Source organism: Diospyros lotus, chromosome 6, assembly GCF_014633365.1.
Source record: "Diospyros lotus cultivar Yz01 chromosome 6, ASM1463336v1, whole genome shotgun sequence".
NCBI classification, from domain to species: Eukaryota; Viridiplantae; Streptophyta; class Magnoliopsida; order Ericales; family Ebenaceae; genus Diospyros; species Diospyros lotus.
In genome coordinates, this window is record NC_068343.1 from 30606747 (window position 1) to 30678835 (window position 72089).

Consider the following 72089-nt stretch of genomic DNA (forward strand, 5'->3'; position numbering starts at 1 on the left):
GTTCACTTGAGCCGATTTGCCTAGGAAAATAGGGTCCTGGAAGGGCATGTGAGGTGTTGAAGGGCTAAACTTGGAATTGGATCTCCAAGGGGTGGGGAGGCCCTAGTAAGGGCAGTTGTGGATGAGTGAGGGATGGATGACCCTTACAAGGGGATTGATAGGTGAGGGGAAGCTGATCCTCATGGGAGAATTGATGGGTGAGGGGTAGTTGGCTCTCATAGGAGGATTGATGTTAATCTTTCACACAGGAGATGGTCTCTCATTAGGGTGATTGAGCACCACAAGAAAGGGTTTATTGGTTGCTTCGAGTTTGTGTCGACGAGTGAGTTGCTTCTCAGCCTTTTGTTTGTTTCCCACAAACGACACCAATTGTTATTGTTCGTTTACAACAATGAATTTAGATATGGAAAACTACCTTAGGATGACTCACGTGTGAACTATCTGAACTATGGGTGACTATTTGGAGCGATGGTGACTCTCTTAGAGGTAGCGACAGTGATGGATGGGTTTTCCAAGGTGGATTGATAGCAATGGGTGTCTCTTCCGATCAATGGATGATCTGTTTGGAAAGAAGATCAGTTAGGGGCACGAATGAGTATCTCGATGTAGACCCTCTGATGCCTAAGTTTGTCTCGCGAAAGTATAGAATAGTTGGATGTAAGAAGGGAATGTCAGAGATTACATATCGAATGGGGGAGGACACCCCCCCCCCCCCCCCCATTTATAATGATGAAAGAGGCTACCAAGTGTAAGGTGACTTAATTTTCTCGTCAAGTAACTTGGAAGTAATTTTGACTGGGTCTCACGAGGGTGATGGCGCACAGATTGTGGGCGTGGGCACAAGGGCACACCTATGGCACCCCCGAGTGAGGGTCACTCGGGGGTGTCATACTGGGTCATGCCGAGCAACATGGGGCCGCACGAGGCATCCTCGGGTGAGGGTCACCTAGGGATGTGGGCGCACAGACACGAAGGTGCTGTAGCGTGGTGGGTTGTTGCCATGCGCACAAGGGCTCCCGCCACATTGTCTCATTCCTTCGATTTTTTCGCTTATTTTCACTAATCCACTTTATCCATTTATTTTGGAAGGCATATAACATGTTATATAAATACTAAAATCTAAAGGTACAAAAGATTTCAACCCTCTTAGGTGCCTAACCGTTAATTTAGATCAGTCTACATTTATTATAGATGAATTTCGTCCACCATCAATCAGAGAAAAAATTAGGTCTTCTGTTGGGTGGACATGGGCCACACCATAGAAGGATCAAGTCATTTATTGTTCCTTGATTGAATAATTAATTTACTAGATTAGTTGAGTGGGCAGTGGTTAGATGAGCCATAAGTGTTATGCCACTAACAAATGCATCAGTAATGCCTGGGTTGAAGCATGGAATGATTTTCATTGTTGCAAGAATATAATTGAAAGGGGGTTTTGTTTGAATCTCTATGTGAATCTCCGCTCACATAGCCAAAAAAGAGGAGAAGAAATCTTCCATACAATTCCACAGACAGCTCTAAAACAAATACAAAAACTGGGTATAATTTCAGTGATTACTTACTCCAATCCAACCAAATCTCATTGACATCAGTTTTCTCTCTTCTATTCCACTCATTCCATTCATTTGCTCCTTCTTGTAAGCAGCTGAACGGACATCCAGCTGGAGTAGCCCACTTCCTCCTTGTGTGTTGGGCAGCAAAGGGAAAGGAAGGGGTAAAGCAAAAGGCATAATAAATAACAATAGCAGCAGAGTGAGTGAGTAGTAGTAGTCTTACCACAAGATCAAACTGTTTAATATCATCACCATCATCATCTTCTTGTTTTCATCTTCTTCCTCATCGTAGAGGCTCTCTTACTCTGACCAGTTGCAGATAGTTGAGCACTTTCAGCAGCATAAATTCTGAGTTTCTCAAGGATCCTCCTCTCGCTTATGCGCAGTATGAGAGAGTAATACAACTCTCTCTCCTTAATGCAACAACACTTATTCAGTGCTTCCATATCATCTTCCAAGGAATTCGAACCAAAAAAGCTCTCCCGGATATTTGCAAGCGACAAAAGGGCATCACATACACTTCTTGTCAGCAACAGATCCTTGCTCATTTCTGCAGCTGTTTCCCTTTGAATGTAGCCTCCTTTTTCCAAAATAATGCTCAACCATTCATTTAAATTCTCTTCAGTTGATGATACTGTGAGATCCAGCTGATCAAACGGTTCATCTGGTAATGATATTATATAAAGTAAAATCAGCAGCTCAACTTGTGGCTCCCCATTACCTGAGATTTCAAAATATTCAGAGTTCTGGCTCACACATCCAGAGTAATCTAGTCTTCTCCACAATGCCAACCTCCTTCGACTGTGACGGCTGGAATACAAAGACGAACTCCATTCAAGTACCAGTTCCAAATCCATGTTTACAATGTCATATGGATTATCTGCCTCAGTAAATCCATATCTATGTAGCAGTGCAGCATTGCCCAAGGTTCCATACGTATTGAAGACCTGAATGCAGGAAAAGTAAACAGTTGGAAAAACTCACCATCTTGTCACTATAAAGAGAACTTCAGAGTCTCGGAATAGAAGGTGGCAACAATAGTACTCAACTATTCATTTTAAATACTTAAAGGAGAAGAACAAAGAAATAAATACATATAGAGAGAGAGCAACTTAAATAATATTGCCATATATATATATATATCAGTGAGTCATGGAAAATACCTGTTGAAGCTATAAGCTTCAGTACAGCTGCAAAATGGGAACCTAAATGGACTGTAGTAACTAGTCAATCCTTTTCAACACCAAGTCGCCAATCTAAGACCCATTTACCCATTTACAACATTTTTCCAACAGATATACAATATTGAGAAAATAAAATATCAAGACCCATTAACGGTTTTTTCCTCTCCTAAACACGGTTACTGTTTACTCTCAGCAGACTTCACAAGAACTGCTGTTTACGACTGTGCAAATTGGTAGTTAAATAAGCTTCAGAAGGCCCATATGGATACATCACCCGGTGTGGGTTTAGCCGAAAAAATAGTTCAGGCATTCTTGTTGGTTGACAACTCCGCCCGGAGATGTTATCCATTGCCGGTCCCAAGCCCGGATAAAGGAGGAGGGTTGTGTTAGGTAGCCGACAGCCAACGTAAAACTTAGTCGGATCCAAAACATGAACTCTAGACAAATTATGAAAAAACGTTTGGGCGTGGGCGTAACCCTTCATAGCGACTCGCTACACTGCCCGCGTGTAGTGTCAAGTGAGCTAGGGCCGCTGCATCGGCGCCCGGATGTAGTGACAAATGAGAAAGGGTTCTCGCATTTGCTTGGACGGATGTGGGTAAAGAAGTTAGTCCAACATCAAAATCAAAACCAAAACCAAAACCAAAACCAAAAACAAAATCAAAAACAAAATCAAATTCAAAGTCAAAGCCAAAAACAAAATCATAGATTAAGGATTGGGTCATGGAACATAGGAACATTAACAGGCAAAGCTATGGAAGTGGTAGATGTGATGATTAGGAGAAAGATTAATATTATGTGCCTTCAAGAGACGAGATGGGTAGGGAAAAAAGCAAAATTTTTGTCAGAAAATGGATATAAAATATGGTACACAGGAAATGATCGAGCAAAAAATGGAGTGGGGATTATTATGGATAAAAGCTTAGTAGATGAGGTAGTGGATGCAAAGAGAATAGGGGATAAGATTATTATGGTGAAGGTTATTCTAGGAAGAATGACTATGAATATCTTTAGTACATATGCACCACAGACGGGGTTAGGTGAGGAGATAAAAGCAAAATTCTGGGAGGACCTAGAGGGACTCATACAAATGATACCAAGAGGAGAGAAAGTGATTATAGGAGGTGACTTAAATAGTCACGTGGGTAGAGACGGAAACGGCTATAGAGAGGTACATGGAGGGTATGGATTTGGAGAAATTAATAATGAGGGTAAGTCTATTCTAGATTTTGCAATGGCATATGGGCTCATCATAACCAATACTAGGTTCAAAAAACGGGACGAACACTTAATCACATATAAAAATGTCACATCAAGCACCCAAATAGATTACTTCCTCATGAGACAAGAGGACCAGGTATGTTGTAGGGATTGTAAGGTGATACCAGGAGAGTGTTTGACTACTCAACATAGACTTCTAGTACTCGACGTCCAAGTAAGAAATTGGAAGAGAAAAAATCACATAAAACAAAATCCAAGAATCAGGTGGTGGGATTTAAAAGGGGAGAAATAACTAATCTTCAAAGAAAAATTAAGGGGTAGAAGAGAATGGAATGGAGAATGACAGACAAACCAAATGTGGAGAGAAATGGCTAATGCCCTGAGAAACACAGCAAAGGTAGTGCTTGGAGAGACAAATGGTAGAGCCCCTAACCTTAAGGAGTCTTGGTGGTGGAATGAAAAAGTGCAATTGAAAATTAAAAATAAGAAAAATTGCTATAAGGCTGTATATCAGTGCAACAATGAAGAAAATCAAAAAAATTATAAAGAATCAAAAAAGGCAGCAAAAAAAGCTGTTAGTGAAGCAAGGTCAAAAGCATACGAGAATCTATATAAACGACTTAATATAAAAGATGGAGAAAGGGATATATATAAATTAGCTAAAGCAAGAGAAAGAAAAACAAGGGATTTAAATCAAGTGAAATGCATAAAAGATGAAAATCAAAATGTATTAGTGAATGAGGGAGCGATTAAGGAGAGATGGAAGGAGTATTTCACAAAATTATTTAATGATGATGGCGACACGAGTTAGGTTGGGACATCTTAGTAACTCCGAAGGGAACGTGAGCTATATATTTTATCGACGCATAAGTCCAAATGAAATAAGGCAAGCATTAAAAAAGATGAAAAATCATAAGGCGGTGGGACCGGATAATATACCAATAGAAGCATGGAAATGCATGGGAGAAGAGGGTATCTCCTGGCTAATGAAATTATTTAACGCGATTCTTAAATAAAAAAAGATGCCAGATGAGTGGAGGAAGAGTACTTTGGTCCCTATATATAAGAACAAAGGAGATGTTCAAAACTGTGAAAATTACAGAGGAATTAAGTTAATGAGCCATACCATGAAACTCTGGGAGAGAGTAATAGAGCAGAGGCTCAGAAAAGAAACAGAGGTCTCAGAAAATCAGTTTGGTTTCATGCCCGGTAGGTCAACAATGGAAGCTATATACCTACTGAGACGCCTAATGGAAAGGTATCGGGATCATCAGAAGGACCTACATATGGTGTTTATAGATCTAGAAAAGGCCTATGATAGGGTCCCTAGAGAAGTATTATGGAGGGTTTTAGAGAAGAAAGGAGTCCGAATAGCCTATATACAAGCCCTTAAGGACATGTATCATGGTGCAGAGACAAGGGTCAGAACATGCGGAGGGGATACTGAACCGTTTAAAATTACAATAGGATTGCATCAAGGTTTTGCACTAAGTCCATACTTATTTGCTTTAGTAATGGATGAACTCACTAAAGATATTCAGACAGATGTGCCATGGTGTATGCTATTTGCAGACGACATAGTGTTGGTGGATGAAACAAAAGAAGGAGTGAACACTAAGCTTGAGTTATGGAGAAACAATTTAGAATCTAAGGGATTTAAATTAAGCAGAAAAAAAAACAGAATATATGGAATGTAAATTTAGTAAGAATGCAAGAGTGGAGGATGTTATAATAAAATTGGAAGACCAAATCTTACAAAGAAAAGACCATTTTCGATATTTGGAATCAGTGATTCAAAAAGATAGAGAAATTCACGAGGATGTCACACATAGAATTAAGGCAGGTTGGCTAAAATGGAGAAATGTATCGGAGGTGTTATGTGATGATAAAATCCCATTAAAATTGAAAGGAAAATTCTATAGGACAGTTATAAGACCAGTTTTGTTGTACGGCTCAGAATGTTGGGCAGTCAAATACCAACATGAGCAAAAGACGAGTGTAGCGGAGATGATGATGTTAAGATGGATGTGCGGCCATACAAGAAAAGATAAAATTAAAAATGAAGTTATTCGTAATAAGATAGGAGTAGTGCTAATAGAGGAGAAGATGAGAGAGACTAGACTAAGATGGTTTGGTCATGTGAGAAGGAGACCAAGAGACGCTCATGTGAGGAGAGTTGATGAAATGGAACAATTAATCAAAAAAAGAGGTAGAGGCAGACCTAAGAAGACTTTGAGGGAGACATTAAAGTTTGATATGAAGTGTATGGATTTCAATGAAAATATGACAAAAGATAGAAATACATGGAAGTCTAGAATTCATGTAGTTGACCCCACATAGTGGGATAAAGGTTGGATATGTTGTTGTTGTTGTATTCTTGTTGGTTGACCCGGTGTTGCCTTAGAAGTCCTCCAGCAAGAACCTCAATCTGATCAACAGAAAACCATCTCCAAAACAAGGGTTCTTTGATTGTATGATCGATCAGCAGAACACAGTGCCATTTGTTTAAGATAGATGTTGTTGTTGTGATTAGCATCACCATCTTTCATATTCACAAACTTCAAAAATTTCAACATCAGGAACAAGCTAATATCTCTCTACTGCCACAATGGCCAGAAAGTGAGACCATAGATTGATGTGATCACTAGAAAGACAGCACAGTGGTCGGTGCCAGAAGAGTGTTTAAGCCTTGTGAACAGGCTGCCACTGTCAAGGTCGGAAATGAGCAACCAAACACAGTTGCTAAAGTGAACTTGTTAAATAGACGTCTGAGAGGATTGTGTTCATGGTATGATGTATGCATTTGGAAAAGTTTTAGGTGTCTAATGGACCTTCTATGCCTACTCTTCGAACATGTCCACCAATCCATAACTGTTTAGATAAACTGATTACAACCCATTTTGAAAATTTACAAAACAAAAAACCAGTAATTACAGATGTTTTTTGGCAGCTTCATGGGTTAGGGTCCTGCTTACCATGCTAAAAAAAGGCAGAAAGGGTCATATAAAAGCTTGATTCGGTATCACAACCTTCAGTGAAATCTACCATTTGTTAAGAACATATACTAGAAGAACTAAAAGCAACTATACACAATCCAGTTCTAAATAATCCAACTGCTGCACCCAATTATTGCATTCAGCTGGGTTTAAAAGAGAAAAAGCTGGTGAAACCTCTATTTTTACCCGTGACCAACATATGAAGATCTATAGAGGGCAGCTGTGATGAACGGAAAAGCTTGGAGGTGCTGTTTCAGCATTTCCGAAACATTTCCCATTTCCAAAACTCCAAAAATGTCAAAACATATTTTCGAGTCATTTCTGCAATCTCAAAAACATTTCAGGGTCATTTCGTAATAAGTTGAAAAGATTAGAAACGTGTTTCCATCCATCCACGAACGAGATTAGAGTTCGGAAAAATTCTGTCTTTAACTAGCATATATTACTTCTGATTCGAGGGCTGCCCTAGTCTCTATCTCTCTGACCATCCCCTCATCATTGTTCCCCCTTGCCGCTTGGTGTTTGATACCCAGTGCCGCCGTCGATTCACAAACACAAACTGGCTAAGCCGTAGTTGATTCACAAACACAAATCGACGTTTTTGTGCTCAGTGCTACCATTTCCATGCAACACAAATCATTTCGCAACTCTGGTTGCTCGGTGCCACCATTGATTCACAAACACAAAGGGTTTGGCTGAGTTGGCTCTTCGATCAACGATCAGTGGCGACCATCCAACTTCTCTCTCTATATGTATTTATTTTAGTTTTTGTATTGTATTATGTATGTATATATATTATCTGTCTGTATTGATATATATTATATGAATATATCGTGTAGGTATATATATGTAGAAATGTAGGAAATGGGGATAATGGATCCATACTTTATGGGATCCCACAAATTGAGGAAACATGTATCCATGTTTCATGGGTTACATGTATCCATGTTTTATGAGTTTTACTTTTCTATCTTTTAGTGTGTATATGAGATGTTATAAATAGATTAGATAGTAAGTGAAGATATCATTGTATTCCATATTGTTTTGTTTGGTTATATGGTATCAGAGCTCAGTTCAGCAACCCTCGATCTGCCATTCTTCTAGCAAACAAGTCGGCTACTGCTGTTAAAACACTAGGAATAAAGAGGTTTGGCGTTGCTGTCAAAACGCCAGGAATAGAAAAGTTCCAACGTCCATCTTCGTTCCAGCCTCACACAGCCACTGTCACCCACTGTCGACCATCGTCCTCCATCAATTGCCAGCCTCAAAGTCACCATCGTCAACTTTAGTAGCCACCATAGATCGGGCTTCTGCAGCCACCTTGTCCATCGCCATCGCCGACCTTTGATTGGTCAACCCCCGGAGCCCAACCACCGTTGCAGCTATCACACATTGCCATGCACCGTCCTTCAGATCCGTTCGCCAACGCTGTTTTTGCTCTGAACTCCCTCTCCAATGCTCTAATCACAACGTCGTCACCACCGTTGGAGTTGTCTCTCTCAGCCCATCCAGATCCCTGTGGTTTCATCGCTGTTAGCCGCCACCAGCCGCCTGTTTCCAAAAAAATTGTTGCCGTTGCTTCAGCAGGCTTCTGTGATTGCTAGTGGGATTTCTCCATTGTTGCTGGCCACGTATTTAGCAAACCTAGATCCTTGTTAGATCTGGGTCAAATTTGACCCACCCAGCTACAACCCGTTTCAAATTTGGTCAACCAGAATTGACTCATTAGGCCAAATCCAACTGCCAGATCCGCTAGACAGATCCAACAAACCCAGCCAACTCAAATTAAAAGGCGAAAGATGACTGGATCTGTAATGTGCAGTCACTAATTAATAGATCATCGACCCTTACCGCCACCATGTCGGACGTTCTCTCCACATCTAGTTCCTTCAACAAAGAGCAGTTCAATCAACTCTTTGCATTTTTACTGTCCAATTCGCTGCCTGGTACAACTAATAGTTCTTTGGCACATTCAGGAAGAACTCCTTTAGCCTTGTCAAGTTCTTTAAAATCTGCTCCATGGATCATTGATTCAACGGCATCTGATCACATGACCAACTTGTCCAATCTTTTCGATTCATATACTCCTTGTTCAGGTAGTGAGAAAGTAAGGATGGCAGACGATAGTTTTTCTAATATTGCTGGCAAAGACCTTATTAAAATATCTAAAAGTATTGATCTTCAATCAGTACTTCATGTTCCTAAACTTACTTGTAATCTTTTGTCTCTCAGTAAACTCTCAAAAGATTCTAACTGCTGCATTACCTTCTTTGATTCTTATTGCCTATTTCAGGACCAGAACTTGGGGAAGACAATTGGCAGTGCTAGAGAGATAAACGGACTTTACTACTTCAATGAGGATTTCTTCGGTAATAAAAAAGCTCACGGATTGATTGGTAAGAGTTCAATTTCTGTTTCTGATCTAATAATACAATGGCATCTTAGGCTAGGCCATTCTAACTTTCCTTATTTAAGACACTTGTTTCCAAAATTGTTTAAAGGAGTGGATTGCTCTATGTATTAATGTGAAAGTTGTCATTTATCTAAAGATCATCATGTTAAATTTGTTTCCAAACCTTACTGTCCTTCAAAACCATTTTATTTGATTCACAATGATATTTGGGGACCCTCAAAAGTTACCACTTTATCTGGTAAAAGATGATTTATAACTTTTATTGATAATCATACTGACTATGTTAGGTTTACTTGCTTAATAAGAAATCCGACATAGCAAGTGTTTTCAAAGATTTCTTTTACATGATCGAAACCCAATTTCAAACAAAAATTTGTACTCTTCAGTCTGACAATGGAATAAAATACTTCAATGAATGTTTAGGGGGTTTTTTTGAAAGAGAAGGGTATTTTACATCAATCAACATGTCGTGAAACTCTTCCACAACATGGCATAGCTGAACGAAAAAATAGACATTTACTTGAGGTAACTAGGGTCATTATGGTTTCTATGAATGTCCCAAAATAGCTCTAGGGAGATGCTGTTTTAACTGCTTGCTATCTAATCAATAGGATGCCCACTCGAGTCTTAAACTTTGAGATACCTTTAAATTCCTTAAAAAATATTTTTCCTATGTGTCGATTGTACTCTGAATTACCTTTAAATTTTTTTTGATATACTTGCTTTGTTTACATTTCACAAATTTTTCGATCCAAATTGGATCCAACAGTTAAAAAATGTGTTTTTGTTGGTTATGCTCCTAGGAAAAAAGGGTACAAATGCTTTAATCCTTTGACAAAAAAAACTCACATAAGCATAGATGTGTCTTTCAAGGAGAATCAACCCTATTTTATCAAAAATCATCTTCAGGGGGAGAATATTGTAGAAGAAGATATTTTTTTTTTTTAAATTTCTAAACCAGTAGAAGAAGATAATCTTTTGAAAATTTCTGAATCTTTTCCAAATATGTTTGATATGATTGACACTTCACTCCACTCAAATAAACGATCCAAGGAAACTGGTGCTCAAAACAATAAAGAACAGGATACGTCTAGTTCACATGTGCCAATCATAATGGAATCGGAACCAGGGGAAGAATTACTACAAACGGATCAAAGCAATCCGAAACCTGAGCTTCAATTTTATATCAGAAGAAAATCTCAGAGAAATGCTATTGATCTGAATATCCTTCCAATAACTAAGCAGTTGGCATCTTCCAATGATGGTCCTTCTTCCACTCAGGGTAATTCTAAACTTACTCTTTTAAATTCTTCCTCAATTGATTTGTCTGATCTTGATGTCCCCATTGCTATTAGAAAATGAGTAAGATCTTGTACTAAACATCCTATTGCCAAATACTTGTCCTTTCAAAAACTGTCCAATAGCCACAAAGCATTTCTTTCAAATATTTCTAACTTGCATGTACCAAGAACAATTCAGGATGCTCTAGGTGATCCGAATTGAAAGCTAGCCGTAAAGGAGGAGATGAATGCTCTTAAAAAGAAAAGGACTTGGGAGATTGTGGAGCTACCGAGAGGCAAGACAACTGTAGGCTATAAATGGATCTTCACTGTAAAATGTAAGGCAGATGGAAGCATAGAGAGGTATAAAGCAAGACTTGTTGCCAAGGGGTTCACCCAAACATTTGGTATTGACTATCAAAAAACATTTGCTCCAGTGGCAAAGATAAACTCTATTCGAGTCCTCCTCTCTCTCACGGTGGGCCAAGATTGGCCTCTACACCAACTCGATATAAAGAATGCCTTCCTAAATGGCAATTTGGAGGAAGAAATGTATATGGACCTCTCACCTAGATTTGAGAAGGGCCTTGGTACCAACAAGGTATGCAGTTTAAAAAAATCCTTGTATGGTCCGAAATAGTTTCCAAGAGTGTGGTTTGAAAGGTTTGGAAAAGCGATAAAAAGCTATGGTTATACTCAAAGCCAAGCAAACCACACAATGTTCTTCAAACACTTTGGTGATGGTAAGAAATCTATTTTAATTGTCTATGTGGATGATATAATAATGACTGGTGATGACAGGGGAGAAATTGAAGAACTTAAGAGGAAACTAGCATATGAGTTTGAGACCAAGGACTTAGGACCCCTGAAATACTTCCTTGGGATGGAGTTTGCAAGATCTAAGGAGGGAATTTTTGTTAGCTAACGTAAGTATGTCTCGGATTTACTCACTGAAACATGAATGCTCGGGTGTAAGATAGCTGAAACTCCCATCAAACCTAATTTGAAGCTCCAACCTGTCGAAGCCAAAGATGTGGTAGAAAGGGAGAAATATCAAAGGTTTGTGGGCAGACTCATCTATCTGTCCCACACTTGACCTGATATGACATTTGTAGTAAGTTTAGTAAGTCAATTTATGCACTCACCAAGTTCACAACATTTTGAAGTTGTCTACAGAATTCTAAGGTACCTTCAGAGAACTCCTAGAAAAAGTTTACTCTTCAGAAAACATAGACATCTTCACATAGAGGCTTATATAAACGCAGACTGGGCAGGCAGTGTTACTGATAAAAGATCTACATCGAGATACTGCATCTTTGTGGGAGGTAATCTCATCACTTGGAGGAGCAAGAAACAAAACGTGGTGGCCAAAAGTAGTGTTGAAGCTAAATTTCGTTCAGTTACCCACGGGATTTGTGAGGTCATGTGAATAAAGAGACTTCTAGAGGACTTAAGGGTCTCCACTCCCTTACCAACTAAGGTTTACTGTGATAATAAAGCTGCGATTTTCATTGCCCATAATCCAATACTCCATGACAGAACAAAGCATGTTGAGGTGGATAAGCACTTTATTAAGGAGAAAATTGATAACAGGGTAATTTGTATGCCTTACATTCCAACAGTTGATCAATTTGCTAATGCTCTTACAGAGGGGTTACACAAAAATCAATTTGAAAAATTAGTGAGCAAGTTTGCCATGGAAGATATCTTCAAGCCAACTTGAGAGGGAGTGTAGAAATGTAGGAAATAGGGACAATGGATCCATACTTATGGGATCCCACAAATTAAGGAAACATGTATCCATGTTTTATGGGTTTTACTTTTCTATCTTTTGGGGTGTGTGTATAAGATGACGTAAGTAGATTAGATAGTAAGTGAAGATATCATTGTATTCCATATTGTTTTGTTTGGTTATAATATATTATGTGAATCACTGAATGTATCATGAATGATTATATATAATACTTATTTTTCTAATTCAATACTTTGTATGTAATATATAGAATGTAATACTTAAAGTTATGTATGTAATACTTACAGAGTATTGACTGTTAAAATATGTAATACTTATAGAACTGATGTTTATATTTGTTTGAATGTATTATGGAATTAATATTTATTTTTAAATGGAATAACTATTTTTTTTTATAATTTTCTATTTTAAAAATTATATTTACAAAAGAGATCCTGTCGTTTCCTACTTTCTTGAAAAATGTCGTTTTTCCATTTCCATTCCGTATCGTATCCGTTTCCCTTTTCTGTTTCCGTGCAACCTAAGAAGGCAGTGTAGCTCAACAATCATTATAGAGGGTAGTGTGGGTCATTTAGGACGACCCTTCTCCAAATTCTTATCAAGCACCCAACTTCCCTAGGCCTCTAATATAGACTCATTGTCACTGGTCAATTGGCCCCTCTTCCTACTTAATAATCAACATATTTACATTGTGTCTCACCCTGGTTTAATTTTATAACAAGCCCTTATGGAGATATTAATATTCCAACTTGATTACCAGTTGAAGATTGCTTTAGCAATATGAAAGAGAAGGGGGCACAAATCTTATGAGTAGAGCACAAATCTAAGAATGTTGGGTTTAGGCAAAACTAGGGTTGTTGGCACTGGAGATGAGCATTGTGATGATAATGCTAACTAAAAAAGAAAGATCTAGAGATTTGCAGATGAACTAAGTGTGCAACCTCGAGACAAAATGGCAAGGTCAATCATGAACACGATCCGAGAGAGGTGTGACAGAGATAATGGAGACAAACTAAGTCAAACTGAGTGGTGTTGCAAACTAGAGGGTTCTATTGAGTCATGTTGAGATCAAACCTATGTTGGATCTAAGTCATTGACAGACAACAAACTTGATCATGAATGCAAACTAAAGGTAGATGCAAGATGCAAGAGAGAACTCAAATCCAAGGTGTCAGTGTCACCAAACTAGGTTGCCTCGTGATCTGTTGCAGGTGACAATGATGCAAGTGCAAATTGTTGATGTTTGCCTCAAGTTAGCCTAGAAGATTAGTGAAAACAATGGCTTATATCGGCTAAGGTTATATAGGCAATTGTGTTTTTATACTCTAAAATCTAAATGTAATTAGTATAAGTTTGGGGGTTAAAACTGGAATTATCGAAGTCTAATTTGTTATATTGGGATGTTCACCCCAATCGATAGGTAAGGGTTCTCATTTCTATTGTAACGAGTGATGTGATCGTCCAGAGAGAAAGGCTAGAGAAAAGGTAGCTTTGTAATCTTAGGGAACGAGGGTTGTGTGGTACTTAAGAATAGAAAGGAGGGAACTTGTTGTTGTACTGATCATTTTCTTGGAATAAAGAAGACTGCTCGAGGGTGTTTTGACTGCTGGATGTAGGATTGCAACACTTGCAATCTGAACTAGGATAAGCTTCGGCTTCTTGTGGTTTGGTTTTCTGGTTTCTGTTTAATTTGTGAACTCTTTATTTTCTAGTTGTGTTAATATCTCTTACAATTGATCCAAGAGTGGGAAAAGAGTTAGAGAGAATTGTTCATTTAAATTTGCCTAAACCAGTGAGTCTAAAACAACAATTTGGTATCAAAGCCTTCCCCTAGGATCAAGAAAAGCTTTCATTTTATTTTCTTGGTGTCTCTTTGTCATAATAGTATCAAGAATGGCTGCAACAAGATACGATATAGAAAAATTCAATGGCCGGACTGATTTCAGCCTTTGGAGGATAAAAATGAAAGCACTGCTAGGGAACTTAGGACTAGAAGAGGCTATAGATGAAGAAAAGAAAATACCCAACACTTGTACTGAAGAACAGAAAAAGGAAATAAGTCAACAGAGGAAAGAAATCAATAAAAAGGCATTCAATACTTTGATTCTAATTCTAGGAGACAAGGTGCTGATGGAAGTCTCTAAAATAACTACCGCGAAAGCCCTTTGGAAGAGACTAGAGACCTTATACTTGACCAAAACTTTGTCTACCCAGTTATTCTTCAAATATGAGGATGAGGATAAAACTCTAGTCCTTTAGCATTCTTTTCCTAAATCCTATGAAACTTTTGTTGATATTCTAAAACATGGAAGAGACAAATTGTCCCTAGAAGATGTTGTAGGAGTCTTAAACTCCAAGGTACAAGAAGGTTGAAGGCAAGAATTCTATGGGTGATGCTCTTGCTGTTAGGTCAAGACCAGAAAAGAGGGATCAAAGGTTTAGGGGTAGGTCAAGGTCAAAATCTAAAACCAGTAGGAAACCTATCAAATGTTTTTTCTATCATGAAGAAGGTCACATCAAACGCAATTGTCCTAAGAAAAAGAGGGAATTTCAGGGTAAAAGGGAATGCTGAAATATCATCTTCAATTCGTGAATTTAACTATGACAGTGCAGATACACTGGTTATATCTAATACCGAGGATAGGCAAGTTTGGGTGTTAGATTCCGGTTGTTCCTTTCATATGACTCCTCATAGGAATTGGTTCCTAAACTATAGGGACATTAATGGTGGTAAAGTATTGTTAGGAAATAACCAAGTGTGTAAAATCAAAGGGATTAGGGATGTTAAAATTAAAATGCATGATCGAACAGTGAGCATATTGTTGGCTGTTAGATATGTCCTAGATTTAAAGAGAAACCTTATATCTCTTGGAGAATTAGATTAAAAATGGTTACTCCTATAGAGGAGTTGGTGGAGTCCTTAAGGTAACTAGAGGCTCTCTCATATGCATGAAGGCAATCCTTCAAAATGGCATATATGTACTGCAAGCATCCACGGTGGAGAGGCAGCAATAGCAGAGGATAAATCCTATGAGCATACTAGGTTATGGCATTATAGGATGGCTCACATTAGTGAGCAAGGGCTTAAGGAATTGGCTAAATAAGGGATTGTAGGTGCTAGAAATGTAACAGCCTTAGATAAATGTGAAACATGCATCTTTGGAAAATCAGCTAAAGTAAAATTCCCTAGGAAGGCTATCCACTCCACTAATGCCCCTTTAGAATACATTCATTCTGATCTGTGGGGCCCTTCCCAGGCCTTATCTCATGGTGGAACTAGGTATTTCCTGCCAATAATTGATGATTATTCTAGAATGGTTTGGGTTTATATATTGAAATCAAAGAATAATACTTTTGAAACATTTAAAACCTAGAAATCTATGATAGAAAATCAGAAAGATAGCAAAATTAAAATCATTAAGGCTGATAATGGATTGGAATTTTGCAATAAGGATTTTACCCACCTATGTAATCAAATGGTATCCTAAGACATCTTTCGGTTCCAGGGAATCCCAAACAGAATGGTCTAGCCGAAAGGATGAATATGACTCTTATTAAAGAGGGTTAGGTGCATGATAATCCATGCTAGGCTATCTAAATCTTTTTGGGTAGAAGCGGTTACTACGACAACTTATGTGATTAATAGGTTCCCATCTACAACCATAGGGTTTAAAACCCCCTATGAAATGTGGACAGGTCATAAACCTAATATAGACCATGAAAGGGTGTTTGGGCATATTGCTTATGCTCACTCTAGGCAAGGTAAGTTAGATCCAAGAGCAATTAGGTGTCTTTTTATAGGATACCTAGAAGGGGTTAAGGGATATAAATTGTGGAGCCTAGATCCGGATATGCCTAAGACATTTGTGAGTAGAGATGTTACATTTGATGAAAGGTTTACTATAAAAGATTTCGAAGAAAAGGTGAAATCAAAGGATGCTGGAAAAGCCAAGGCAATCGATGTAGAACTGCAAGAGGAAACCAGTGATAGAGGTCTAGATAATTTCACTGATCAGGAGTTAGATCACCAAGAGGACTATGATGAATCCTCCCCTAGTCAGCAAGAGGAATATGAAGCATCCTCTTCTGGGAAGCAAGAAGATTATGAAGAATCCTCTAGCTCAAAAAATCCCCCAGATCCAAAGAGATATAACGTTGCTAGGGATAGACAAAAGAGGGTTTCAAGGCCTCTTGTGAGATACGAATATTCTGATTTAGTGTCTTATGCACTGTCAAGTGCAGCTGCTGAAATAGGGGAAGAGCCCTTATCATATGATGGAGCAGTGAAATCAAAGGACTCTCAGAAATGGCAGGAAGCCATGAAGTCTGAGATGGACTCACTTAAAAGGAATAAGACTTGGATTCTTATAGATAAACCCTTAGGAAAAAGCGTGGTTGGCTGTAAGTGACTATTTAAGATTAAGGAAGGTGCTGGAAAAGAGGATAAGCCTAGGTATAAGGCTAGGCTAGTGGCTAGAGGGTTTACCCAAGTGCCCAGTATAGACTTTAATGAGGTATTCTCACTTGTGGTAAGGCATACCTCAATAGGGATCCTTCTTACAATAACAGCCCAATTAGACTTAATTCTAGAACAAATGGATGTTACTATAGCCTTTCTACATGGAGGCTTAAAGGTAAACATTCTAATGGAACAGCCTAAGGGGTTTGAGGTTAGGGGGAAGAGAGGGCAAGTGTGCTTACTTAAGAGATCTTTCTACGATTTAAAGCAGTCTCCTAAGCAGTGGTACAAGAAGTTTGACTCTTTTATGTTGTCCCAAGGTTTTAAGAGGAGTTCCTATGATAGTTGTGTGTATTTTAAGCATATGCCAGGGAATATATCTATATATTTTTTTTTATATGTAGATGATATGCTGATTGCTAGTCAATCAGCCATAAAAATCGAGAATCTTAAGCTGAGATTAAGGTCAGTGTTTGAGAAGAAAGAATTAGGAGAAGCCAAGAAGATATTGGGCATAGAAATCAAGAGGAATAGATAGCAAAGGCACTTGTTTTTATCTCAGAAATCTTACCTAAGCAAGCTGGTTAGAAGATTTAATATGTTTGATGCAAAGGATGTCTCGGTTCCTTTTGCACAACACTTCAAGTTCTCCCATGAGCAGTCCCCTAAAGATGAAAAGGACATTACTCTAATGCGGTTGGGAGCCTAATGTACAACATGGTCTATACAAGGCAAGATTTGGCTCATGCTATGAGTGTCTCTAGGAGGTTTATGGCCAATCCGGGTAAGACTCATTGGAATGTTGTAAAATGGACCTTTACGTACATTATGGGAACACTAGGCATGGCCTTGGTTTATGGTGGAGTTAATGGAAGAAAATCCTTGCATCTTAGGGTTCACAGATGCAGATTTTGCTGCTGATATGGATAAAAAAAGGTGCTCAACAGGTTACGTCTTTCAGCTTTAGGGTTCTACCATTAGCTGGAAAACTAACTTACAACCGGTGGTGGCGTTATTCACGACCGACGCTGAGTATATTGCAGTTACAGAAGCAATTAAAGAGGGTCTTTGGCTTAAAGGAATTATTAGTGAACTCCTAGGTAGAGATGTCAAGGTTAAGTTGATGTGTGATAGCCAAAGTGCTATTCATTTGGCTAAAAATCCATCCCACCATGAAAGAACCAAACATATAGATTTTAGGTATCATTTCATTAGAGAAATTCTTGAGAAGGAAGAAATAAACCTAATAAAAGTTGTAGAAGAAGAGAATGCAGCTGATATGTTTACCAAAACTGTTTCTATATCTAAATTGCAACATTGTTTAAATATTCTTAATGTTTGTTGTGTTTGAGCGATCAGGTAGGTCATGCATTCTCGGAGGAGAGTAGGGTCAGTCTATTGGGTGGAGAAAACTCAAGGAAAATGGTGGAGTACTTTTTATGTTTGCCTCGAGTTAGCCTAGAAGATCAGTGAAGACAATGGCTTATATCAGCTAAGGTTTATATAGGCAGCTGTGTTTTTATACTCTGAATGTAATTAGTATAAGTTTGGGGGTTAAAATTGGAATTATCTAAGTCCAATCTGTTATATTGGGATGTCCGCCCTATTATAAATAGAGGGCAAGAGTTGGCTAGTATCGGGAATAGAGGGGAGGGAACTTGCTGTTGTACTGATCATTTTCTTAGAATAAAGAAGACTGCTCATGGGCTGTTTTGACTGCTGGATGTAGGATTGCAACACTTGCAATCTAAACCAGGATAAACTTCGGCTTCTTATGGTTTGGTTTTCTAGTTTCTGTTTAATTTGTGAATTCTTTATTTTCCGGTTGTGTTAATATCTCTTACAGTTGATCCGAGAGTGGGAAAAGAGTTTGAGAGAGAATTGTTTGTCTAAATCTCCGTAAACCAGTGAGTCTAAAACAACACAAACAAACTCAAATGTGAGGGTACTGGAAGGTGGTGTGACTGGAAAGAGAAGCAAGGTTGGTGAATGATAATGGCTAAAATTGAAGCCAACAGTGGCTGTGTGAAATTAGGGTTTCTGTTTTGTGAATTAGGCTTTCTAATTAATCTAAGGTTAGGTTTTGATACCATGTAAAAGTACAAAAGAACGTATGTGTATTTCAAGTCTCTTGAATTAGGTGTACAAGGATTATATACTAGTATCCTACTATAGAAAAAGGAAAGAATATATTCTAAAGATGTACAAAACATCTAAGAATACATACCAGATATATAGTTTCCTAATCTAAAGATCCCATCACAACACAACTTTATTGCTCCCTTTGAAAAAGAAATCACATTAAACCAAATTTCTGCATGTTGAATCATTCAAAATCTTTCATGAAGTACATATAGCAGCAGTATAATGGAAAGGACATGTGTACACACATAAAGAGTAATACATGGCATGCGATAAAGCAGTTGCTTCTAATTGTTGTTATTGTAGCAGGGGTGGTGATGTAACGATGTTTCTAAAGGAGATACGGAAGTTTACAAATGGTTTGAAATTTTCTTTTTTTCTTTGTGTGTGGGAAAATGGAGGGAATGGTAGTTGTGTAAAGTGCGATGGTGGTGGTGGATAGTGGTATAAGCATGTTTTGGAATTTTGTTGGGTCAGTAGAAGGGATTCATAAAGGTTATAAAAAGGGTTCACTTGTTTAATTTTATGATTGACTGGACTTATCATTGATGGTGTATTTAGTGGTGGGCCTCAGCATTGGCAATGCTAGATCAGAGAATGTAGAAGAGAAAGATGACAAGATAACTTTTCCCCAAGATCCAACCATTTAAATGAGGGTTGACAAGGCCCACAAGTAACTTGTCACGGCTTGGCCACACAACACGCCTTATCCTAATTCCAATGCGAATTAGGAAAGCTTGATGCTCGCTCCAGGAGCAGTAATCAGCGAGAAAGAGAGAAGAAGAGAGAGCAATCCAGAAAAGAAGAACTTAGAGAGTAAGAATAGAGAGGATGGGAGAATTTAGAGAAGGAAACAATAGGAATTCTCTTGTTCATTCATGCCCCCTCTCGTTGAAGGTAGGCGGATATATGCTCACGCCTGGGAAAGATTCCCTGCCAGGTGGGGTCTACTCCCATAACAAACTCGGGATTCCCTGCCTGGTTGTACCGGTTTTTCCTTCTAGAAGGCCTAACAGAAAGTAAGCTACTCTGCTAAGGAATAACAACAACAAATAATAACTAACAGCAATTAAGCTAAACAGAAAAAATTAAATTCAAGTCTCGGAAGGGTCTCCTCGTGACATTTCCCCCGCCTTAACAATTTTCTTGTTCTCAAGAAATGCTGAGGAGATTAGCTGCCCTTGGAAATTGCTTGAGGAGATCGGGTAGATACTCCCAGGTGTTATCTTCCGGAGGTCTTTCCTGCCACCTAACCAGCACCTGCATGAGTGGAGCGCCATGTTTGTAGATCACTCTTCGCTCCAGAATAGCCTCAGGTTCCATGGCTTGCCCGGCCTTTACGAGAATGGTTGGTAGGATTGCACTAACAGGCTGCTCACCCACTGCCTTCTTAAGAAGAGATACATGAAATATCGGGTGGATGAGCGATCCTGCTGGTAGCCGAAGTCGGTATGCCACCTTTCCCACCCTGGCCTCTATAGGAAACGACCCATAATACTTAGGACTGAGCTTGGTCACCTTTTTTCTGAGTGAGGGACTTGAGGTGAGGATATTTTAACCTCAAGTATACTTCGTTCCCCACTTCGAACTCTCCTTCGCTCCTTTTTCTGTCGCGAACTGCTTCATGTGGTTTTGAGCTGAAGCCAATTCCTGCTTCAGCTGTTGTGTCACCTCCCTCCTCCTTCGCAAGTAGTCATCCACCGAAGCTACCCTGGATTCGCCTTCTGCTGCAGGTATAACCGACGGTTGGTACCGGTACCCAAACAAGGCTTCAAATGGGATCATCTTGATGGAGGAATGGTGGGAAGTATTGTACCACCATTGAGCTAAGGCTAGCCATTTGTGTCATTCCTTGGGCTGCATTAGGCAGATGCACCTCAAATAGGTCTCAAGACTTTGGTTCACCCTCTCGGTTTGGCCGTCCGTTTGAGAGTGATGGGCAGTGGACATGCTCAGCTTCGTTCCTATTGATCGCATCAGTTCCTGCCACATTATGTTGGTGAAGATTCGATCCCGATCTGAAATTATAGTCTTGGGAGTCCCACCCTATCCAAGAAGGCTCTCGCCACTTCTTGAGCTGTGTATGGATGGGTTAATCCAATGAAGTGTGCAAAGTTGGTCAACCTATCCACCACCACTAAGATGCTATCTTTCCCTTCAGACCTTGGCAACCCTTCCACAAAGTCCATTGATATGCTTGACCAAGCCTGATCGAGAATAGGCAAAGGCTGTAATAGCCCGGGGTAGGCTACTGTCTCTGATTTACACCTTTTACAAGTGTCACAAGCTTGCACCATCCCCTTAATCTCTGACTTCATCCTCGGCCAATAGAAGACTCGCCTCACCCTTAAATATGTGTTTTGTTCTCTTGAGTGTCCCCCCGTGGGCGATGCATGTAAGGCCTGAAATATCTTCTCCTTTAGGTTTGCTTTATCCCCGATTACTACCCTTCCCTGATACCTCAGCATCCCTTGATTTAAGGTATATCCTTTCCCCACGTCTGCCCCCAACGCTAGCCCCTCCAGCAGCAGTTTAAGCTTCTCATCCCATCATAACTGTCAATCACCTCAAGGTACCACTGGGGAATCACTTCGGTTATGGCTATTGAACTTCCTTCTTCATAGCACCTTGAAAGTGCATCGGCAGCAACGTTTTCTTTCCATTTTCGGTACTGAATAAGGTAGTCCAACCCCATGAGCTTGGCCATCCCTTTCTTCTGCAGCTGTGTTTGAAGTCTTTGTTGTAGCAAGAACTTCAAACTCTCATGGTCAGTCTTGATTATAAATCTTCCTCCCTCTAAGTAGTGCCTCCATTTCTCCACAGCCATTAGAACTGCTAGGAACTCCTTCTCATATATGATGAGTTCCAAGTGTTTAGGACCTAGCACTTGACTTAGGAAGGCTAGTGGTCTTCCCTCCTAAACCAGGACCTCACCAAATTCAAAGCCCTTACTGAATTTGGCCTTGGCCAAGACACCATAGCCTCCACCTTTCGGGGGTCTGTGCTCACTCCTCCTTAGGATATAATATGTCCCAAGTACTCCACCTGCCCTTGGCCAAATGCGCACTTAGACCTCTTAATAAACAACTGGTGAGATCGAAGGATATCAAGGGTGACTCTAAGGTGAGATAAGTGTAGTTCAAATGAGGGGCTATAAATAAGAATGTCGTCAAAGAATACCAATATGAATTTTCGAAGATGAGGTTCAAAAATGGTGTTCATAAGGGATTGAAAAGTGGCTGGGGTGTTGGTGAGTCCAAAGGGCATCACCAAGAATTCAAAATGCCCATGATGAGTTCTAAAAGTTGTCTTGTGGATGTCCTCGGGTTTCATTCGGATTTGGTGGTAGCCCGAACGCAAGTCTAGCTTAGAAAAGAACCAAGCATTGTGTAGCTCGTCCAACAGGTCTTCCATTAAAGGAATAGGGAATTTATCTTTGATGGTTATAGCATTTAGTTGGCGGTAGTCCACACAAAACCGCCATGTTCCATCATTCTTTTTAACCAAAAGGACGGGAGAAGCAAAGGGACTTTGGCTGGGTTGGATGATGGCTTGTTTAAGCATTTCCCTCACCAATTTTTCAATTTCATTTTTCTGGAGTGGGGGGTAACGGTAAGCTCTAATGTTGATAGGCTCAGTTAGTGGTTTTAGGTGGATGGCATGGTCATGAACTTGGGTAGAGGGAAGTGATTGAGGTTCAAGGAAGAGATCCTCATACTCAACCAGCAATCTATTAAGGAGGTCCAAGTAACGTACCTGTTCGGGCCCTTCCGGGTTTGCACTAACCGTTAAGCACGTCTCTCCTTGCAATGTTGGGCCTGCCTGGACCTCCTCTGTTGCCATGATCGAAAAAAGTTGTGGCCAGCGCCCCCATTTCCCCTTGATCGCCCTCTGCAGTCTCCTTCCCAACATCATCTTGCACATTCCCACCTCCTTCCCTTTGGACAATGTCATTTTCCTCCCCTCTTTCTCAAAGGACACTTCCATCCTGTTAAAATCAAAACTGATGGGGCTCACCCCTTTCATCCAATCCACCCGTAAGACTACATCACAGCCCCCTAGTTGTAGGAGCCTCAGATCTGTTTCGAATTTTTCTCCTTGCATTTCCCAACAAAACTCGTTACATGCTGAATTACTCAACACTCTTTGGCCGTTAGCTACCGTTACAATCAAAGGGAGAGTCCCTGTGAGTTGGCACTTCAGCCTTCCTGTAGTGTTCTCATCCAAGAAGCTATGAGTGCTTCCGCTATCTATTAAAATCATAAGATCATTACCTTTACAGCATCTCCCACCTTAATGATCTTGTTGTTAGCCACTCCCTTTAGAGCGTGAATGGAAATCTCCCCATTGTCCTCTGTTACTTCCTCCTTGCTGTTTTCGTCTATTTCCTCTTCTTGATTTTCTTCCTCGTCTCCTTCCAATAAGAGAATTTGCCTCTTGCAAGGCTGTCCTAGGTGATACTTGTCACCGCATCGAAAGCAAAGGCCAACCAACCTCCTTTGCTCTCTTAATTGTTCCCCAGAAGGAACCGAGCTTGACCCACCTGCACCTTTGACCACCTGGTTACCCCTTGCCGCCTCACGAGGGTAACTCCTTCCCTCAACAAGGTTGGCTCTGATATTCACTCCCCGGCTGCAGTCTCTGCTTCCTCATTAGTGCCTCCACCGACATCTCTTGCAGTCGGGCGCTTTCCGACGCTTGCTCCACCGTCCTCGGCTTCATCATTTTGACCATTGGTCGTAGCTCCTCATTCAAGCCACTCAAGAAGCTTGACACGAAGTAAGCCTCGGAGAAATGTGGGTTGTGACCTATCATAAGCGATCTTAACTCCTCAAACTTCTGCAAATAGGCATCTACACTTCCCGTTTGTTTAAGCTTATTGAATTCTTCTATCGTGTCTTCCATACTCCTCTCTCCGAATCGCTCACAAAGCTTTTCAGAGAACTCCTCCCACGTATAATCTGCCCTCACGCTTAGACATCCTTGAAACCAGGCATCCACCGCTTCATTAAAGTAAGCAGCGGCTAGCAGCACCCTCTGTCCTCTGGGTATATTGTGCCAGTTGAACACCCTCTCACACTTCCTCAACCACCATCAAGGATTAGCTCCTTCGAACACGGGTATCTCCATCCTAGGCATGGTGAACCCCAGAGGATGGCCGTGAGGCTGCTCAATCCTCTCTTTGCCCGCGACCCCTTCTAACTCTTCGTCATGCTCTACCTCAATCTCAGATGTACCTTCCCTCCTGTGCGTTCTATTTCTCGATAAAACAGGGTCGTCCCTCTCGCGCAGAGGAAAGTCAGGAGCCATCCTTACCGTATTCTGGCGTGTAAACATGAGCATAAACTGCTGCATGTCCTCTCGTAGCCTCGTCATAGATCCTTCCAACCTCTGTTCCAGTCCCACCAACGATCCTTCCAGCTTGCGATCCATTGCTACGATCGCTTCATGGTTCCTTTCTCCTCGAATTTCCAGCTGGTTGATCCTCCCTTGAAATTCTGACACAGTCGAGCTAACCTGCTGCAACTGCGTCTCAAAATTTTTCATGCAGGTTCCTTCCGCCATTTCTCAAGCTGCAGCCTCCGCCAAGAACTGATGCTCTGATACCAAGATTGTCACGGCTTGGCCAGACAACACGTCTTATCCTAATTCCAATGCGAATTAGGAAAGCTTGATGCTCGCTCCAGGAGCAGTAATCAGCGAGAAAGAGAGAAAAAGAGAGAGCAATCCAGAAAAGAAGAACAGAGAGAGTAAGAATAGAGAGGATGAGAGAATTTAGAGAAGGAAACAATAGGAATTCTCTTGTTCATTCATGCCCCCTTTCGTTAAAGGTAAGCGGATATATGCTCCCGCCTGGGAAAGATTCCCTGCCAGGTGGGGTCTACTCCCATAACAAACTCGGGATTCCCTGCCTGGCTGTACCGGTTTTTCCTTCTAGAAGGCCTAACAGAAAGTAAGCTACTCTGCTAAGGAATAACAACAACAAATAATAACTAACAGCAATTAAGCTAAACAGAAAAAATTAAATTCAAGTCTCGGAAGGGTCTCCTCGTGACATAACTCTATTTGAGGATTGAGAAAAGACATAACAAATGCTACATTCATTCCAGCCATGTGAACTGGGGATACCTAATACACAGGGTGACTGATGCAGGAGCAGTTTATTTTTTGTTATTAGTATTTTTATTTTACTTTTATTTGTTTAATTCCGCTTAGTATTTAGGTTATTGGGTTTTAAAAACTTTTTTATTTATTAGCTTTAATAAGTAATAAGTAGTCATGTGACTTTTAGAATAGACAGATTCCTAACATTAGATGGATTCATTTGTGACCAAGGATTAGGATCTATTATAGCTACAAGCCTACAACCTAGTATAAATAGTCTTTTAAGAGATTCTGTGGGCAGCCAGTTTATTCTAATTCAACTTTGACAATTTCTTATACCCTAATTTTGAGATCTCCGTTCCAGAATTGATCTTACACTGTTCTAGCCCAATTTTTGCACTTGTTTTTGTTGATCCTGCCTCCCATAGTGCATCAGTGGTTTTTGCACTTGTTAGCCCAATTATGTTTACTAACAAGGTGCTTGTGATTTTGGTTATTGCTATTTATTATTTCACTGTGTGACAAGGTCTGGGTGATTAGTCAAATAACTTGGTCAAAATGACAATGAAAAAGAATTTTAGTTTGGAAAGGGCAATAATGGTAAGAGTCCTTGCCCATTTCTAACCAGCGTAAGGCAGTATTCTATTCATTTGCCTCAAAACGTATAGATTAGCACATTACTTTCCTAATAGCAAACACTTTTACACATACTTCATATTGTGGACTCTTTATTTCATATGCAGAAAAGAAGTGTATGAGAAAGATAACAAAAATTGCTAACCTCTGCCCCACATTTGACATCTTTCACCATTATCATTTCCAGAACTGTGGGCTCATCCTCAGAAGTAGAGGAACACTCCCATTTATTGCCACAAGAACCCTGTCTCAATTGAGATTTTTGAGTTAATTGTTCAGCATCCAGAGAATTATTATACTCATCTAGTCCATGGTTCTCTTCCACATCATCAGTCATTTCATACTCGTCCCTTTTGAGGTTGTCTTCAGCATCACTTACATGAACAAGAGGCAGAAATATTGAGGTCAAGTGCAAATCCTCAGCTCCTGTTTTGTGATTGAAGCTGGATGTCAAGAAAAATTTAGTCAAACATGAAGCTTTTTGACAAGATAATTCATCAAGAAATTAGTTAGGAAAATGAAGCCCAGATAATGAAAGAAAATAGGATATTAATCAGTGATATTCATATACACACACACACACACACACACACACACGTATAAACAGGTTCCAAGCATTTTCACATCTACTTTTAAGAAAGTTAAAAGCTTAGAGAAGACATGAATTAGCTAAACCAAAATCCAACAAAGGGCTGAAGGACCAATCTTATGCAGAAAGAGCAGTAATTTTTAGTTTACTAGTAAAAATAAATTATGCAGAAACAGTATCTTTGAATATCATATTTATTCTTATAAACAGGTACTAAAGGGTTTCTCTCCACTCATTCAGCATCTTTTTTTTTTTATTTAATCACATTAAATAATTTATTTAACCCAAAAATTCCCTCTTCTCCCATTCATTTCCATGCTTATATCAAGATGTTATCTGATCCAACTGTTTTACTATTCTTCATCATTTTCAATGCTTGCTACATTTTGTTCGGACAAACATATCTACAAAACATATGATTCTTATCTGAAGGACCAATTTTATGCACAAAGACCAGTAATGACAAAACAGAAAACAACACTGACAACCTTCCCTCTTGTACAACCACCACAAGCTTAATCGCACTAGATAGGGTAGACTGCATGAATTCTAGACCTTCAGCCTTAATCCCTCTATAATTTTAACAACTTTGAACATCTTATTTATTCATATAAACAGGCACTAAAATTCTCATTCTCCACTTATTTGACATCCTTTTCTATTTAAGGATCACATTAAATAATTTCTTTAACCAAAAAACAAAACCTCTTTCTCCCATTCATTTCCTTGCTTATATCAGGATATTATCTAATCCAACTGTTTTACCCATTCTTGATCATTTTCAATGCTTGCCCCATTTCATTTGGACAAACACATTATAAATAAAACATATGATTCCTATCACCTTTAGAGTTACTAAAATGCCCCAACATAACACTTGTTTCTCCACCTTCATTGAATATCTCAAGAATCCTTCCACCTCTCCTTGATCACCACCTCATTTACTAGGACCTTTTGAAGTTCATCTTCTATGCATTCCACTTGGCTCCAATACCTTGTTTTTCTTACTGTTCCTTCAACTAACCTTATATACATATTTCTTTCCCATATTTTATACAAAGTTCTTGGTAAAAAATTTTACATGATTTTGCCCTTCCTAGACCTTTTGTGGTGGTCTCCTTCAAGTAAGACCTTAAAAGGAAAAGCTTCTAAAGGCAAGTTCTTCTCCTTTCTTCCTTCCCTAAACTCTTGGATCTTGGTGTGTTGAGATGGTAAGTATGAAAACTCAGGTTTTTCATAAGCTTGTTCTTGTGTGGTGTCTATGTAAAAATGATTGTAAATCTTCCTTATCTCTTGTTTGATATTGTTGGTCTCTATTGAGTTTCAAAATAGGGTTTGTTCCACCACCCTTGGGAATGATGTGTTTTGTGTTAGGAAGTAGATCGTGCAAGCAAATTGGTGGAACTTGCATATTTCAGGTCCCCTATTCCTTATGGTTAATGTGGATATCATGGGCATGTTTACATTCTTTGTCTTGTGTATGTTATATGGGTGGACCCAAGGCATTAGGTGGGAGCTGATTGTCCTTAAGGGTGTATGTACTCATGAGCATAACCCTAGAAGTGAGCAATCTAGCCCCAATGACCTCGTGGCATGTGATATGGCTATGACTTTGGGGGAGAGCTGATTGTCTACAAGGGTTGTATGGCGAGGGAGCACAGCCCTAAGAGTGAGCTATCTGGCCCCAAGAGTCAGTTGTGGTGGTGGGTGTAATATTTTCTGGGTGTTTGTTTCATGAATATATATCTACTCCTGGGTCTTGTGTGCATGCCATGGGCATGATTCATTGGCTTGACGCTTTTTGTTTCGGTCAGGTTGCCTGTGTTGGATTATTATAGCTTATTCATATCAGCTCATGTCTTTTGTCGTTCGTTATTATACTTGCTAGGCCTTGTGACTCATTCTTTTACTTTGTATCATTCCAGGTAAGGAAAAAGATAAGGCAGAAGACGAGTCTAGCAAGGGTTGATCTTGTGTCGATAGATGCGTACAAAGCTCACCTAAAGAAAAGGTCTTGGGGACTTTTGTGTTGGAGTGCTAAAGCTAGTTAGGCTCTTGATCCTTGATGGTATATACATGTTTTGTGGCTATCACTTGATGTATTATAGTCAGAGGATGTATCTTTTGTTCTAGTGAAATGTATATGCTTATTTATGCGTCATGATGTTTTCAAACAAGAGCTTATGTGGTATGTTAGTGGTGTGGATCCTTTATACTACCAGAGGCTCCAGGAGGCGGGTAGTTACAAATTGCCTACAAGAGGCGAAAATTCAATGAGGGAGAAAGGCATTACGCAATCTAGGAGAAAGAGATGACAATAATGGTACAATGTAATTGGGATCTCACTTTAGGATCTTAACAGACAATGTTACGATTAAACTCAAAAGAAACTCCCCCTTTTGCTAGTTGCATAGCTAATAGCATTGGTGTGGCTTTAGGGCTTGAATTTTCCAAAACCATGCAAGAAGAAACTTAACTACGTAAAAAGTATTCAGGCAAGCATGGTAATGAAATTTACCTTTCTCGTAAGCTCCATGCCTAACATCACCTTGAAGTCATCAATTGGGGCCAGAACAAGATCCATAGAGCCCTCGCATGAGTTGATCTTTGATAGGGTTTAATTGTATGCATATTTTTATCTATTTTTCATCTAAACCTTGTGTGATTTTTCCTACATAAAATGTGTGTTTATTTGGATTTTACATCATTTTAATGTCTTTTTGTAGGAACCCAGCAAAGCATATTATTTCAAAGATTTAGGCGTAAAAAGAAAAGAAAAAAATATTATAAAGTTAATTTCAAAACTAATATTTTAATATAAATAAAAATAAATAAATATTTTATATAATAATAATTATTATTATAATATAATCAAAGTTATTATAATTAGTAGTATATTAGATATTAGATATTATAATATATATTAAATTATAATATTTATTTATATATAATATTATGGCAATGGCGTGAGATTGAAAAACTTGGACTAGGGTTGCCATATGCATCTTATATATATATAATAATAAAGGCATGAAGAGGGAGGAAGGCTGGCCGTGCATCATACATATATATACATATATATATAATAAGAGATTAAGAAAAGGTGAAAGGAGGCTGGGAGGCACAGGGACTGAAGGAATTAACAAAGAAGGAACTGAGGAGGTAGGGGAGCAGTGCACATGAGAAGGAATTGGAGAGAGACTGCAACGCACGAATTGGAAGCAGCAGGCACGGCGCACAGTGATATTTTAGGGAGCTTCAACTTATGTTTCTTTTCTTATTTCATTAATTTCATTATGAACTAATTTTATTTAAGTAGGGTTTGAGATGAAGCTTGTCATGAATTCTTGATTTATATTGATTGGGTTTTCTACCATGATTTTAATTATTTATTACTTGTTCTTAATGCGATTGAGTGATTTAACCATCATTTAATTGATTTTGTATCATGATTTAAGACCGAGGGGTGATTTTCATAACAGGTTGAAATAATAAATTTCATAAGATAGATAGTTGATAAGGGATTTGATACTTGAATCTTATGAGGGATAATGAATTGGAACTTAATAATGAATTTCGATTTGTTATAACTATTGGGAAATAGGTTGATTGTTAACAAATGGAGATTTAATTAGGTTAGTAAATCTTGGGAAAGAAGCTAACCAATTTAGATATTCACCCCCATTGAATTGATAGAAACCCAATTGATTGAAAATTAAGACGGATTAATAAGTGGATTCGAAACATCCTAGTTGCCTCCATTTTATCCAAGTTAAGTTGTTTTTAAATTTGTGTTTAATTTCAATTCTCATTAGTTAAATTTATTCAAAGTCATCTCTTTTTATAGTCTAAATAATATTAAAGTTAATCTAATTTTGGTACTTAAACCAATCCTCGTGGGATCGACACTCTGCTCATTCATTATATTACTTGTGCAATTCGTACGTTTGCGAATTAGCCTAACAATCTTCATAATGACACCCTTAGGTATGCCCACTAAGGGTTAGGGTTTGGCAATAGTGTTCCTTATCTTCAACCATCCTCCTTCATGGATCACCCTTTAGTCCTAGTCGCCGAGCCTCCTCAAGGGTGATTAAGTTGTTGGTCACCCTCAACTCTACATCACTTAGGAAGGTCTCCCATTGATCACAGTTGGTACATAACCCCTTATGCATCTCCTTAGTCATTGACATTCAAGGCATTTAGCAGGGTTAGAGAGCCCAATTGCACCATCTTGGTGATCCTTTATGTGACTTTCTTGCTCCTCCAAAGTTGTTCCCCAACCTTAGTGTAGTCCTTCATTTGATGGGGGCCTTGCAAAAGTAACATCCTTCCTTGGGCATGGAGGATTTCTTGTCCTTCTCGTATTCCCTTCTATAATTGTACTTGCATGTTTGCTCTCCTTTCCTTTGTAGCAACTATTTCCCTTGTCTCCCCCACCTTTAGTTCAAGTGAGTCTTCAAAGAGTTCTTAGACTTACCCTAGGATATGATCTTTTGGTACCACTCCATGCAATACTCAGCTATCACAACAACCTCATCCATTGTTTTTGTAACTGGCCTCTATACCCTTGTTTGCCCAGTTTTGAAGCCCATCGACAAAGTACAATTGGGCATTGTTTGTGTCTAAGGTTAGGATTTGTAGTAAGATAGTCGCAAACTTTGTCATGTAGTCTCAAATTGTAGTCTTATGTTGCAACTCTCACAACTTCTTCTAAGATTGATAGCCTATACATTGTATGGATAGAATTGCATCTTCCGTTTCACCTTGAAAGTAATATCAGGATGCTTCCTAAGCCACCATAGTGCAATAGTATTAGTGAAGGAATAGGTGGCAATGCATACATTTGTTAGCTCATCATCCAAGCCAAGCCCACCAAAAGCAGCGCTCTGAGTACCATAGGAAGCCCTCCAATTCATTGGCACATCATACACTCTTGGAACTACTTTGGCATGGGCAAGTCAACCTTCAAGATGTCTTGCATCTCACTCAAGCATGCACTAACACCCTTGTCTGGTTCTCTAGAATAGCTTGAAGGCTCCCAAGCTTGGCATTCACCACCTCAAGCATGCCTCTGTCTCATCAATATGGTTGGTCCTTCCACATCTATTGTTTAGAGAGTCAATTCACCCTTCATCTACTCAAATTAGTTTAAAGAATAGGTTTCCAACATATCCAAGTCATGCTCCATCCTCTCAAATGCCTAGGTCAAACCATCTAGCACGGTCTCGACCACTGTCATCCTCCCCTCGACAAAGACAGTCCTCCATCTTGGACTTGCCCATCCCATAGACCCTTCACCTTGAGTTGGAGGAAGTGGATCTCGTTCACTCACATTCCCTACATGGATTTCTTTTATCACATTTAACACAATACCTACAAAAATCACTTCCATGACTAGCTCAATACCAAGTTGCTACAACCTTAGCTTCTCCAAGTTAACTGCACCAGTACTTAACACTAGATCACCCTAATATGATGGGTAAGTAAGCCTTCAACCCACACTTGGACATTCAAACAAAAGAACGAGAGAGAGAGGGCGGGGGGCACTAAACTGCATTGAAAATGGATGAAAATACAATTGAGGAATCTACCATATATATAGCCTTTTGGGTAGTCTAGAACCTTTTTTGCAAAAGATAATATTACCCCTAGATATTTATAATGGAATATTCTAGAATGCTACAGGATAAACATAACTCCGCCTGGGAATGATATCCACTGCTGGTCTCAAGTTCGGATAAAAGAGGAGGGTTGTGTTAGGTAGCCGACAGCCAACGTAAAACTTAGTCGGATCCAAAACATGAACTCTAGACAAATTATGAAAAATCGTTTAGGCGTGGGCGTAACCCTTCATAGCGATGCGCTACACTGCCCCTGTGTAGTGTCAAGTGAGCGAGGGCCGCTGCATCGGCGCCCGGATGTAGTGACAAATGAGCAAGGGTTCCCGTATTTGCTTGGACGAATGTGGGTAAAGAAGTTAGTCCAAAATCAAAATCAAAATCAAAATCAAAACCAAAATCAAAATCAAAAACAAAATCAAATTCAAAGTTAAGGCCAAAAACAAAATCAAATTCAAAGTCAAGGCCAAAAACAAAATCATAGATTAAGGATTGGATCATGGAACATAGGAACATTAACAGGCAAAGCTATGAAAGTGGTAGATGTGATGGTTAGGAGAAAAATTAATATTATGTGCCTTCAAGAGACGAGATGGGTAGGGAAAAAAGCAAAAACTTTATCAGAAACTGGATATAAAATATGGTACACGGGAAATGATCGAGCGAAAAATGGAGTGGGGATTATTATGGATAAAAGCTTAGTAGATGAGATAGTGGATGTAAAGAGAATAGGGGATAGGATTATTATGGTGAAGGTTAGTCTAGGAAGAATGACTATGAATATCTTTAGTACATATGCACCACAAGCGGGGTTAGGTGATGAGATAAAAGCAAAATTCTGGGAGGACTTAGAGGGACTCATACAAATGATACCAAGAGGAGAGAAAGTGATTATAGGAGGTGACTTAAATGGGCACGTGGGTAGAGACGAAAACGGCTATAGAGAGATTCATGGAGGGTATGGATTCGGGAAAATTAATAATGAGGGTAAGTCTATTCTAGATTTTGCTATGGCATATGGGCTCATCATAACCAATACTAGGTTCAAAAAGCAGGACGAACACTTAATCACATATAAAAATATCACATCAAGCACCCAAATAGATTATTTCCTCATGAAACAAGAGGATCGGTTATGTTGTAGGGATTGTAAGGTGATACCGGGAGAGTGTTTGACTACTCAACATAGACTTCTAGTACTTGACGTCTCACATAAAACAAAATCCAAGAATCAGATGGTGGGATTTAAAAGGGGAGAAACAACTAATCTTCAAAGAAAAACTAAGGGGCAGAAGGGAATGGAATGGAGAAGGACAAACAAACCAAATGTGGAAAGAAATAACTAACGCCCTGAGAAGCACGGCAAAGGTAGTCCTTGGAGAGACAAATGGTAGAGCCCCTAACCTTAAGGAGTCTTAGTGGTGGAATGAAGAGGTACAATTGAAAATTAAAAATAAGAAAACTTGCTATAAGGCTGTATATCAATGCAACAATGAAGAAAATCAAAAAAATTATAAAGAAGCAAAAAAGGCAGCAAAAAGAGTTGTTAGTGAAGCAAGGTCAAAAGCATATGAGAATCTATATAAATGACTTGATACAAAAGATGGAGAAAGGGATATATATAAATTAGCTAAAGCAAGAGAAAGAAAAACACAGGATTTAAATCAAGTAAAATGCATAAAAGATGAAAATCAAAATGTATTAGTGAATGAGGGAGTGATTAAGGAGAGATGGAAGGAGTATTTCACAAAATTATTCAATGATGGTGGCGACACAAGAGTTAGGTTGGGACATCTTAGTAACTCCGAAGGGAACGTGAGCTATACATTTTATCGACGCATAAGTTCAAATGAAATAAGGCAAGCATTAAAAAAGATGAAAAATCATAAGGCGGTAGGACCAGATAATATACCAATAGAAGCATGGAAATGCATAGGAGAATAGGGCATCTCCTGGCTAACACAATTATTTAACGCGATCCTTAAATCAAAAAATATGCCAGATGAGTGGAGGAAGAGTACTTTGGTTCCTATATACAAGAATAAAAAAGATGTTCAAAACTGTGAAAACTACAGAGGAATTAAGTTAATGAGCCATACCATGAAACTCTGGGAGAAAGTAATAGAGCAGAGGCTCAGAAAAGAAACAAAGGTCTCAGAAAATCAGTTTGGTTTCATGCCTGGTAGGTCAATAATGGAAACTATATACCTACTGAGATGTCTAATGGAAATGTATCGAGATCATCAGAAGGACCTACATATGGTGTTTATAGATCTAGAAAAGGCCTATGATAGGGTTCCTAGAGAAGTATTATGGAGGGTTTTAGAGAAGAAAGGAGTCAGAATAGCCTATATACAAACCCTTAAGGACATGTATCACGGTGTAGAGACAAGGGTCAGAATATGCTGAGGGGATACTGAACCGTTTACAACTACAATAGGACTGCATCAAAGTTTTGCACTAAGCCCATACTTATTTGCTCTAGTAATGGATGAACTCACTAAAGATATTCAAACAGAGTTGCCATGGTGTATGCTATTTGCAGACGACATAGTGTTGGTAGATAAAACAAAAGAAGGAGTGAACACTAAGCTTGAGTCGTGAGAAACAATTTAGAATCTAAGGGATTTAAATTAAGTAGAAAGAAAACAGAATATATGGAATGTAAATTTAGTAAGAATGCAAGAGTGTATGATGTTATAATAAAATTGGAAGACCAAATCTTACAAAGAAAAGACCATTTTCGATATTTGGAATTAGTGATTCAAAAAGATGGAGAAATTCACGAGGATGTCGCACATAGAATTAAGGCAGGTTGGCTAAAATGGAGAAATGCATCGGGGGTGTTATGTGATAGTAAAATCCCATTAAAACTAAAAGGAAAATTCTATAGGACAGCTATAAGACCAGTCTTGCTATATGGCTCAGAATGTTGGGCAGTCAAATACCAGCATGAGCAAAAGACGAGTGTAGCGGAGATGAGGATGTTAAGATGGATGTGCGGCCATACAAGGAAGGATAAGATTAGAAATGAAGTTATTCGTAATAAGGTAGGAGTAGTACCAATCGAGGAGAAGATGAGAGAGACTAGACTAAAATGGTTTGGTCATGTGAGAAGGAGACCAATAGACGCTCCTGTGAAGAGAGTTGATGAAATGGAACAATTAGTCAAAAAAGAGGTAAAGGCAGACCCAAGAAAACTTTGGGAGAGACATTAAAGTTTGATATGAAGTGTATGGATCTAAATGAAGATATGACAAAAGACAGAAATACAAGGAAGTCTAGAATTCATGTAGCCGACCCCACATAATAAGATAAAGGCTTGATATGTTGTTGTTGTTGCTACAGGATAAACATGCAAGAATAAGCAAGATACATGCTAGCACAACATATAATACTGCTAACCACTATAGCATATTTCAAACCACTTTCGAACTATTTGAAATAATCATGCCATGCAACTCACCTAGTCGCCTCTATGTAGCTAGTCTAGTTGCATCCAAGTCAACTTGCATGTACATTAAAGGGAAAGGTCAAATGCCATTGTGGTTGACCAAGGCATTAAAAAACCTTCCCTCAACCTCAACTTGCATGTACCTTAGCCCCTTGGCCCGATTACGTTTGTTGGACTAGATAACATTAACGATGTGGAGGGACCCCAAACATGGGTTTGCCTTCTATGCTCCAACTTTAGCACACTCGAAAAAAAATTTGTTGCTTGAGCTCCTACTTGAACTCTTCCCGAGTGGCGATGGCTCTTCTCCCATGCTTCAAGTCATCACTCCTACAATGCCACCACACCATCACAATATCGACAAAATAATGGTAGTTGTATGTAATTCTAGCCTAGCATGGATAGGTGGAGAGCTTTACTATTGTTTCAAAGCACTCACAAGGTTGGCTAAGGTGTCAATCATTGCATTGAAGCACCTTGCAAGTTGCAAGGGCACCTCCTTTGGGGATATAACCTCCTCAACTAGACCCATCACCTCCTCTACTCAACCTACCACATCCTTAATAAGATATCCTAGATGCAGCCTAAGCCATCCTTAACTGAGTGTTCAAGATTCCTAGACTACTTAGCCAACCTAACCTCCACTCCACAACTACTCAAACATCTCACAAGCTCTCCTTCTTACCCATAGTCTAACAAGCCTCTTGAGGTTGATCGACTACATGGTCTTTGTCACCATTCTCATAGAAAAGCCTTAACCTGTCTTCAACTCCTATAAGCAAATCTACTATGATACCAGATCTCATAGATATAGAACTTAAGCCCCAAATCGTGGTGCCTTTGGCACTCAAGTTACTTCCAAGTAAATCAATGTGCAACAACCATGTGAACCATAGTTTATTTATGGACATATACGCCCTATACAAGCCAAAAAAAAGTTTCAATTTGGGACAAGTTTCACTATAGTGCTCATGCCTACTACATCACATGCTTCTCACCTAGAGCATGCATGTAGCCCCTTTAGTGTGTGCAAGACACATGGTCCTGCGAGCCTCCCTGCACGCACATCCTAGCCTTGGTGTTAATCACATCGTACCACTCCATCAATTACCTCCCTTGGTCCTTTGAAGCCTTACTGCTGGTGTTACCGATCATGGGTGTCTTATTCACTCACTTGCGCGCATCTTGGCAATAAGAAGTGTTTTCCAGGAATAAATTTCAAAACAAGAACTTAAAAGCAGTCTTATCTTGTTATGCACTAAACAAAAAACATGAGGCCTACAAATCTTACCATTCCAACAACATGACAAACAAGTCCACATGTAATAATGCAAAGATATCAAGAAGACCAAATCAAATAGCCAGAAGTTGGACATATCATGTGCAAACATATATATGTATGTATGAAAAACAAAAACTTAATAGCAAGATGGTCAAATTAAAATCACAACAAGAACAAGCAAAAGGAAAGTGGTCTAAAGTGCCAAGAAAAGAAACTAATGGCCAAGATTCACATTGACATAGAATACAATGAAGAATAATTGGTCCCATGCATCATGATCTTCATTGTGAACACCAGACGAACACCAGACTCTTCATAGAGTTCTTTAAGCTAGTTTTTATCACCTAATAAGATGGAAACACATCAAATATTCATATGAAAAAAACCCTAGAAATTATCTGTACACACTAGTAGATTATGAATTATACATAAAAGCAACAAAAAAATTACCATCAAGAATGCCATATTAATTGATTTCTGAAAATTAATCTACGAACTTCATGGATATTTACCCAAGTTATTCCAATTAAAAGGCATAACTTACAGATCTGCCAATGGAACCATCCCAAATCCATGGTAATCATCTATTTCAAAAGAGCGAGAAGCAACAAGGCTTTTTGCTGCGAAGTACTCTTCAACACTAAAGAAGTCTGGATTCAGCTCCTCATAGATAGTTAAAGGAGCTGAATCCAGAAGAGGCAAGATACACTCTTGCCAATCCTCATAGATAAGGGCCTTGTCTTCTTTAACTATCTGCCTACAAATATAAGAAAATCAATAAGGCTATGAACAAATAGGCCAAATTAGACAGTACACTCCTATTAATAGCTAATCGATTGTAATATATCATCAAAAAATGAATGATGCCAAAATAAGCAAAAGATATTTGTATAACAAAAATCAATAATGCTCAGTTTCAGATATTGACCATAAACACATCCAACCTTCAAGGAATTATATATCACAAGTCTAGATGTTAGAATAACAAAATCATGAATCCAGGCTTCCTTGTAAATTGTAATAGAACATTAGAGATCTTAATTTCCATTGTGTATAGAATTTATTCCACAAGCTGTTATCATTTAGTGAGTGGTGGTAGAATTGTGACAAATATGGTGATGTAAGGATGGTAGCATGCTAGTAGAAGGGGATGCAAGTTTGGCAGTGCAGGTTGGATGTTGATGGCATCTGTGCTTCAGTATCTAGTTTTGAATTACTAATTGCTGTACTTGTCTTAATGCCAAATCCATGCTCCATATCAAGCTTATGGCCTTCACTTTATTCATGTCAATTAACTATCAAATCAAAAGCATCTAACATGAACTCAAGGCTTATGATTCTAAAATTAAACCAATTTATAGTGAATCACAGACCACAAAAAATCAGTAGCATTAGAAATCTGAAATTATGATTGCATCCTATTACACTATAACTCTTAAAGAACCAAAAGTAACATACATCACCAATGTCCAAACTGTCAGCTTATATGATGCGGTCACCAATCAAGACCCGGCCCAAAACCGACTCTCGACCACGCCGGAACAATATTTTAATACTTCTTAAGTTTTTAGAATTCTACTTGATTTAGGATTCAATTTCATATTTCTACTTGATTTAGGATTCTACTTCATGTTGGATTAAGATTTATTTCTATTAGGATTCTAGTTGAATTTTGTTTTCCAAATATTAGATGGATTTGGATTAGCCAAATACTATAAATATGCCTAAGATCTAGAGTTTGTAATCAAGTTTTTCTTAATCAAATTTCAGCAACCTATTTAGGTTTTCTTAGCAAAACAGTCTTGTTTTTGCGTCTTCTTGAAAGCCAAGCTTCGGCCATTGAAGTTTGCTCTTTCAAGGGTTTATTTTGGTGTGTTTTCTTCACACTCGCGCTACACGCTGCGTCAGGTGGTATCAGAGCGGTTAATCAACCAATCAGATGGCCAATCTTGAAGGTAACGGTAGCAACCAACCTCGTGACGGTGATCAGGGGTTGTCCGCAGTTTGGAAAGCAATTGAAGAACAGCGGGAAGTAACTCGTACTATCCAGCAGCGATTGGAGCAACATAGCAACCAATTGGGCACCTTACTACGAGTTGATGATGACAGGAACCTGAATAATGGGGTGAATCAAGCCGGAGCGGGAAGACCACCCATTAATCATGTCCTTGTTAATCCTAGAAGACCAGTGATTGAAGATAGCGATGAAGAGGATGATTTTGGTCGAGCAATAGCTAACCCTAGTGGTAGAGGGGTTAGGAGGAATGCGCATCAGCACAACCACTGGAGCAACGATGAGTATAAACTAAAAGTTGATATTCCCACCTTTAGTGGAGATCTTGATATTGAGGGGTTCCTGGATTGGATCACTGAGGTTGGCCGTTTTTTCGAATACATGGAGATCCCAGATGAACGACAAGTAAAGTTAGTGGCTTACAGATTGAAGGGCGGTGCATCTGTTTGGTGGGAGCGATTAAGAGAAACGAGATTGAGGGAAGGCCGACAGCCAGTTCAGACATGGAGACGAATGAAGCAACTGTTAAGAGGTAGGTTTTTGCCCCCTGACTATGAACAATATATGTTTGAAGCTTATCAAAGATGTGCACAGGGAATGAAGAGTGTGAATGAATATACCTCTGAGTTTTTACGATTAGCGGAGAGAAACCAATTGTCAGAAAGTGACAATCAACAAGCAGCTCGTTACTTGAATGGATTGAAGCCTGCTATTCGTGATAAAATTGGAGTTCAGATGGTTCTAAGTGTGCAAGAAGCAAGGAACTTAGCTTTAAAGGCTGAGTTAATGTTGAGTGAGAGATTTCGTAATGACACCTATCGTCGGTATAATGGGAATGAAAATAAACAACCAGCTTTTGATAAAGGCAAGTCGGTTCAAGGAGCGCAACCCTCCAATCCACCCCATACAGTCAACCCTAATAAGGCTACAACGGGGGGAAACATTCGAGGTACTACTTCTAATCTTCCAAAATCCCCTAATCCTTATGCAAAGCCTATTCTTTTAAAATGTTTCAAGTGCAATGAGGTTGGGCATCGATCTAGTGATTGTCCAAGGAGGAAAACAGTTAACATTGTTGAAAAGGAAGAGGAAGATGTTGCTGAAGAGGAAGTATATTGCGGGCCTGATGGGGAGGATGATGAAGAAGATTATGGACATGGGCAATATACCTGTGTAGTGAGGAAGTTAATGTTATCTCAAAAGAATGAAGATACTACTCAACGGCATAAGCTTTTTCGCACGAGGTGTACGGTGAAAGGAAAAATCTTTGAGTTGATTATTGATAGTGGAAGTCAGGAGAACATTATAGGAAGAGACGTGGTGGCAAAGATGCAGTTAACTCCTGAAAAACATCCAAGCCCTTACATGATTGGATGGATCAAAGAAGTTGGTGGCATACATGTGAATGAACGTTGCAGGGTGCCTTTCTCTATCGGTAAGTACTTCGACGAAGTCTATTGTGATATTGTTGATATGGATGCTTGCCATATTTTATTTGGGAGGCCTTGGCAATTTGATGTGGATGCTAAGCACTCGGGTAGGAAGAACACATATCAGCTTGAGAAAGAAGGTGTGCGTTATACTTTATTACCCATAGTGGAAAAGAATCAAACTAAAGCTTCTAAAGTGGAGGGGCGAAATTTTCTTACCATTACACATAAACACACAGAGTTTGTGAGGGAGTGTAAGGATACTCGAGAGGTTCACTTATTGGTTATCAAGGGAGAGAGTGTGAGTGAGCTACTGAAGGTAAATCAAATTCCAATGGAAGTGCAGGGATTGTTGGAGGAATTTTATGATGTGGTTCCTGAGGAGTTGCCTAATGAGCTACCTCCTATGAGAGATATTCAACACCACATTGACTTGGTTCCTGGTGCTAGCTTGCCTAACCTACCACACTACAGGATGAGTCCTAGGGAGAATGAGATTTTGCGTGAGCAGGTAGAGGAATTGTTGAGAAAAGGGCACATTCAGACTAGCATGAGTCCATGTGCCAGTGCCAGCATTATTGACACCAAAGAAAGATGGGAGTTGGAGGATGTGTGTTGACAGTAGAGCCATCAACAAAATTACTATTGGGTACAAATTTCCAATTCCTAGGCTCGACAACATGCTTGATCAACTTGATGGGGCTGTGATTTTTTCCAAAATTGACCTTAGAAGTGGTTATCATCAAATTAGAATTCGACCTGGAGATGAGTGGAAGACAGCTTTCAAGACAAGAGATGGGTTGTTTGAGTGGTTAGTCATGCCCTTTGGACTAACCAATGCACCAAGCACTTTCATGAGACTAATGAACCAAGTATTACGCCCTTTCATTGGTAAATTCGTTGTGGTGTATTTTGATGATATTTTGATATACAGTAAGTCTATTAATGAGCATGAGGGGCATATTCGAGAGGTGTTGAGTGTGTTGAGGGAAAACAAACTTTATGCTAATTTGAAGAAGTGTACTTTTATGAGTGAGAGCTTGTTGTTCTTGGGCTTTATTATAAGTAAAGAGGGCGTAAAGGTAGATGAGGAAAAAGTGCGAGCTATTAGAGAGTGGCCAACTCCTAAAAATGTCAGTGATGTGCGAAGTTTCCATGGGTTAGCAACTTTCTATAGGCGGTTTATCAAACACTTTAGTAGTATTGTGGCTCCAATTACTGAGTGTTTAAAGAAAGGAAAGTTCCATTGGGGTGAAGAACAAGAGCAAAGTTTCACCTTGATAAAAGATAAATTATGTACCGCTCCTGTCTTAGCTTTGCCAAGCTTTGACAAACTGTTTGAGGTTGAGTGTGATGCGAGTGGAGTGGGTATAGGTGCTGTGTTGTCCCAAGAGAAGAGACCAATTGCATTTTTCAGTGAGAAGTTGTGTGAAGCCAGAAAAAAGTGGTCTACTTATGATAAGGAGTTTTATGCAGTAGTGAGGGCTCTTAAGATATGGGAACATTACTTGATTGCCAAAGAATTTGTTCTTTACACGGATCACCAAGCTCTTAAGTACTTGAGTAGCCAAAGGCAATTGAGGAGTGATATGCATGCTAGATGGTCTGCTTTTATTGATAAATTTCCATATAAAATTGTACATAAGTCAGGACAACATAATCGAGTGGCAGATGCTTTGAGTAGGCGTGTGGATTTGATCAAGACCCTTAGTGTTGAGATTGTTGGGTTTGAGTGCTTGAAAGAATTATATGCGACAGACGAGGATTTCAAACATGTGTGGGAACAATGCATGTCTCAGCAACCATCAGGAGATTTTTATGTGCATGATGGGTTTCTCATGAAGGGAAATCAGTTGTGCATCCCTTGCACATCTCTTCGTGAGAAAATTATTCGGGATTTGCATGGTGGTGGCTTAGCAGGGCATCTTGGCAGAGACAAGACTATTGAAGCTGTTATGGGAAGGTATTATTGGCCAAGAGCAAGGAGAGATGTTTCTATTATTGTGGCAAGGTGTTATATATGTCAAACAGCTAAGGGGCACTCTTCTAACGCCGGTCTTTACATGCCATTGCCTGTTCCCAATGCTATTTGGGAAGATTTGTCTATGGACTTCGTGTTGGGTCTACCGCGAACCCAACGAGGTATGGATTCTGTTTTTGTAGTGGTTGACAGGTTTTCCAAGATGGCGCACTTTCTCCCATGCAAGAAGACGGCAGATGCAGTAGCTACAAGCCAAACTGTTTTTCAAGGAGATTGTTAGACTACATGGAGTCCCTAAAACTATTACTTCGGATCGTGATACAAGGTTTTTGAGTCACTTCTGGATTACCTTGTGGAGAATGTTCGATTCATCTTTGAATTTCAGTAGCACAGCACATCCCCAGACTGATGGACAGAGGTGGTGAATCGTACCTTAGGAAATCTGATTCGCAGTGTTTGCAAAGACAAGCCAAGACAATGGGACCTAGTCATAGCTCAAGCGGAATTTGCCTACAACAACGCCGTGCATAGCTCAACAGGAAGATCACCATTCTCTATCGTATACATGAAAGTTCCTAATCATGCATTGGATTTGGTAAAATTGCCAAAGGTACCAGGTTTCAGTGTTGCAGCCAGTGACTTAGCCGAACACGTTCAAGCAGTTCAGGAAGATGTCAGGCAAAAGTTGCACGAGGCGAATAAGAAGTACAAGGCAACAGCTGACAAGCATAGGAAGCACAAGGTATTTGCGGTTGGAGATGAAGTCATGATATTCTTGAAAAATGAACGGATTCCTACAGGACAACAGAACAAGCTCAAGCCAAAGAAGTATGGTCCTTACAAGATTACAAAGAAAATCAATGATAATGCTTATGTTGTGGATTTGCCAAATCATATGGGTATTTCCAAAACATTCAATGTTGCTGATCTTTCTTTGTATTTGCCGGATGTTGAGTTGTCATACCCAGATCATAATTCGAGGACGAATTCTTCTCAAGTAGAGGTGAATGATGCGGTCACCAATCAAGACCCGGCCCAAAACCGACTCTCGATCACGCCGGAACAATATTTTAATACTTCTTAAGTTTTTAGAATTCTACTTGATTTAGGATTCAATTTCATATTTCTACTTGATTTAGGATTCTACTTCATGTTGGATTAAAATTTATTTCTATTAAGATTCTAGTTGGATTTTGTTTTCCAAATATTAGATGGATTTGGATTAGCCAAATACTATAAATATGCCTAAGATCTAGAGTTTGTAATCAAGTTTTTCTTAATCAAATTTCAGCAACCTATTTAGATTTTCTTAGCAAAACAGTCTTGTTTTTGCGTCTTCTTGAAAGCCAAGTTTCGGCCATTGAAGTTTGCTCTTTCAAGGGTTTATTTTGGTGTGTTTTCTTCACACTCGCGCTACACGCTGCATCATTATAAGAATCACAGCGAGTTCATAATTTGATATTACTAGGATACTGAATAAATGAAGATGCAATTACACTTGATCTCTTTCAAAAACATATCTTTGTATTTGAGTTGATTTACACCTATTTTGTCTCCCTTATGGCAGCAAAACAGAGAAACAGCAATAAGAAAGCTAGACTATTAAACATACATGATCAAAATAGTATCATGACCAGCCTGCAGCTACATTTATAAGAATGAAACTGAAGCTCATGGAAGTCAGCACAGCTGACAGCATTTGTCTGTGATCGGATATCTCAATTAAGTAAGTCCAATAGGTGAGAAACTGTAGAATAATGTGGACCGGCATTAAATTATTTTGAGATATATTCACTTGTCAGTTTTGATATGCTACTGGTGAAATCAAATGTTATTTTCAGTAGTTGTGGCTGAAAATAAAGTCCTGCAAAGGGTAAAGTGGGAGGGAAAAACTGACAAGTACTTTAGAAAAGCTATGCTATGAATTCTCTATCAGCAGGACATGTCAGCGATGATAGCTAAGTCAGAGTGATCCCATTCAGCAGCCAAGTATACCAGTGTTTTACACATGGCCGCAAAAAAGGGCAGCCTGATAATAAGCTGATCTGTTAGTTATACTAGTTTTATTTTCCAGTTGTTCCAGGTCATTGGTTCTCTTAAAGAAGCCCAAACTAGTCTTTCAAAATAGGTCATAAAGGAAGAAGATCACAGAAACATTCTAATCGCCAACCCGATTTCTGTGTACATAGACCCAAAACTAGATCACAAACTAGGGACCATTCAATCTAAGAAAAGACGCTACCTTCCCTCCCTCCCTCCCTATACATCTATCAAGGTTGATAGATTTATTGAGATTTTCTTGGATGAAGAAGAAAGCAAAAATCAGGAAGAAGTTCCTCTTTGTAACAGAATTTCCTAAAATTGGAAAGAAGTTCCTAAAACTGAAAACCCATTTTTATAGTTTAGGTAAACAGAAGTTCCAATTTTAAAAATTTCCACGTGGGGCACTCTCTGCATTTTTGTTAAACCTCAAGGGTGTTGACATTGATTGATGCCCTTGGATCACTAAAGGGCAATTTAATCTTTTAACTTGACTCAAAATATCTACTTTTTTTCACTGAATTCAATTTTTTTATTTGTAGGGCATAATAATAATTGTGCTTATGCATTAATGTCTGTTAGATGCAGGAGTTGTTGGGCAATTTTCGAAATGTGAGGGATATTCTCTGAATTTATGTAAAACCTTAGGAGTGCGCAATGTAGTTTACTCTAATGTTGCCACAATTTCCACTTCACATACTCGCACTCAACCCTCAAGAAAGACACCAATCCTCACACAGATTTTGACATAATTGAATAGAACAAGAAACTCACACAATCACACCCAATACACCAAGAATTTATCCTAGTTTGGATCTCCTATTGATTAGGAAGACCCTACGTCTAGACCGATGAGGCTTCGGTTCCACTATCTTGGGAAAACAAAAGAGATAATACAAGCACTGTCCTCACAGCCCTATACACAAGTTGATCTACAGGAAGTTACAAAGCACAAGAAGTCACTTTTCTCTCACACACACAGCACACAATCTCTCTCAAGATACAGCATGAATTCAATCATCTAAATGACCCCTCTTGGCCCTCTATTTATATAACATAGGGGCGAGAGTTACAAGGAATTAAAATAACCGGTAAACTGCCTTATATATAAAGGGCAGTTACCGTTACAATTAACCCAACGGCTACTTAACACAAATAACCATTAACCTTGCTTCATTTCTGAATCCTTTCTATCTTCCAAGCCTTAAGTCTAATCTTAGGCAAACCCTTTAACAAATTCTCCACCATTTGCATAGGATTAGAGTTCATCAAGATAGATACCTGCACTTCATCAATACCTGACCTGCTCTTTTGATCCAGCCTCTTGAACTATCTGCAGCAGCTTCATACAATGCTTTAGCTTCGCCATAGGAATAGCTTTTGTGAACATATCTGTAGCATTCTCATCACCTGCAACTTTTATTACTTTTATCTCCTTTTTATCTAATATTTCCCTAATAAAATGGTGACGAACATCTATGTGCTTTGTCCTTATATGGTGTGCCTGGTTTTTAGACAAGTGTATGGCACATTAACTATCACATATCAAAGTGGCATCCACTACAGTCCCTAGGAGCTCACTGACCAAACCTTTTGACCACATAGCTTCTTTTATAGCCTCTGATACTGCTATATATTCTGCCTCAGTTGTAGATAAAGCCACCACATGTTAGAGGCTTGATTTCCAATTAACAGTGGAGTTCCACAACTTAAAAACATAACCGGTTGTGGATCTCCTCTTATCTAAGCCAGCAACATAATCAGCATCCGAATACCCTAGCATGCTTGCTGGTTCTCCTATATCTACTCACCATAAGACAAAACCATGCTACTATAACCCCTTAAATACCTAAACACCCATTTAACAGCATTCCAGTGTGCTTTACTTGGATTTGCCATGAATCTACTCACTACACTCATTACATGAGTCAAATTAGGCCTTGTGCACACCATGCTATACATTAAACTCCCCACAGCACTAGAGAAGGGAATAACACCCATTTCTTTCATACTTTCCTCATATTTAGGAGATTGATTCGAAAACAACTTGAAGTGTTAAGCAAATGGCACATTTACTGCCTTAGCTTCTACCATTCCAAACTTCTTAATTAGCTTTTCTAGATAGGATTTCTGAGATAGGTATAGCCTTCTTTGTTGTTTATTTCTACTGATTTTAATCCCTAGTATTTTATTTGCTTCTCCTAACTCCTTCATCTCAAATTCTGACTTTAACTTCAGCTTTAGTTGCTGAATTTCTTACTCAGATTGACTTGTTATAACCATGTCATCCATGTAAAGGAGTAAATAGACTGCAATTCTAGATGAAATGTGTTTGAAATATACACAACAATAACTTCTAACATATCCATTTTTTAACATAACCATATCGAATTTCCTATACCATTGCCTAGGAGATTGCTTAAGTCCATAGATTGATTTCTTAAGCAAACATACCTGCTCCTTCTTTCCTTTAGACTCAAAACCCTTTAGTTGTTCCATTAAAATCCTCTCATCTAAGTCTCCATGAAGGAAAGTTGTGGTTACATACATTTGTTCCAATTTTAGGTTTAAGTGAGTCGTTATGGCAAGCAACACTCAAATAGAGATGAGTCTCACAACTGGTGAGAAAACCTCATTAAAATCTATACCCGGGACTTGAGTAAAGCCTCTAGCTACCAACCTAGCCTTATACCTAGGTTTTGGATTACTTCCATCCCCTTCCTTTATCTGATAAAGCCATTTACAGCCTATAACTCGCTATCCTTGAGGTCTATCAACTAGAACCCATGTTTGGTTCTTTCTCAATGATTCAATTTCAAACTTCATGACCTCTATCCACCTTTTTGATTCTTTAGTTTTTCCCTCTAAGTCTAGCTAGTCCTCTACCTTTTTAGCCTTCATTGTAGACTCTTCATCAAATGTCACATCTCTTGTGACAATGGTCCTAGGCCCCTCAATTTCAAGATTCCATAATTTGTAACCTTTGACTCCAGTGGGATACCCTATGAATAAGCATTTCTTTGCCCGAGGATCCAGCTTGCCTGGCTTCACATGAGCATAGGCTAAGCAACCAAATACCTTAAGATGGTCTAGACTTGGCTTATGACCAGACCACTTTTCATATGGTGTTTTAAACTCAATTGCAACATATGGTGATCTATTGATCACATGTGTTGTGTTTGATATTGCCTCCCCCCAAAAAGATTTAGATAAATTTGTATGGAATAGCATGCATCTCACTCTTTCTAATAGAGTTTTATTCATCCTTTCAGCCAATCGGTTTTGCTTAGGTTTTCCCAAGACAGTCAAGTGTCAAATTATCCCACTCTCATTACACATTTGAGAGAAGTCTTTATTGTAGAATTCTAACCCATTATCAGTTCTAATGGTTTTAATAGTCCTCCCCTTTTGATTTTCTACCATGTCCTAAAGCCTCAAAGATGTGATCCTTTGATTTCAAGACATATACCCACACCATTCTAGAATAATCATCAATGATAGACAGAAAATATCTAGAGCCTCCATGAGTTAGGGTTTGAGATGGCCCCCAAAGATCTGAGTGAATGTAATCTAATGGTGCTTTGGAGGAATGAATTGCCTTCTTGATAAATTTAACCTTGGCATCTTTGCCATAAATGCAGGACTCACATTTATTGAGACTCGCAACCTGGCCATGACCCAGAATGCCTTGCTTAGCCAACTCCTTAAGGCCTTGCTCGCTAATGTGTGACATCCTTAGATGCCACAACCTAGCCTGCATATGGGCATCACTGCAAGCTATAGCAGCTTCCCCACTTAATGTGGTTGCTTGCAGAATATATATGCCATTCTGCAGCATTGCTCTCATGCATATTAAGGAACCTTTGGTGACTTTCAGGACTCCACCATCACCCTTAAAGTTATGACCATTTCGGTCCAATTCACCAAGAGAGATTAAATTTCTCTTAAGTTTTGGGACATGCCTAACGGTAGTCAGGATTCTATATGAACCATCATGCATCTTGAGTCTTATATCACTTATTCCTAGCACCCTACATTCATGGTCATTGCCTAGCAAGACTTTTCCTCCATTTATTTCTTGGTAATTTTGAAACCAGTGTTTCTTAGGAGTCATATGGTATGAACAACCAGAGTCCATAACCCATACATCACTCTCGGTTTTTCCTGACACAACAAGTGCATTTACACTATCATACCCAAACTCACACACACTGACTCCACTATCAGAATTATACTTGTCTTGAGGATCTTTCTTTTTCTTGGGATAATTCTTCTTAATATGACCCTCCTCATGGCAATAATAACATTTTATAGGCTTCTTTCTAGTTCTTGATCTAGACCTTGATCTACCCCTTCCCTAGGATCTCTTCTATCATTTCTAATTTTGACAATGAGGGCATCTCCCAGAGAGGATTTTCCTTCAACTTTATTCTGCAGTTCTTTTGAATTAAGGGCCCCTATTACATCATCTAGAGATAAAGTTTCTCTACCATGCTTTAAGATGTCTACAAAGGTCTCATAGGTTCTAGGTAGGGAATGAAGCAAGACCAATGCCTTGTCTTCATCTTCATATTTAACTTCTATATTTTCAAGATCTAGACAGAGTTTATAAAACTCGTTTATGTGATCTTGAAGCTTTTGGCCATCATGCATTTTAAAGGTAAAGAATCTTGCCTTAAGGTATAGACGACTGGACAGAGATTTGGTCATGTAGAGGCTCTCCAGCTTGAGCCAAATTTTAGTGGTTGTCTTCATCTTGAACACTTCCCTCAACGCCTTGTCACCGAGACTAACGATGAGTGTGTTGTATGCCTTCTTGAGTATCTCCTTCTTCTGTTCTGTTGTGTAAGTCTTTGGCATTTTGGCTTCTCCCTCTAGTGCCTCCTCAAGGCCAAGATTGCTGAGGAGTGCATGCATCTTCATCTTCAAGAGGGAAAAATCATTTTTCCCATAAAACTTCTCAATATCGTGGCTAGAGGTGGATGAAGATGAAGCCATGTTCCGTTGGTGAGTCGTGTCTCTTCCCTTAGAGTCTTTCCTTGAAATCTTGAATGTGGAAGATGTTTTCTCTGATACCAGATTGTTGTCACAATTTCCGCTTCACACACTTGCACTCAACCCTCAAGAAAGACACCAATCCTCACACGGATTTTGACATAATTGAATAGAACAAGAAACTCACACAATCACACCCAATACACCAAGGATTTACCCTGGTTCGGATCTCCTATTGATTAGGAAGACCTTAAGTCCAGACTGATGAGGCTTCAGCTCCACTATTTTGGAAAAACAAAAGAGATAATACAAGCATTGTCCTCACTATACACAACAAGCTGATCTACAGGAGATTACAAAGCACAACAAGTCACTTTTCTCTCACACACACAGCGCACAATCTCTCTCAAGATATAGAATGAATTCAATCATCTAAATAACCCCTCTTGGCCCTTTATTTATAGAACATAGGGGCAAGAGTTACGAGTTAAAATAACTGGTAAACCGCCTTATATATAAAGGACAGTTACCGTTACAATCAACCTAACAACTACTCAACATAAACAACCGTTAACCTTGCTTCCTTTCAGAATCCTTTCTATCTTCCAAGCCTTAAGTCTAATCTTAGGCAAACCCTTCAACATCTAATTTTTTATTAAAAAAATTCTAAATTTTATAAAATTTTAATCTTTTTATAGGCATTAATTAGGCATGGTACAAGTATTGATTACTTTATAAGGATGGGCATGAAGAATTAAATGCATTGCCTAACAAGGACAAGGATGTGGAGCAAATTTGAGAATGCAAAGATCCACAATCTAAACTCTACCCATTGCCATTGTCACCAAAGTGACACTATCACCTACAAGAGGGGAAAAGGTAGGGAAAGGCTAAAGTTTTCCAAAGGATAACGAGAGGTAATTTGAAGTTTTAAACAAAGTGATGCTGGAATAGGAGATCCTATGGTATCACTATCTAGAACCCCCGTTTAAAAGAGTTCATTAAAATATGTGCAAGTGCTCCGTTTTAAGGCAACTATATGTTATCAAATGGGATGTGGCATATTGGAGTGCCCCCATAAGAGAGCGATCACACAAATACCCCAAATCTCTTTCTTGAACTAGTCGCAAGGTAAAGTCCCTTGAGAAAAGAGACAATGTCCATGATGTGCCAAACCACAATAAACTAAGTAACCTCAAGTGGGAAGTTTCTTTACGTTCCCTCCTAAGGGGTTCGAAAGTGTCAAAGAGTACAAGGATGTGTTGATCTAGCATTGACTCAATGAAAGATGGTTTGCAATAATCTTTAGGTGGTTGCAAGATGAGAGGTGGTGAAGCACCTATGTGTTGAGGAAGGGTGTCAAGGCACTTGAGTACCAAGTAATAGTGCCAACCACCCAAGTAATAAGGGTAGAGTGTCATGCATAAGTGCACCAAGTGCCAAGAGAAGGTACTAAGGCACAGATCTTGGAGGTAGTGGCCTTGGTTTGAAATGGACATTACACTAGTTTCAGTCACCCATTATTTTAGGCTAAGTAGATTTACACATTTGAGGCATGGACATATGTACCATGAGATTGAGCTAACACTCAAAAACTAGCTAGAAGAACAACAAACTAGGAAGGAGATAATAAACAGTGCCCCCAATGCATGAGGTTGCCAACTTTGAGGATCAAGGGAGGATCGGATTTGTATGTGGTCTTACCCTTGTATTAGAGTATTTTAGTTGTGTAATAGTTTTGTTAGTTTTGTAATATTTGTGCTGTTATATTTCTGTTTTCTGTTGCTTCTGTTGCTGAATAAACAATGGCATTTTTGTCATTTTGATGTATTAGTTCTAGGAATATTTAATAAAGTAGCTGAAACCCCAAATGGGTTAATGAAGCATTTTATTATCTTTTGTCTCTCTCTCTGTTCATGAAACCTTGTTTTGTTTCAGAAATAAACTACTTTCATAACTAGAATCCATGACCTTTTAATCTCAAAGAAACAACCTTATTGTTGCTACCTAGGCTCACCCTCAACTAGGAATGAGATATTGTGTGAACAAAACATTAAGAACCTACAGCCCAAAGAAGGGACTCTAATACTAAATTCGTTTACACAACAACTATGATTGGGAAGAGGAAAAATGAAGTAGATGCATTGAAGGTGAAAGATGGATTGTTGATAATTAATAGGCAATCAATTCGGGGGAGTCAACCTGTTTCCCAAGATGAAAATAGTGCATTGTGTTAGATTCTGTTAGATAAAGAAATCAGGTAAACAACGTGTTCTTAGACTTCATGAAATATATTTTTTATGAAGGCCAATTGAATGAACATAATTGGAGAGGACTTATATAGGAAGGGGTTAAGGCTTTCTTCCAACATGTTTTTTTGTTAAAAGTTTTAAACCATACTTTGATAATGATCAGGTTGCTACAAAATCCATTTAATGCTAACAAAGTTAATGATTAGGCCTGATAGCTTAAGCAATGTAGCTTATATAGAAAGTAATTTGCAAGCAGAATATAGATAAACTGGGGGGGGGGGGGGGGGGGGGGGGGGGGGTTATATCATACCTTGTGAAGCTCAGTGCCTAGGAGGAGAGAGTTAAGTTGGTCCAAAGTCCAAAGCAGAGGTATGGATTGGGCGGCAGGCAAGAGGTGGAGATAGGGAAACCAAGGGGAGCGGTGGCCCAAGCTCTTCTCGAACATGAGCGCAACGCACAGTCCGAGAGTGCCGTCAAGACCGGCGGATTCGATGAGAGAGCGAGCGCCAGAGGTCTTGATTGTAAGACAACATTTCTTGGGGATTCGGACGACCGCGTCGCCTTCCTGCAAATCGCTCAGAGCAATCACGCGAATTCCATTACCTTCTACTTCTTCAACGCGGAGGCCGAGTGTGTCGCTGCACTCTATGCCCTGCGATCTCATCCACCGTTTGAATGCTCTCAACCGCCGCCTACAACTATCAACATCACATCACATATCCTTGTTTGCTTGCTTGTTTATCGGTCCAATCAAGAACATTCATGTATATATATAATCGCGAAGAAAACAAGTAATTAGTTAAAGCAGCAGCTTAAGTACCTGGCCGTGGCGGTGGCGGTGGCTGTGGCTGCTTCCGGTCCAGAATAGGGACGCCGCATTGCCGACGGCGACGATATCCCTTCCGTGTCTGTCAATGACGGCAGGCAGAATACACGACCTGCTGGAACTCCTGATTGATATGATGAATCACATCTACCTAATGGCCTAAATTTGGGTTAAATTGATATTTTTGTTCATATAATTTTATGTTTTTTATGTAATTATTTAAGTTGCGTTTTTTTTTTTTTGGTTGTTTTCAGCTATTTTTTATTTTAAATTTTTTAAAATAATAAAAATACTTTTACTTTATCTTTTTTAAAAATATATTTTTGAAAACAAAAAAAAAATTATAAAGAAAACCTAAAATAACAAAATATTATTTTCAGCCAAAATAGTCTCTAACTCTAAAACATGTAAAACACAATTTATGTTTCATGTTTTGACTCTAAAACAGAAAAGAAAAAAAAATATATATATATACTTAAATTTTAAAAATAAAGTTATATATTTATTTAAAATTTTAAAAATATAGTATATCTATAAAATAATTAAAAATCTAGGATAACATATAATATAGTATATTATTAAATATATTACACATATTATGTATAATAATATTTAATATAAATTATATGTCAACAATTTATTAATCAAATTTATTATTTTATTTTAATAGTAAAATTTTATTAAAAAGAGTTAATTTTATCATTTAATAATCAAATTCATTGAATAAAATATCATAAAATAATTTTTCTCAAAATTTTAAAATAAACGTATTTTTTAATTTTTTGTTTTAAGAAATAATTTTTTAAAATGATAAGAAAAACACTTTTCAATTTTATGAAAATAAAAAACTAAAAATGAATTTAAAATTCAAAACTGAAAAATTAAAAACGCAAAGAAAATGCAGCTTTAAATTTTTTATTATTTCAATTACATGCTTATATCTATTTTTTTGAGTTAATTTAACTCATATACTTTGACATTTTTATCGTGTAATAATTTAAATTTTTTATTATTTTAATTATACCCATATATTTATATTTTTAGTCAATTTAAATTTTTTTACACTTCAAAGTACGAAATTTAAATTAATTCAAAAATACAAGTACATAACTATAATCAAAATAATAAAAAATTCAAGTGAACACACAAAAAATAATCAAAATACAGAAATTAACTTGACTTGAAAATGAAAATTTAAAGATATAATTGAAACAATAAAAAATTTGAATGGATATAAGAAAAAAAACGTGAATGTATAGAGACAAAAATATAGATGTGACCCTAAATTTTCACTATCGAAAATTTTACAAAATTAGTCAATACACTTCCTAAATATTAATAAAAGTGTTGATAAAAAATAATTTAAAGAGTTTTTAATATCAAAAAATCAATTACTATGAAAATTTTAAATACCTAAAATCCATTAAATGAATTTTTTTGAACCTGCAACTTTATGAACACTTTTATCTACCTTGAAAAGTATAATGACTATTTTTGTAAAAATTTTCTCTATGAAAATTTGCACCTAAGGTGTGTTTTTATTAAATTAAAAATAATTTAAATATGAAATTATAAGATTAACAAGTAGTTTAATGAAATATACATATTATAATAAACTTTACATATGTTTCTGTAATTATTTATATTTGTTATTGTTATTTATCAATGTTAATATCGAGGAGGGCAAGGGGTCATAAAGAAATTAAATAAAAATTGAGAGATTTTCATGGAAAATGGCATTCGCATTCCATGAATTGAGCAAGAATATTTAGGAGTGAGACTTTTTTTGGGAAGAAAAATGCTATTTTTACACTATTGTGTACATCTTGGGCTACACAATGGTGTAAGAATGACCAAAATATCCCTAAGCTTTATTGTAAGCGCAGTGAGGCGCATGGTGTTTTGATCATTTTTACACCATTATGTAGCTCAAAATGTATATAATGGTGTAAAAATAGCATAACCCTTTTGGGAAAGATTCGATAGTCTACAAACTCTACACTATCAAAAATTGCACCCATCATAAGGACTCTTAATTTTCTAGTGTATGCAATATCTTAGAAATTGTGAAAGGAAAAAGGAGAACTCGAGAATGGAGTTCTGAAATTGAGTTAGTAGCATGTTATCGAGTAAGGTGCTGAAGAAGACAACTACCTTAGAAAAAAAAGGAGAAATCGAAGAATTAATATGGAGTAATTGCTAATTGTTTTTGTTTTGTAGGTCTTCTAAAGACTAAGAAGTCAAGATGAGTACTCTCCCACAAATATAATCAAACATCTATTTTTAATGGGCAAAACAAACTATTTATAAGATTATATTATAAACTCACTCTAAATAGAACTTGAAAGAATAATAGAAGTGTACACTCAAGAGGCAACTGAATTAGGTGTTTCAAAACTTTACGAATTTGATATAAGGTTTGTACAAAAAATGTTTTAAACTTCTTTATACTTTTGAAAACAATGTTGTGAATCTAGATTAAAGAAGCTTAGACTTCTATGATTTCAAAATCAATGCTAGAAATGTAAGATGAAAGTGTATAATATATGGAAATCAAATGTAAAAGAAATGCAAGGGACAATGCACATGGGATTTATAGTGGTTCGACACAATCCGACCTACTCCACTACCTTGACTCCTGCCACGACCGGATTTCTAAATAGTCATGACCGGCACTAATCCCTAGATCCAGCGACTCTACAGTAGACTAGTAAGCCTCTTCTCTACCTCGGTTTGCGAAAAGCATTAATACTACTGACAAAATATAGAAACATGAAGTAAAATACCATTTCAACTTTTCACAAAATATTTCAATATCTCCTATATAGCAGCTATACAAAAATATGAATATCCATCACTACTTTCATAAATACATATATAGTCCTATATCTCGGGCCCTTGGCACAATTATGTGTCACAAAAATAAAAGACAAAAGATCATATTCAATAGTACGTGTATGTCTCCACAGAGCATCCTATATCAAATCAGTAATCAAAAGGAATCTGACATCATACCAGAAGATCTGCTGGACCAAAATTCAAAAGAATGATCCCTTGAAAATATTTTAATAAAAATGGGTGAGTCTTGTGGACTCGCGAGTATAAGGTATGTCATGCCCACTATGAAAGTATGCAATAAAAAAGCTACGATAAATATCATGGATACAATAACATAATAATAATATGAACAATGAGAATATGTACCATACATTTAAATAATTTGAGGTTCAAAGGAAAAACATAATGTAGAAGAAATAGGTGCCTAGAGACAACTCCCATAAGTTACTCACCTAACCACCTAAGTCTCCTATACATTTTATATGCGATACATGCATTGATTTTGAGGACACACTAGTAGAAATTGGCCTAACGCTTATACACCCATGCATACAAGTACATATACTGGCACATACATCATCATCACGCTATAATACCATAATATCTAACGTGATAGCAGTGTTGAAACATACTATCCGTGTCTCTCATGGCCTTGGCATGCCAAGCCTCATAGTACCATGATATTTTCCTACTGTGAGTCACTAGGGAATCTACTAGATAGTCCTCTAATAATAATGCAAGTGATACCCTACTTTATGCACAAGTCATAATCATTTATCGTTTCATGTGGTGCCTAAAATACACCATATCATTCAATATTTCACGTTCTCGAGACAAGAAATCAATTAGGGTATCTTTCTCCTTATGTCTCTCCCAGTATGATGAAAATATTTCATGCAATTTAGAAACATTTAAAAGTGTTTTTCTATGATTCGCATATAAAAATCATATACAGATTATGCATGGAACAATATATATACGTGCATAAAATAATGTAAACATAACATATCCTGTCTACTCGCCTAGGAAACGATGACTCAAGTCTGAGTCTGGGGAGAAGATTGAGCAAAATCCTAGGAATCCAAGCCTACAATAATAGAATGGGGTGGTCACATTTGGGTAATAAAAGTAACGACGTAATAAAATTACCGAAAATCCTAACCATTACCTAACACCCTGAATCGGTTATTTTATACCTTGGCCTGCGCAATATTCAAATTTGGCGTCATGGAATTCGTTGAGCTTAGCCATCGACTACGTTATCATGTCTCGTCTTGCATGCTACGCATAAGTATATAGTGGAACTACACACCCACTTATAGGCTGCAATAAAATAATTTTTATATATCCATATTCACCCATGAACTAGTTTTCTTTCAATATAGATAATATATTTTTATTTAAATTTCTCCCTTTTTTTTCAAAAATACATATATATTTATATTTATAACTCAATTGGTAAATTTTTAAGAACTTAATAATTACTTAACTGATAATTTAATAAATGGCTTAAAAGAAATGAATTGTAAATGTTCTAGCCTCAAAATAAAATGAATTAATCAGAAATCAGGATTCGGGAAAAACTCACGTTATCATCATAGGCCTAGCCTAGAACGCCCCCGGGGTCAGTCTTGCTCTGCCTCGAGTCATCTAATAGGGTTTTGTCCTTAGGACTTCGATCAACAAAGTGACTCGCCAGTCACATCGTCAATTCTAAGAAATCTAAGGAGAACCCAAATAAGACTGACGTCAATATCCTAAGTAGGACCAACTTAACCAAATTATCCTAGATTCACAGACAAGTGACAAGAAGGGAGAACAAGTCGAGTGGGCCAGCCCAAGGGCTATCATAATTGGGTCAAGACATGCCTCACACATTGGGTCATCCTATAACCCAATCGGACCCATCATCCTAGGCTAAAACCTAACCCGACCTGCCAAACTCCAAAAGCCCTCATTTCCTTTTTCTTTATATTTTATTATTTTTATTTTATTTTATTTTATTTTCTTCTTTTCTCTTCTTTTTTTTCTTATTTTTCCTTTCCTTTCTTCTTCTCAACATACTACCGTCGCCGGCGACCGCCGCCAGTCGGCGAAATACGGCCAACCAACATACAGATTCAAAGCCCTTGCCACGAACATCAACATATCTCAAAATGAAAACCATCGAACGGTTAGATTTTAATAGATCTAAGAATTAATTTTTGGCCAAAATAGGGACGAAATCTGGCCATTGCCAACCGCCTGCTGCCGACCATTTTTTCGAAGGCTACCATGAGGTGCGCAACACCTAGGCGACCAACGTACCCAAAAATAACAAAGATCGGATGGCTAGATTTTCGTAAATCTAGGGTAAAACTTTCTGCCAAAAAGAACAAACCCACTGCCAACGTCGCGGGTGATTTCTGGTGATCCAAGACCGCCATCCAACCCCTTCGAGCAAATGGACTAACATATCCCAAAACCAAGAAAATCCAACGGTCGGATTTTCGTAGATCTGACCTTAAACAACCGGCCAAAACCCATATCGCGCCCCAATACACAAACCCTTGAAACAGCAAGAAAAACCATCAAGATCAAATAACAACACTTAGCTCCTTGTAAATCGGGGGTGCTTAAACAGTGAAAATGAAGTCGGATTGAAGATCGAACGGTCGGATTGTGCAAAATCAACAAAAATCCGAGACTGAGTGTGAGAGAGAGAGAAGATTTTCTAGAGGAGGGCTGCCCACACGCCTCCCCCTTTGCTTTTATATTTTCTATTTTGTTTTTGTTTTTGTTTTTTAAATTATTTTATTTATTTATTTTTATATTATTATTACTATTATTTTTATTTTATTTTTCTAAATCTTTACATTCTCCATCCCTTATAAAAATTCGTCCTCAAATTTCAGGGGAACAAATAAGGATTTGTCTCTTTCATGGCATCTTCCATTTCCCAAGTGGCCTCATCCTCACTATGGTTGCTCAACTGGACTTTAACGGAAGTTATTTCTATAGATCTAAGCTTTCTAACCTGCCTATCTAAAATCTTAACAGGTTGTTCTTCATATTGCAAGCTTGGCTGGATCATAGCGGGTGCTGTCGGGGGCAAAACGTGAGAGGGATCTCCAATAACCCCACGTAACATCGACACATGAAATACAGGCTGCACTCCAACCATTGACGGTGGTAGTGCCAACTCATAAGCTACCTTCCCAATCTACCTAATGACTCGAAAATGTCCAACATACCGGGGACTAAGTTTGTCTTTCCTCCCAAACCTCAATACCTCCTTCATAGGCGATACTCTAAGGTACACTAAATCATCAACTGTGAACTCTAAGGGTTGACGCCTATGATCTGCATACGATTTCTGATGACTTTGAGTTATCAAAAGCCTATTACGAACTACCTGGACAATCTCTATGCTTTAGCAAACTAAATCTGGGCCAACAAGTCGCCTCTCACCAACCTCAAACCAACCTAAGGGTGACCTACATCGTCGACCATACAACACCCCATAAGGTGGCATCTGAATGCTGGATTGATAGCTATTGTTATATGCAAATTGGACATATGACAAATTCTTTTCCCAACTACCATTGAAATCGAGGGCACACGCTCTAAGCATGTCCTCAAGTATCTGGATAGTCATCTCCGACTGCCCATCCGTTTGGGAGTGAAACACAGTACTCAATGCTAACTGCGTACCTAAGGCCTCATGAAATGAGCCCCAATACCGAGAGGTAAATATGGACCCTCGATCAGATATAATAGAAATGGGTACTCTATGATACCGTACAATCTCATGAATAAACTTCTGGGTTAACTGAGAGGCAGTAAATGACGTACATACTACAATAAAATGAGCTGTCTTTGTTAGGCGATTTACTACTACCCATATTGAATCATGTCCCGCAGGGGACCTCGGTAATCCTGTAACCATATCCATGGTGATATGCTCCTATTTCCATTTTGGAATTGGGATGCTTTCCAACAAACCTCCTAGCCTCTTATGCTTCACTTTCACTTGCTAACAGACTTGGCAGGTTAGACATGTATGAGCAACATCTTCCTTAAGGTGCGATCACCAAAACAATTGCTTTAGGTCCTGATACATCTCAATAGTCCCTGGGTGAATGGCAAATCGAGAGTGATGAGCCTCCCTAAGGATCCTACTCCTCAACTCGTCCACCTCGGGGACACAAAGCCGAGTCTTGAATTTCAACACTCCAGAAGGGTCAACAGAAAAATCCAACGCCTTACCTTCTCCGACATCCTTAATGATCTTGGCTAGACTAGAGTCCTTAACTTGAGCTGCCTTAATCTCCTCCATCAAGGTAGACCTAAGCTCAATATGAGCCAAAAATCCTTGAGATTCAAATATCTCTAAACGTGCACCACTTCGCTCTAAACTATGTAACTGCTCCACTAACAGTCTCCTCCAACTGGAAATATGAGCAAAGATGCTCATAGACTTCCTACTCAAGGCATCTGCTACTACGTTAGCCTTTCCTGGGTGGTACAAAATATGGACATCATAGTCCTTAAGGAGTTCCATCCACCAACGCTGTCTCAAATTCAGGTCACTCTGGTAAAAATGTACTTGAGGCTCTTATGATCTGTGAACACCTCGCAGGTCTAGCCGTACAAGTAATGTCGCCATATCTTGAGAGCAAATACTACGACAATCATCTCGAGGTCATGAGTAGGATAGTTCTGCTCATGTTTCTTCAACTGCCTAGAAGTATACGCAATAACTCTCCCACACTGCATCAACACACATCTTAATCCAACCCTCGACGCATCACAGTACACGGCATAACCCCCACTCCCTGATGGTAGGGTCAACATTGGCGCTGTAGTCAAACGCCACTTCAACTCATTGAAGCTTTGCTCGCATGCATCTGACCACTCAAACTTTACATTCTTTTGGGTGAGAAGCTTCATCGGTGCTGCAATCTTAGAAAAATCATTACAAAGTGACAGTAGTATCTTACTAGACCTAGGAAACTACGTATCTCGGTGACTATAGTGGGTCTAGGCCACTAAGCCACAACCTTTATCTTCTTTTGGTCCACCTGGATCCCTTGACTAGACACAACATACCCCAAAAAGCTAACACTCTCTAGCCAAAACTCATACTTTGAAAACTTAGCATATAGTTCATTCTCACGAAGGGCTTGCAAAATCGTCCTGAGATGGTGCTCATGCTCAACATCACTCCTCGAGTACACCAATATGTCTCTATGAACACGATGATGAATCGATCCAAGAAGGGTCGAAATACCCTGTTCATCAAGTCTATGAATGCTGCCGGGGCATTCGCCAACCCGAAAGACATCACCAAAAACTCGTGATGTCCATATCGAGTGCGAAAGGCAGTTTTGGGGATGTCCTGATTTATAATCCTCAATTGATGGTATCCTGATCTCAAATCAATCTTAGAAAATCGCCTCACGCCTTGCAACTGATCAAATAGATCATCAATGTGTGGCAACAGATATTGGTTATTAATAGTAACTTTGTTTAATTATCGATAATTGATGCAAAGTCTCAAACTCCCATCCTTCTTCTTCACAAATAATACCGACGCACCCCATGGCGACGTGCTAGGCCTAATAAAGCCCTTATCTAAGAGTTCTTGTAATTGATCATTTAACTCCTTCAATGCTGGGGCCATCCTATACGGGGGTATCGAAACAGGTCAAGCCTCCAGAACTAGGTCGATAGAAAACTCAATCTCTCGATCGGGTGGTAATCCCGAAAGTTCCTCGGGAAAAACATCTGGGAACTCACACACCACCGGGACTCCACTGACCTCTCCAACTGATCGGTCACACTCTCTCACAATTGCCAAGAACCCCTCACAACCTCTGCCCAACATACGTTATGCTTTTATAGCTGATATCAGCATGCTAGCCCCTCAAGTCCTATCCCCCCGGATATAAAATAAATCCTCACTGGGAAGATCAAAGCAAACATGTTTCTGATGATAGTCTGGGCTAACGTGGCACAAAGCTAACCAATCCACACCTAAAATGGCGTTAAACTCCACAGGGTCGAGTAAGATGAGGTCTACTAGCGTATCCCTACCCACAAGAGAAACAACACAAGTCCGATACTCTCGCTCTACCTATAGGGCATCACTCACGGGAGTCCCCACTAACATGGGCTCGACTAGAGGAGTGGCATTTACTCCCAAATAGGGAGCAAACTGCTGCGATACAAATGAATGCGTCACCCTGGAATCGAATAGCACGTGTGCACTGTGACCACAAATATGGACTGTACCTGTCACCACCTGATTGGACGCCTGGGCATCTTGAGTCATCATATGGTATACCCTCGGCTGACTCTATGGGCCATGTCCCCCTCAAGATTGGGGAGCACTACTCTGAGCTCTAGGTGCCGATTGTTGGGCTGAAGTCTGTTGTCCTTGAGGGCCTCGCTCTAGCTGTGGGCAATCCCTCTGTATGTGACCTGGCTATCCACACCTAAAGCATGTACCTGGAGCCTTCACGTACCTGCACACCCTTGAGTGTCGCTTCCTACATAAGGAACATTGGGGCCTCTCTTCCTGCCTCTATTTCCATTGTTGGTGCTACTGTCTCTAGGGAGGGGGCGCAGGCAATGGTGGCGTTACTGCCAATGGCTGCGAACTTGTCGAGCCCTTCCCCTTCTTCCTAAAGGGGAATGAAGTACCACTGTCTCCCCTAGCCCTTTCTAGGTCTCTAGCTGCCCTCTCATCTGTTGCACGTGCCTCAAGGGCTAAGGTACTATTAATTGCCTCCTCATAAGTCCCAAAATGGGAGGCGTGCAAACTCCTAAATCACGGCTCAATCAGTCGAGATATGAAGCGGGTAATCCTGTCCTGCTCTATAGGAACCAAAGCAGGTGCATACTGTGAAAGCTCAGTGAACAATGCATCATAACGCTCAACGCTCATATCCGGGGTTTGCCTTAGGGCCTCAAATTGCTGGGCCCTCTGAAATCTCATAGTGCTAGAGACATATTTTGCCAAAAAGAGTCTCTTGAACTTAGCCCATTCTAACGGGGCATCATCCCGCTGTCTCCTCAGCACATCATACCAAGCGCTCGCCTCACCATGAAGACAGAAAGAGGTGAGCTCCACCATTCGGTAACCATGAATGCGAGAACCTCTCTTCAATTTGTCCAACTGATCCAAGAACTCTTCAGCCTTGTCCCTCGCACCTCTAAACTGGGGCAGTTTCAGACCCATGAATCTCTCAAACTCATAATCTACTCCAACGGCCTCAGGGTCCACTGGAGGTTGTCCCCTAACCTCGCCCGTATCACCAGTGCCGAGGGTAACACCTACAGTGCCACCGCTAACGGCGCCTCTGGTGCCACTAGCCACAGCACCGTCGCTGGTGCCGCCACTAGTGCCACCTCCAGTGCCGTCCTCAGTGCCATCTCTAGTGCTGCCACCAACCCTAGTATCTGGGCCCATACTCCCTAGTTCCTCTGGTTGTTTCTGAGAATTAACCATGTTCGTCAATAGCACCATGATATTTTCCAAAGAGTAAATAATCAACTGGTCTCTGTCTCGTGTCGGAGTACTACCATCGAAGTCAACTCCACTACGACCAGAACCACGGCCTCGGTCTCGGCCACATCGTCCGCTACGACCTTATCCACGGCCTCTGATCACTATGTTACTGCTGGCAGGTGAGGGCTGAAGAGCCTGATCACCCCCTAAGGAATCGGTCTGCCTAGATGCTGTATGAGAACGAGGAGGCATCATCGCTACCATCGTAGTGATAGGTCAATAAGAGTAACAATAGAATTTGAAAACAAAGGATCAAAAGATACTAGACTCTAACATCCTTAGCAAAAGCTAGATCAATAATGTGCCATAGCTCACATCACGATCTAAAACCCAACTAAGAATGGCTCTGTGGGACTCAAGGAAACAAGACCTTAAACAAAGCTAGAGAATCGAATAGAATTGAAAGACACAAGCCTAACTCAAGAGTAATCTAGGCTCTGATACCAATATGTCACGACTTGATTTCTAAATAGTCATGACCGGCACTAATCCCTAGGCCCAGCGGCCCCACAGTGGACTAGTAAGCCTCTTTTTTAGTTTGATTTGCTAAAAACATTAATACTACTGACAAAATATAGAAACATGGAGTAAAATACCATTTCAACTTTTCACAAAATATTTCAATATCTCCTATACAACAGCTGTACAAAAATATGAATATCCATCACTACTTTCATAAATACATATACAGTCCCATATCTCGGGCCCTTGGCACAATTATGTGCCACAAAAATAAAAGACAAAAGATCAGACTAAACAGTATGTGTATGTCTCCACAGAGCATCCTATATGAAATCAGTAATCAAAAGGAATCTGACATCATACTAGAAGATCTACTGGACTAAAATTCAAAAGAAGGATCCCCTAAAAATATTTTAATAAAAATGGGTGACTCTTATGGACTCGTGAGTATAAGGTATGTTATGCCCGCTAGGAGAGTATGCAATAAAAATGCTAGGATTCACATCATGGATACAATAACATAATAATAATATGAACAACGAGAATATGTACCATACGCTTAAATAATTTGAGGTTCAAAGGAAAAACATAGTGTAGGAGAAATAGGTGCCTAGAGACAACTCCCATAAGTTACTCACCTAACCACCTAAGTCTCATATACTTTTTATATGCGATGCACGCACTGATTCTGAGGACACACTAGTAGAAATTGGCCTAACGCCTATACACCCATGCACACAAGTACATATACTGGCACATACATCATCATCACGCTATAATACCATAATATCCCACGTGATAGCAGTGCTGAAACATACTATCCGTGTCTCTCATGGCCTTGGCATGCCAAGCCCCACAGTACCATGATCTTTTCCTGCTGTGAGTCACCAGGGAATCTACTAGATGATCCTCTAATAATAATGCAAGTAATACACTACTTTATACACGAGTTATAATCATTTATCGTTTCATGTGGTGCCTAAAATATACCATATCATTCAATATTTCACGTTCTCAAGACAGGAAATCAGTTAGGGTATCTTTCTTCTTATGTCTCTTCCAGTAGGATGAAAATATTTCATGCAATTTAGAAACATTTAAAAGTATTTTTCTATGATTCGCATATAAAAATCATACATGGAACAATATATATACGTGCATAAAATAATGTAAACATAACATATCCTGTCTACTCGCTTGGGAAACGATGACTCAAGTCCGAGTCTGGGGAGAAGATCGAGCAAAATCTTGGGAATCCAAATCTACAATAAATAGAATGGGGTGGTCACATTTGGGTAATAAAAGTAACGACGTAATAAAATTACCGAAAATCCTAACCATTGCCTAACACCCTAAATCAGTTATTTTATACCTTGGCCCGCGCAATATTCGAATTTGGCGTTATGGAATTCATCGAGCTTAGCCATCGACTATGTTATCATGCCTTGCCTTGCATGCTACGCGTAAGTGTATAGTGAAACTATACACCCACTTATAAGCTGCAATAAAATAATTTATATATATCCATATTCACCCATGAACGAGTTTTCTTTTAATATAGATAATATATTTTTATTTAAATTTCTCATTTTTTTTTCAAAAATACATATATATTTATATTTATAACTCAATTGGTAAATTTTTAAGAACTTAATAATTAATTAACTAATAATTTAATAAATGGCTTAAAAGAAATAAATTGCAAATGTTCTGGCCTCAGAATAAAATGAATTCATCAAAAATCAGGATTCGGGATAAACCCACATTATCTTCATAGGCTAGCCTAGAAAGCACTCGGGGTCAGTCTTGCTCGGCCTTGAGTAATCTAATAGGGCTTCGTCCTTAGGACTTCGATTAACAAAGTGACTTGCCAGTCACATCGCCAATTCTAAGAAATCTAAGGAGAACCCAAATAAGACCAACATCGATATCAAACGTTCCAGTTATTTCTAGTGAGGGTTTAATAATATGATATATGAATGCATGATGCAATAACATGAACAATCACATGCCCTAGTATAACTTCCCAGGCCCACCGGCCCTGCACGGAACCTTAGGCAGAATCCCGACCTACTTTCTGGATAATTCTAACGTTGTTCCATCATTTTCCCTTGGAGCATTACGGTTACACTATCAGGGCGACATTCCAATCCCATGCACGAGTATCAATATGCCAATAATATCATGCCATGCAAAAATCATAATCCATCGATACAACAATACATGTATAAATATGATAGGATGCTCATATAATACATATAACTTAGTCACTTTTATAACTATCATGCTCAACATAGGCAAAATACAACATGTATAAGCTTTTGGGAAAAATCACTCACCTTTAGCATGAAGATTGGAATACCTCGAAAAACAAGCACAGATCGATTTGCGTGCCCGACCTCAATGTTCGTGAGAAACCTCAAAAGTTGCACAAATCACTTAATCTCGGGCACAACAATCCTAGAAATCATATTTATTCACAAAAAATCTCAATACCTCAATTTCTTTATTTTCCCTCCATTTTTCTCCCATTTTCCTCTCAAAAATTCCAAATAAATACCTTCATAACTATTTTCTCAAATAGTTTTCCACAACAATTCATTCTATTCTAAGAACTTCAAAGGAAAATTCTTGAACTTATCTCAAAGCTTCGTTTACACACAAAAATGAGGATGGTCATTGTGAAAACTGAGAAATCAGGAAGATAAACACCAAAACTTTGAACACAAACCCCCATTTTTTTAGCAAGGGATGCGCCCTCACGAGCCTAATTTTGATATCCCATGCGCCCCCACTCGTGGGGCCCAACTGGCCTATACACTGCACACACCGGTTTTCTTCCTCAGCGAGATTTCGAAAAACCTCTATATTTTGGCTATTTCTCCTTCGTTTGAGCTCTGTTTCGCCTCTTGTTTGAATCTATACCTTCCTCTCTTCATCTTTTATAGGATTATAGCTTCAAACGCTTCGATCAAAGCTATTTTCTGACTGCTCAAACCCATTTTCTGATGAAGCTCAATTTTTCGTCGCAGCTTTATATCTTCCTCATCTCTCAACGAAAATTGCTCAAATTTCATAGAAATGATCCTATGGACATAGGAAACAGAAGCCCTTTATTTGTTGCTCTCAATTTTTTCTCTAACGCTTGGATCTAAGAGTTTAATTTTTCACCTCATTCGGCCATTCCAAAAACCTCCATTAATAGGAAACCCTGAGCCTCCAAACGCTCATGGTTGGTCGATCCAACCTCTCTGAGGCCTCTACCTGCCCCATATCGATCCAAAATCCTGGAAGACAACCCCCAAATGACAATTACAGTGGCTTGATTTTTCAGCCACTTTCGACTAAAATTTGGCCATTTCGGTCGATGCCAAGGCTGATTGTCGGCCTAGGTGTTGCCCCAAGGTCCCTCAGCCCACTCCCTTGAGTCTTCCGGCACCGAATTCGGTGATGGGAAGGGTGGCCAAAAGCTTGGTCGGCCATGGTAGCTTTTAAGTTTTGGAAATTGCACTTTTGCCCATTCATTTTGACTTCTTTACATTTTGGCCTTTCCATGAAGCCCCTGAACTTTCTATAACTTCCATTGATTCCAGAAAAATGTCATTTCGACCTTCCTCAGGTAAATTCGAGAAATTACACTTAGGCCTGAATCTTCATTTTGGCCGTAAACCCTTTTGTTTCTTCTTGAAACCACGAAAGGGTTGTTCTAGATACTAAATATGAACCTCCTTGGGTTCCATTGACCTCTCGAAAGTCTCATATAATAATTTAATTTTTTAGCACAAATCATAGCTGTATTTTAGCTGTATTGAAAATCGTTCCTGATCCAATTTCTTTCGATGCCATAAATCATGCCTCGAAATGCTCATCATTATCGTATTATTTTTCTTAGATATCTCGATTCCAAGGCATTCCTTGCAGTCGATTCAGTCAATTTTTTAGGTTATTTAGATACCAATTTTCCCTGAAATTTTATTTTTCTATTAAAACACTTATTCTCAAATAATCCCAATTTCTTGGGTGTTATACACACACACACACACACATATGAAGAATATTCATTTTGCACAATATATATGGTTAATATATATGATCTCAATTTGATCAATGATCAATCATATATTCAAGAGAAATTTCTCTTACTTTTATTCAGACAACATTAAATGCAATTTTAGAGACTTCGATTTCTGTTCCAACAACAATATTTTTCAAATTTCTAAGACTGTTGCTCGAGTAAAAAGAATACTATTTGAATAACTATGATGAATAGATTTCAATCTAGGAATATTACTCAATTAAAAAGATTTATTATTCAAGTAAAATGATATTACTCGATTAAAAAGATTTATTACTCAAGTAAAAATGATATTGCTTGATGAAAGATTTGTTAGTTGATTAATAAATCGAGTATAGAGACTAATACTCTATCCAATAATTTTTACTTGACTAAAACACTTAGTTACCAGATTAAGTATGAAGATTCTCAATTAACCTTAACTTCTTAGCTGACTAAATGTTCAAGTACAGAGACTTGACATTTTACTCTTGAATTATTATTCGATTAAAGTTTTTCGTTACTAGACTAAGATATAACATTACTCAATTACAAGTTGGACTTAGTCAATTAATAATACAAGTACAAAAACTTATAATTTTGTCTCAAATTTATTACTTGATTAAATACCTGATGTTTTTCCTTAAAGACCTTGAATGAATGTTTACCCATACATTCATTCATTCTCAAGGTATCTAGCTTAACATTTTACTGAGTGTATGATTTTCATTTATGCATCCTTTTTGAACTAATGTATCATGATTGAGAATAAAATGACTTGATGATTGTTTCCTAAACATCAAGTATGTATTTGAAACACACTTCCAAATATATTTCTTTAAATCCTTAAATTTACTTTATGTGTTACTCAATAAACACATGGTTAAATACTTAGGATATCATCCAAAGTCATTTGGGTGTACTTTAAGTGCAACAAGTCATTTGATTACACTTGTAAACTGTTGACACTTAGGTTTATCCTTAAAATCCCGAAGTAACATATTAAAGTTAATCCTAATAGAGAAAGTTTATTAAAGTTTTGCATTTAAATTCTCATCATCAAAACATCCTAATGGAGAAAGTTTATTAAAGTTTTGCGTTTAAATTCTCATCATTAAAACATACTCAAAATCAAACTCAACAAAACTCTACCATTTCCCTCCCTTAAGAAAACTACACGATAAGGGTTATTTTGTTTTACTCTTCATAGAAAATTAGAATTAAAACTTATGTGTTACCTTTATTAATAAATAAAAAATAAAAATAAAAAAAAATTATTATTATTATTATTATTATTATTATTATTATTATTATTATTATTATTATTATTATTATTATTATTATTATTTAAAAAACAAATAAATGGCAATGTGGGTCACCATTTTTGAGTCTTTTAAAATAAGAGACATGTTTACAATTTACCCTTAAAAAGGAGATTCTTAGAAATTGTTTCTCAACTATCTTTGTTTTGGTACTCTTCATGTTAGAAGTATCAAAATTAGATAACACATTATTTGAGGAAATTGCTCCCTTAATTGGCAATGCTCGAACCAATTAGGTAACACCTTAAATAAAAAGGAAAATGTACTAAAAGCTAAATACACCAATCAAAGTAAAATAACAAATAATGGGTAAAAAAAAGAAAAAATAAAAAAATAAAAGAGAGTATCCAAGAAATATCTAAATCATTAGTGTTGTTATCAAAATATAACTGTTGTTGCACGGTTACAACAATAAATTTGTAGATGGGAAATTGCCGATGGATGACCCTCGTATGGCTTATCCGAGTGATGGGTGACTCTCTCGGGGTAGAGCAACACTAATGGATGAATCTCTTAGGGGGGGGGGGGAGCTACAGTGGTGGATGAGTCTCTCAGATAGGTTGAAAGTGATGGATGACCTACTAAAAAGAAAATCAGTTAGGGGCGCGGGTGACAATCTCCGATGCTTAAGTCAGACCCTCATAGAAGTGAAATGCTTAAAGGCAAAAGGTAAGTATGAGAGTGAGAGATTGCATACCAAATAAGGGGAAGAGACCCTCTATTTATAGCGATAAGAGGGGCAGTCATGTGTCGAGTAGCCCGATCTGCTCAGCAAGAATCTCAAAAGGGCTTTAACCTAGTCTTATAGGGGTAGTTTTGACCGATTCTCTCGGAGGTGTTGACGCAAGAATGTGAATATGTGGGCATATGGGTGCAATCGTGGTACCTTGGGTGACCCTCACTTAGGAGTGTGTGCGAGCGCGGGTAATGACGTGGGCGCGGGTAGAGGCATGAGCTGGTGAACGAGTGTGCAGGCGCGTGCGTGGGGCAATGCGTAAGCTGATTGATGCTCAAAAATACCAAAAATTTGTTATATTTTTATTGCCTCTTAATTCATTTAAAGAGTTAAAACATCAAAAATACTTGTTTGCAGGCCCAAAGGAAGAAAAATAGTCAAAGGATGAAATGAACCATCAACTACATGATCAAATGGATTCAAATGAGGATAAGAAGAAGAAGCCAAGAAATGAAGTAATTCGGATGTTAAGTATGATAGTTAATTCATTCGGATAAAGTTAGATCATTCGAATGAATGTTAGAGAAGGCTATCGCATTCAGATGGAAGCTATCACATGAAGCTGTTGAAGAATTCATTTGAATGAAGGAAAATATTAAAGAAGACATTCGGATGAAAATATCGTATGAAAATGCTGAAGACACATTCGTATAGGGTGAGTAATTCGAATGTATTGGAGAAGAATGAGAAGACATTTGGATGATTAGAAGAAACCCAAGAACAAAATCCAAAATTCATTCGAATGGATTTAGTGTTGTATTCAAATGACTGAAGAAAAGAAGGAAGAAAATGTACAACAAGTCGAATTCATTCGAATGACAGTGATAAATTCAAAGAATTCAAAGAAGACATTCGAATGTGTCGACACACATTCGAATGAAAACCTGAAGACTCTCTGACATGCACAAATGAATGCAGTGGCTCTAAGGTAAATACAACCAACTTTTGAGCAGCGTTCCACCACCAAGTGGTCCAATCCTCCATGTGCGACAAGCTTAAAAGGAGCCAATAGTCCTCAGAATCAAGGAGAGAATCCCCATTCGCCTTTTAACCAAAATAAAGGGACAAGAGCACTTTTCACGCTGTTTACTTTCATGCACATTTTCATTATGTAACTTTCATTCACTATTAATTTCAATTTCAGTATTTACATTCTAGCAATTTAATTTCTATTTAATTTCTATCTCGTTAAATTCTGCAACTTAGTTTCTACTTTGATCCCTATCTCTTTCATTTTTCTTTGGAGATGTGTGGTTAAGCTTAAACTTAGGCCAAGGCAAGGATTGTGTCCAATGCCACTGTTTGCCCAAGAGAGCCGAACTTCGATTAAATTAACAGAATGCTTATTTGAGTTGAGAATTGTGTGTGTATTGAATCTTTGGGTTTGGATTGAAACATAAGCCTAATTTAGAGTCTCCATGTCATGCATGGAGGTTACTTAAACTGGAAATGCTTTCATACTCAAGCTAGAATGATTAATCTATGATCCAATTTATGGTGGTTGCTTAATTTAGACTCTCTCATTCCATGTATGGAGAGTACTTAACCTAAAACTATCATGACCTTGAGTTGTGGTTACTTACCAGATCTCAAATGTGTGTTAATCTGTATTTCAATTTATGATAGTTGCTTAATCCAGACTCTCTCATGCCATGTATGGAGAGTGCTTAACTTAGAACTATTATCATTTTGGGATATAGTTAACTACATAACCTTAATTTAAATCAGTTGATGTTAATATTTTTGATATCTCTTTGGTAAATCAGTGGGCTAGTACAAAAATTGCCTTATCCCAAGATTTGTCCATCCACAATCTCGCTTAGTTGAATTTTTGCATTTAAACCATTTTAGAAAACATTTATCAAATGCTCTGTGATTTTTGTTTTCATCCATAAATAATCTTCCTGTGAATCGACTTGGACCTACCCAGAAAATTAAATTGTGATACAGCGCACACTCGTACACTAGCGAGTATAAACGCCTTGTGCTTGCATGCTTGTTTCTTTTATTTGTTTGTTTGAATTAATGGCATAAGGTTAAGCACAGCACAAGCGTGCAGGCACACTGGAGGATGCGCGCGGGCACAACTGCGTGTGGCTGTGAGGCCACTCGTGGTAAGGTCTAGCACCCTCGAGTGAGTGCCACTTGGGGGTGCTCACCCCCGAGAGACCCCACTCGAGGGTGGCAAAGATGGGGGTGCTTGACTGCACTCTCACCCTGCAATTAAAACACAATAAAAACAAATCATAATAAAACTTTTATATTTTTTTTATTTTAGTGAGAGGTTTATACTCGCCAGTGTACGAGTGCAGTTGTAGTCCAAATTTATATTTATATTTTCTGGATGAATCCAGGTCGTCCACTGAGAGATTTATTTATGGCAAAAGAAAAAGAATGTCACACACACGCACACGCATTTGGACAAATTGACAACAAGATTTTTTATGGTTTTGTTTTTAGACAACAGATACTAGAAAATAAAGTAAGGCAAAAATTAAAATAAACATTAAACGTAAAAATATGAATTTGGATAGTGCTTGAGTTAAGACAATTTCAGTATCAACCCGTTGATTCCCAAATTTTAGCATAAAAGATTAGCAACATTAATTTAATTTCAGATATGAGGGTTTGTTATTAAATGCAATTAGAGATGATGATAGTTCTAGGTTAAGCAATCCCCATACATGATATGCGGGATTCTAATTTAAGCAACCACCATAAATCCAATTGCAATTAATACACAAAACAACTAAATTAATCATCCGGATTTGGGTATGATAGCGTTTCCAGTTCTAGTAACTCTCATACATGGCATGAAAGCTCTAAGTTAGGCTTACGCTCCAATCCAAACCTAGTGATTTTTTAATAATTAATACACACTCATACTGAAATTTAA

At 38.4% G+C, this 72089-nt stretch overlaps 2 protein-coding genes across 4 annotated transcripts; one reads left to right on the plus strand and one right to left on the minus strand.

The window, feature by feature from the left end:
- Positions 1 to 1362: 1362 nt before the first annotated feature.
- Positions 1363 to 52363, minus strand: LOC127804006 (ribosomal lysine N-methyltransferase 3). Of its 3 annotated transcripts, XM_052340703.1 has the most exons (6): positions 52221 to 52363; positions 51711 to 52098; positions 37233 to 37441; positions 25888 to 26185; positions 1777 to 2500; positions 1363 to 1681 (listed from the first exon to the last, which is right to left on the minus strand). In XM_052340703.1, the coding sequence occupies exons 1-5, from the start codon at positions 52277 to 52279 to the stop codon at positions 1811 to 1813; spliced, it is 1644 nt and encodes a 547-aa protein (XP_052196663.1). In that variant the 5' UTR covers positions 52280 to 52363; the 3' UTR covers positions 1363 to 1681; positions 1777 to 1810. The 3 variants fall into 3 exon arrangements, with proteins under 3 accessions (XP_052196663.1, XP_052196664.1, XP_052196662.1); XM_052340704.1 differs by having other exon boundaries at positions 1363 to 2500; positions 51711 to 52092; XM_052340702.1 differs by having other exon boundaries at positions 1363 to 2500.
- On the plus strand, positions 3246 to 34196 carry LOC127804007 (uncharacterized). Its single transcript, XM_052340706.1, has 2 exons — positions 3246 to 4115; positions 33107 to 34196. The coding sequence occupies exons 1-2, from the start codon at positions 3330 to 3332 to the stop codon at positions 33296 to 33298; spliced, it is 978 nt and encodes a 325-aa protein (XP_052196666.1). The 5' UTR covers positions 3246 to 3329; the 3' UTR covers positions 33299 to 34196.
- Positions 52364 to 72089: the final 19726 nt, after the last annotated feature.

What these genes read in the sequence shown, in the direction of transcription:
- LOC127804007 (XM_052340706.1), top strand. Translation starts at nt 3,330, where the DNA reads ATGTGGGTAAAGAAGTTAGTCCAACATCAAAATCAAAACCAAAACCAA. An exon ending in TATGTTGTAGGGATTGTAAG is followed by an intron (nt 4,116 to 33,106) that starts GTGATACCAGGA and finishes AGGGATTGTAAG; the next exon opens with GTGATACCGGGAGAGTGTTT.
- LOC127804006 (XM_052340703.1), bottom strand. Translation starts at nt 52,279, where the DNA reads ATGCGGCGTCCCTATTCTGGACCGGAAGCAGCCACAGCCACCGCCACC. An exon ending in TAGGCACTGAGCTTCACAAG is followed by an intron (nt 37,442 to 51,710) that starts GTATGATATAAC and finishes ATTTGTAGGCAG; the next exon opens with ATAGTTAAAGAAGACAAGGC. An exon ending in ATGGTTCCATTGGCAGATCT is followed by an intron (nt 26,186 to 37,232) that starts GTAAGTTATGCC and finishes CTTGACATCCAG; the next exon opens with CTTCAATCACAAAACAGGAG.